Source organism: Hyaena hyaena, unplaced genomic scaffold, assembly GCF_003009895.1.
Source record: "Hyaena hyaena isolate Hyena2069 unplaced genomic scaffold, ASM300989v1 scaffold_29, whole genome shotgun sequence".
Classification (NCBI taxonomy): Eukaryota; Metazoa; Chordata; class Mammalia; order Carnivora; family Hyaenidae; genus Hyaena; species Hyaena hyaena.
Genome location: NW_024080661.1, coordinates 2,157,187 through 2,223,773, shown reverse-complemented (window position 1 = coordinate 2,223,773; position 66,587 = coordinate 2,157,187). Strand labels below are relative to the sequence as shown.

At 56.6% G+C, this 66,587-nt stretch overlaps 5 protein-coding genes across 14 annotated transcripts; 4 read left to right on the top strand and 1 right to left on the bottom strand.

Moving 5' to 3' along the window:
* Positions 1-19,152: 19,152 nt before the first annotated feature.
* On the top strand, positions 19,153-25,217 carry SP6 (Sp6 transcription factor). The gene is made up of 2 exons (XM_039227665.1): positions 19,153-19,410; positions 21,602-25,217. Exon 2 carries the CDS (start codon positions 21,660-21,662, stop codon positions 22,788-22,790), a length of 1,131 nt encoding a protein of 376 aa, XP_039083596.1. The 5' UTR covers positions 19,153-19,410; positions 21,602-21,659; the 3' UTR covers positions 22,791-25,217.
* A 4,970-nt stretch (positions 25,218-30,187) lies between these two features.
* On the top strand, positions 30,188-34,209 carry SCRN2 (secernin 2). 6 transcript variants are annotated; one of them, XM_039227751.1, is made up of 8 exons: positions 30,188-30,237; positions 30,556-30,729; positions 30,972-31,153; positions 31,717-31,916; positions 32,368-32,583; positions 32,768-32,896; positions 33,058-33,195; positions 33,460-34,209. In XM_039227751.1, exons 2-8 carry the CDS (start codon positions 30,556-30,558, stop codon positions 33,783-33,785), a joined length of 1,365 nt encoding a protein of 454 aa, XP_039083682.1. In that variant the 5' UTR covers positions 30,188-30,237; the 3' UTR covers positions 33,786-34,209. The 6 variants fall into 6 exon arrangements, with proteins under 6 accessions (XP_039083682.1, XP_039083684.1, XP_039083685.1 ...); XM_039227753.1 differs by having other exon boundaries at positions 32,731-32,896; positions 33,015-33,195; positions 33,460-33,712; XM_039227754.1 differs by having other exon boundaries at positions 33,015-33,195; positions 33,460-33,549.
* A 27-nt stretch (positions 34,210-34,236) lies between these two features.
* Positions 34,237-39,066, bottom strand: LRRC46 (leucine rich repeat containing 46). The gene is made up of 8 exons (XM_039227757.1): positions 38,718-39,066; positions 38,521-38,626; positions 37,129-37,237; positions 36,151-36,197; positions 35,775-35,884; positions 35,540-35,609; positions 35,051-35,199; positions 34,237-34,748 (listed from the first exon to the last, which is right to left on the bottom strand). The coding sequence occupies exons 1-8, from the start codon at positions 38,725-38,727 to the stop codon at positions 34,381-34,383; spliced, it is 969 nt and encodes a 322-aa protein (XP_039083688.1). The 5' UTR covers positions 38,728-39,066; the 3' UTR covers positions 34,237-34,380.
* An 89-nt stretch (positions 39,067-39,155) lies between these two features.
* MRPL10 (mitochondrial ribosomal protein L10) lies at positions 39,156-45,376 on the top strand. The gene is made up of 5 exons (XM_039227758.1): positions 39,156-39,258; positions 41,062-41,231; positions 42,875-43,039; positions 43,272-43,416; positions 44,419-45,376. Exons 1-5 carry the CDS (start codon positions 39,207-39,209, stop codon positions 44,673-44,675), a joined length of 789 nt encoding a protein of 262 aa, XP_039083689.1. The 5' UTR covers positions 39,156-39,206; the 3' UTR covers positions 44,676-45,376.
* Positions 45,377-47,026: 1,650 nt separating this feature from the next.
* On the top strand, positions 47,027-60,133 carry OSBPL7 (oxysterol binding protein like 7). Of its 5 annotated transcripts, none has more exons than XM_039227932.1 (23): positions 47,027-47,148; positions 48,478-48,632; positions 48,742-48,867; positions 49,050-49,103; positions 49,712-49,825; positions 50,168-50,278; positions 50,397-50,514; positions 51,146-51,249; positions 51,606-51,698; positions 51,784-51,916; positions 51,997-52,091; positions 52,276-52,371; positions 53,417-53,554; positions 54,120-54,213; positions 54,890-55,137; positions 55,437-55,574; positions 56,530-56,593; positions 56,724-56,802; positions 58,008-58,152; positions 58,256-58,400; positions 58,498-58,624; positions 58,816-58,938; positions 59,091-60,133. In XM_039227932.1, the coding sequence occupies exons 2-23, from the start codon at positions 48,558-48,560 to the stop codon at positions 59,197-59,199; spliced, it is 2,529 nt and encodes an 842-aa protein (XP_039083863.1). In that variant the 5' UTR covers positions 47,027-47,148; positions 48,478-48,557; the 3' UTR covers positions 59,200-60,133. The 5 variants fall into 5 exon arrangements, 2 of the variants coding, with proteins under 2 accessions (XP_039083863.1, XP_039083862.1); XM_039227931.1 differs by having other exon boundaries at positions 54,018-54,213; XR_005527677.1 differs by lacking the exon at positions 59,091-60,133 and having other exon boundaries at positions 54,018-54,213; positions 58,542-58,624; positions 58,816-58,907.
* Positions 60,134-66,587: the final 6,454 nt, after the last annotated feature.

Genomic DNA, 66,587 nt, shown 5'->3' with positions numbered 1-66,587 from the left:
AAGGGAAGGGAAGGGAAGGGAAGGGAAGGGAAGGGAAGGGAAGGGAAGGGAAGGGAAGGAAAGGAAAGGAAAGGAAAGGAAAGGAAAGGAAAGGAGAAAAAAGAAAATAAAAGAAACAGAATGGACAAACAAACACAGCAAGCCTCTTGTGTCTCATTATATTTTATGAAATCTTGGGTAACTCTTAAAGAGTAGACAACTACAGTTGCATAAAGGCTGGACTTGGAGGGGAGGCGGCAAGACAGACAGAGGCAAGTCTTGGATGACCCAAGACTAATTATGAAGAGAGTCACATATCACAAAGGTTTGCACACAGTAGGTGCTCAATCATAACTGATGGCAGATGACCTCTCTCTTCTGAGGACAGGACAACTGACAGTTAAAAAAATTCTTTTAAGGTTTATTTATTCTTGAGGGAGACAGAGTGTGAGTGGGGGAGGGTCAGAGAGAGAGGGAGACACAGACTCTGAAGCAGGCTCCAGGCTCTGAGCTGTCAGAAGTCAGCCGCTTAACCGACTGCTTAACTGACTGAGCCGCCCAGGCACCCGGACAACTGACAATTTAAATGGCAGCAATAGGGGGCACATGGCTGGCTCAGTTGGAAGAGCATGCAATTCTTGATTTCTGAGTCGTGAGTTTGAGACCCAGGCTGGTGTAGAGATTACTTAAATTAATAAATAAGTGAATAAGTAAACTTTTTAAAAATGGCAGCAATAGGGAGGTAGGATGGGCTTCTGGAGGAGGGGCTTTCCAAGCATAAGAACGATTCATCACATAATAAATGTGTTAGAGCTCCTACTATGTGCTAGGCATTATTCTGGGTGCTCCTGATTCCATTAATGAACAAAAGAAACACAGATCCTTGGGAATACTTGAGAAGGTTATGGACGCTGCCTGCTAGAAGGACAGAAGAGTACAAATCCCTCTTCTTGGCATGTTGTAGGGGACCTACTTAGAGAAGATGAGTTCTGGGTGCAGGGTCTGCCAGAAAATTAGAGGAGGTGAGCTCTAGTAGGTTCGATTATGGACACTGTCAAACCAGTGGAGACCAGTGGAACAGCCAATGAGTTCAGATCAGGAAAATCCTGAGGTCACACAACACAGGCAGTTTCAGTATTGACTATGGCTGGGGGTTCTGGGGTACCAGCTAGCAAACCCAGACATTTAGGATCCCTTGGCTGAGAGATTCATTGCAGCGAGGAACCTAGCAAGCCTAGGAACCTGGAAGGACCTCTTATCTCTGGGCAGGTCAGTATTCAAAGCAACTTTCATCTCTGTCCTGATTCCATTCTCATTCTTTCCAAGGACTTCTTTTTTTTTCAAGTTTATTTATTTTGAGAGAGAGAGAGAGCAGGGGAAGGGCAGAGAGAGAGGGAGAGAGAGAATCTCAAGTAGGCTCTGTGCTGATAGCACACTGATGGGGCAGAGCCTGATTGGGGGTGGGGTCGGGGGCTTGATCCCACGAACCGTGAGATCATGACCTGAGCCAAAATCAAGAAACAGATGCTTTAGTGACTGAGCCACCCAAGGGCCCCTCTCCCCAAGGACTTCTTAACATGCTTGTTATCAGAAAACTGTCCTGAAGGTCCAGCTCAAAGCCCTCTCCCTCAGTGGCAGTGGAGAAAAGCAGTGCTTCCTGCCCTTTTCCAGGGCAGCAGAAGGACAAAGAAGCAAGGATGTCATTTGATGAGGTGGGGACCAAAGCCGCCTTCACAAACACCCCTCCGCCTCTCCCCAGCTACTTCTTCTAGGCCCTGAAGCAGAGGAGAGAGATGAAAGGGACAGAACTGACCATGGGTGGAGGGGGGGGTAGAGGGTGGGACCCAACTGGGAATGGATTTCAGGAGCAGATAGAGGGGGTGGGGCAGAGGAGAGAAGGGATTCCAACAATCTCATTGGCTCCCTTGGCATCAAAGCATCCATAGGCTTTCAGCAAACTTGAACAGATTAGTGTGTTTGTGTGAGTATTGGGGAGGGGAGGTAGGGCATGGAGTACAGGATCCGAGACCAATGTGTTGGCTCTGTACAGCCTCACGTCCCCCACCCCCTTCTTACCCCCCCTCCCCCAGTCAAGAAATTCTCCAGGAATCTGGCTTCACCAGGTCTTCATTCTGGAGCGACCCCTGTGATCCTCCCGCCGGGGAAAGAGACAGATGTGAGGGCCCCTTAAAGGAAGCAGAAAACAAAGTTTTGGTTCGATGTGTAAAAACATTTTAACATAAGCATTTATGGAACTATGGCGTGCATCAAGTAAAATACGGAGTGAGCTTTTTCACGAAGTGAATACGCCTGGGTAACCAGCGCTCAGCTCAAGGAACAGGACACTACCGCCATCCCAAAGCCCCCTTCGGAACTGAATCCCCCAAAGGTAATGGAAACTATTCTGACTTCAAAGAACATAGATTGGTTTTTGGGGTTTTTTTTTTTTTTGGCCTATTTTTGACCTTCATATAAATGGAGTCATGTACTGTGTACTCTTGTATCTGGCCCCTTTCACTCCAGATGGTTGTGAGATCACCCTTTGCTTGAGTTTGAACCCATCTGTGAGGGGAGGGAGGGGATGTACCAGAGATTGGCCCCTTTGGGTAGGCCCCCCCAGACCTTTGTAGCCCCCCTTTCAGAGTTAGGTGTCAGCACCCCCACTTCGCTGGTCCTTTAGACTCCCGAGTCCCAAACAGGAGGAACGTTCCAGGAGACCTTGTCCTCTGGAGCCTCCTATCCAAGCTGGGATCTGGGAACTGTTGGTCCCAGACCACACCCCTCCAAAGGGACTCCAGAGGAAGTCCCCGACCTGGGTGGGGTTAATTAGATGGCGCTTTGAGATCTCAGGATGAAAGGACTGCCTCGAGCCATTGTCCTTGGCCTCCTGTCCAGCTTGGCGGGGGGAGGGGGAGGGAGTACCCTGTCCCCTCAGGCCCCGGGGAGAGGGCATCAGCCTATGGGATCGGCATTGCCAGCCTCTGAAGGATTCTCTGTTCTGAGAAGCTCCTGCCTAAAGAGGCAGGGTGCTCAGGGCTGAGATATTGGAGAGTGGGGAGTCAAGGGCCCACACTTCTGGTGTCCCCCTCTCTGCCTCCCGGGCAGCGCCCAGACAGCCCGGCTCTGGTGCCGTGTGTGGTTTCAGGATAAGCTGCCGATGCCACCCAGAGCGCCCTGCTGACAGACAAGGATCTCACCCGCTTTCAAAGACGCCCTTTCATCTGCCAGGGCTAATTACACCTGCAGAGCAGAGGAGAGGGCACCGGAGCCAGCCCCCTCCCTCTTCCCCCCGGCCCAGCTCCCAAGCCCCCTGCCTCAGGAACCCTTCCCCTCCCTCCCTCCTGCTTGTTCTAAAGCTCTGGCGGGAGCCTCAGCACCTGCCAATTATGAGACTCCTCAAGCGACAAGTGGCTCTGTCTTCTAGGAGGGAGGGTGCCAGAGAGCAGGGAGGTGGAAGGTGGGCCTGTGCATGTCCCTGAGGGCTGGGAGTCGGAGGGTCTGGGTAGCATTAGGAGGGCTGCTGAGAGCCACCAGGGAGCAGGTGAGGGCCTCACGAGTGTGAAAGTTCAAATCTATGACAAATATATGATGGAGGTGGTTCCATGGTGGCCGTGAGCACATGGGCTCTGATTCCGGCAGCTCTGGGCTGCGATCTGTGTTGTGCTACTTTATTGGTTGCGTGACTTTGCTTCTCGCTTACTTAAGCCTCTGTTTTCTCTTCTGTAAAATGGGGATATGTATATGCACTTCATGGGGCAGTGGTAAAAAATAGATGAGACAATGCACATAAAACACTTAGCTTTTAGCAGGGGGTTGTGTGAGCATGGGCAAGATGTCCACTGTAGGTGGGAAGGCGCTTTGGACCCCCAAGGCTGAGTTAGTCTCCACAGTCCTCTCTCTATCCTTACTCCTCTTCCAACACTCGCTGCCCTGCTTTGCAACCACCTGTTTAATTAGCCCTGGTCTCCCTTCACCAAGCAAACAAATCCCTTGAGGCGCCATATTGTATCTGTCCCCAGCCCCGGGCCTGGGACATAGCAGGTACTCACTACACGGACAGCAGTGTGGGAGTGGAGAGTGTGGTGGAAGCACGTGAGCGAAGGGCTCCTCCGGAATGAGGAAGGGTCTCGTGGCAGCATGAGAGTGTGTGTGTCCACCGTGTATCACAGCAACACGAGAGGGGGTGTATGGGTGTGCACATGCGCACGCACAAGCAGCTGCTGCGGGTGTATGAGGAGTGGAGGTGCCTGAGGGTCTGAATGAGCCTCTCAGTGAGTGATGACCCTCGGAGGGTGTGTGGGTAAGTGAGGTGTGTGCGTGCGTCCGTGTGTGTGACGGCAGAGAATCTGCCTGTGTGATTACTTGTGAAACTCTATGCAGGAGGAGCCGTATCCATCTGGGTCTGCAGGTGTGAGGGGCAGAGGGGAGGAACGTGCAAGTATGGCTGCACCTGAGGGTCTGATTAGGGCTCCCAGCCACGGATGGTGAGCTCTCTAGAAGCAGATGAGGTTCCCAGTCAGCGGGCTTCTGCCTTCCCAGGCCCCTCGCATCAAGGCTGGGAGAGACAAAGGTTAAGAGCCCACCCCTTCCCCGGAGTGGGGTAAGTGGGAGGCAGCCTCCGCCCTAATGCCACAATCCTCCACGTCCCTGCTGGTCCGAGGGACCAGGTGAGGTGCTGGCGACGGGTTTCTTGGGAGGCGCAGGAAGCTGCGTGGGTCTGGGGAGCTGTGGAGGGGAGAGTCCGAGCTCCCTGGCTGGCTGTATAGGCAAGTGGCCACCTGCCCTTGTGCGGGGTGCATGGTTGTACACTTCCCATGTGGTCTGTGGGGTTCTGCCCTCAGCCCCTCAGGGGTCCTACTACAAAAGAGCGAGGAGGTTCTTCTCAGTGTCTAACCCAAATCCTCTATATTTCAGGCCAACCAGGGCCCTGCCTTCCCATTGTCAGAATCCTCATGTAGACGTGAACCTTTGATCGTGGCTACTCTGATCCTCAAGCCAGGATCCTGACATCACAGCTTTCTCCCCCACCCTCCCCCGCTTTCTTTCATTAAAAAATGTTTTTAAGTTTATTTATTTTGAGAGAGAGAGAGAGTCAGGGAGGGGCAGAGAGAGAGAGAGAGAGAGAGAGAGAGAGAGAGAGAATCCCAAACAGGCTCCATGCAGTCAGCGCAGGGCCCAATGTGGACTCAATCCCAGGAACCTTGAGATCACGGCCTGAGCTGAAGTCAAGAGTCCGCTGCTTAACCAACCAACTGAGCCACCCAGGTGCCCCTCCCCCCTTTCCTTCTAAGCCTTGTCATGTCCTGCCTCTTCCCAGATCCCCTCCTCTCACCCTGTCCATCTCAGGAAAGGTCCCTCCCCAAGCTCACCCTCAGAGCAGGTCCTTCTGGGAGTCCAACTGACTTCCCTCATGATCTCAGCTCCTGTTAAGGGTCTGGGTGCAAGGGGGACCCCACTGGAGCAGTGCGATAAGATGGGGTCTGAGGGCCCGGCTGAGGTCACCGGCGCTGACATACGTCAGCAGTGGGTGTGTACGTCCCAGCCGGCCGCACAACCTCCCTTTCATCCTTTGTTCCTGCCAGCCCGGCCCATTCCCACCGCGGATTCTCGGATTCCCAGTGTGGCGTGTCGATGAGCCAGAGTCTTCGCCCCGACATGATCCGTCTCCCAGCCCTGCCCTCTGCTCACCTCCTCCCTGTCTCTCTCCCCGCCAAGGGGAAACCACTGGAGGGGGCGGGGGTCAGTTGCATGCAGTCTGCCTCCTGCCCCTCTCCTTGCCCAGCCCTCCGCTGGCCACCAGAGGAATTGTGGTCGGATGCAGTGAAGAACTTGCAGGGGTGTTACCATGCGGAGAACTTGGGCAGGGGGTAGGCCCCACTTTCCCCGGGGGCAAAAGAGTGCTGGCCAGCGGGTTGGGAGGGAGGGAAAGGAACAGCATGCCTGGAGGCAGAGAGGTAGGCTGGGTGACTTCTCCAGTCTCCCTTCCGCCCTCAGACGGACGCCATCCCCAAAGCTTTGCTCCCTACAGACGTCTGGCCGCTCCGGTCTGGCAGCCAGTCCCAAACAGTTCTCCATCCACCCTGGCTTAAAGCTGGGTTTCCACATCACTGGAAATGGCGGCTGCTGCTGGACCCTCCCAGCTGCCTGCCTGACCCTGTGTCCTGGCCCCCAGTCCCTTCCTGGGCACCATGACGCCTCCCCAACCAGGGCCCGTCTTCCTCCTCATCTCCCAGAGTTCTGCAGCTTGGATTTTCTACTCCAAACACCTTCCCACATCTTCCTTCCGTCCTTGGCCTCGCTTCCTCCTTACTGCCTTGGCCCATCTCCCCTGTCCTGGTGTGTCCCCCCACCCCCCGCCCCATTCTTTCAGCCAGAGTCTTCCAGTGTCTCTCCTGGAGTGTGTTTTGGGTCTTGCTTAGGTAACCCAGGAGTTCTCAGAGGATGGGGCTTAGATCTGCCCCCCACCACTGCCCCGTCCCCGACTAGAAACACCCCAGAAAAGTCTGTGACAGCAGCGATTGAAGACGTGAGGGAGGGGATGAGGGTGATTATTAGGGGAGGGGATGAGGCAAGAGTTGAGGCAGAAATAAGAAGTGTGTCTCCCCTGAGCTCTGGTCCACGTAGCAGGGCAGCGAAGAGAAAGGAAGAGTTAGGAAAGCCTAGTGGGGAGTGGCCAGGCAGGGAGAGACAAAGTCTGATGGCTTCTCTAGAGGGTCTAGGACCAGAGGCTCCCTGGAATTATTTACCAAGGCACAGGCTTGCTTTGGTTATTGAGGGTGGAGGGCACCTGCTCCATCAGCTGGTCCCCTCTTTCTGGAGCCCCACTGCCTAATCGGAGTTTTTGGATGCCCCGGGCTGACTGGAGCAAATCCAGAGTCATAAAAAGTGCTAACAAAAGTCCCCAGGCATCCTCCAGTCGCAGCCTAGAAGAGAACCCACTGGATTCTAATCCTGGATCTGCCATTAATTAATTTGCTGAGTGATCTCTGGCAAGTTCCTCAGCTTCTCTGGGCCTCCCTTTCCTGTCCCCGCCCCTCCACCCCACGAACAGGTGCCTGAGGGACGAGAGGTTCCTCTAGGCTGGCTCTGAGGCAGGGGAATGGATGGGATGATCTCTCGGGTCCCTTTCAGGGCTGGTGGTTAGGGCCAGTAGTATGGTCTTGGGCCCTTCCCCTGGTCGGCGGGGGAGGTTGATGAGGGGGATACAGTGCTGGTGGTTCACTCCTGAGGGGAACATTGATCTCTCCACACCTTCTTCCCCCACCCCTCCTCAGGGTGCCTCCCGGTGGATCCCCTCCTGCGCTCTGGGCCCCCTCCCCTGCCTCTCCCCATTTTCCTGCCCACCTAGGGGCCCTGCATGGGAGCAGGAGAAAACCCGTGGGGAGAGAGACTAGCCCAGCACTCCTGATGAGCAATAATTTGTTTTATGACAGAAAAGGAAATTGTCTTCAGTTTCACAAGAGCGAAACGAATTCGTTTGAAGTAGTTTGCCCGGGGGCAGGCAGGAGAAGGTTTCTCTCTCTCTCCAGCTTGCCTTCGCTCTCCTCTCCCCCTCCTTCCCTTCTAATTACTGCAGCTTCCAAGCTGTTGGCAGGAGTTGATGCCAGGCTGTCAGATGCCAAGTGCCCCAGGATCTCACCTCTTGGGTGTGGATGGGGGGTGTAGTGGAGCCACAGAAACAAGGTGGGGTGGCTCTCGGTTCAGCCTCTGCCATGCCCGGAGCCTTACCTGGCACCATCACGGAGGGTGGAGGAGGGCTAGGGCACGGGCCAGCTTCCCGGGACCCAGGAGAGTAGTCAGCTCCAGGGCCTTGGGTGAACACTAGAACCTTGATCCCCAGGGAAGGGCCTGGTGGGCTTTCCCCACATGAACTGCCCCTGTTTCCTCATCAGCCCTTCTTCCTTATCCTCCCTGATTGCTTCCTAGAAGCAGAACTCCCTGGAGGCATTTGAGCAAGAGAATGGACCATGGCCACCTACTGTGTCAAGACTCAAAGATTCATTTAGAGGCAGCCAGGATGGGGAGGAGAGCATCTGTGGATCATCAATGTTGTCATTAAGAAGTCCAGGGGACTGGGGGCACCTGGGTGGCTCAGTCAATTAAGGGTCCGACTTTGGCTCTGGTCACGATCTCACGGCTTGTGAGTTCGAGCCCAGCATCAGGTTCTCTGCTGTCAGCACTGAGCCTGCTTCAGATCCTCTGTCTCCTCTCTGCCCCTACCCTGCTCATGCTTGCACTCGATCTCTCTCTCTCTCTCTCTCTCTCTCTCTCAAAAATAAATAAACATAAAAAAAAGGAAGTCCAAGGGACTGAAAATTCACAGGACCCTGCTATGCCCATTCTAAGGGTGGTTTCCTTCCTTCCTTCCTTCCTTCCTTCCTTCCTTCCTTCCTTCCTTCCTTCCTTCCTTCCACCTACCCATCCTTCTTTCCATTCATCCAGTCAACAAACTTATAAAGCCCTTATAGAGTGCCAGGCACCATTCCAAGCACTGGGGACACAGGGAACAGAAACTCCTGTCTCCACAGAGCTTACATTCAAGTGAGCAGTGTGTTAGCTCCGGAGGGAAGGGGCTGTGTCTAGCACGTGCCTGGCATAGAGCAGGCATTTAACAATATTTGCTGAATGAGTGACTAAGTGCCCAGTGTGAATCAGAGGTGACACTACCCAAGTTCAGCTGGTGAAGGAATAAAAGAATCACTTGTTTAACCCCTTCTCTGCCATGCCCTGCCTCCCCACTCCCTTCCTCTCCGGGGAGACTTCTCGCTGTGGTCCTACGTGAGGGTGCAAAGGGGCAGCTGGCTGTATGGAGAGCAGGCAGACGCCAGGCTCCAGGGCTGCCAACCTGGCACCGCTGCTTGGCGCTGGGCGCCCTCTAAAACAACAAACTTCATGTCTCTAATTCGGCACTTCCTGTTTGTCTTGATATTATCTCCTGTCCTTGAAGCCCACAAGCCCAATCAGAGACCGGGCAAAGGGCAGGAGCTTTGGGGGCTCAGAGAGAGGGAGGGGCAAGGTCTCTCCCCTCTAGAGTTCCAGGCTGTGCCCAAGGGTACTGGCCAGAGGTCTGAGGTCTAAGCCTCCAGGGCACTCCGTGAGGAGTGCCCACATGCAGGAAGTTCCTAGATTCTGGATTCTGGTCCCCATGGATTAGTGAATCAATGACACTCTTGCTCCTCTGTGACTCCTGGCTTTCTGAATGCTGCAGAAGAGGGAGATTTCAGGGCAGAAATCACCAAGCTTCACCCCCCTCTCTTTCTCATTCCCACTATGGCTGGGAAGTTCTTGACGTTTAACTTTAGTACCTTTCATCGGCCTCTGGGGGATAGCTCTGATTTGGGGTTAACTGTCTCAGGTTCCCGAATCACCACCGTAGGCGCCTTACAGGTAAACCTTCTTCGAGATTTTGAAGTCTCCGTGGAACCTGCAGTCTCCCATAAAAGCATCCCCTTGCCCTGGGAGTGTGTCCACTAGGCTTGGCCTCAGGATGGCCGTCCTGTGGGTGGTAGGATCAGGGCAAATTCCAGACAGGCCTCCACCCCGGCCAGAGGGGCAGGCCTCTGCCACCCCCGGAGCTCCAGGTAATAACCTAGGGGCCACGCCAGGCTCGCCAGCACCTGAGCCACCGGCAGCAGATAATGACGGGGGAGCTGGGCAGGCAGAGCCAACCCCTCAATCAGGAAGCAAATTAAAAAGGGGAGGAATCTCCCAGACAGACCACAACAATGAGACCGGCCCCCTTTCTAGGGCACTGCCCGCCCTCCCCCCTCCCCGTCCGATTTTGCCTGCCAGGTCCTGATACGAAGCCATCCCCTCTAATTCCCCTCTCATGGGCTCCAGCTGGGGGTTCTCTGGCTGACCCTGGCTGCAGGTTGGTGGCAGTGCCCAAATGGCCAAGACACGGGATGTAGGGCCTCTCAGCAAGCCCTGTCTGCCAGTTTGATCTTGGCTTCCCGAAAGGGCACTGGGCACAGTAGGGGGGTAAAGGGGAAGGGTCAAGGCATGCTTTTGGTGCAGCATCTTGATGCCCACAAGGCAAACTTTGAGTGGCTATGACAAAGGGATTAAAGAGAACCCACCAGCCTCTGGCTTGGCAGCCCCTTATCCTCAGCAAAGAGTGCAAACAAATCCAGTGCAACATATATTTACTGCACAGTCGGTACTGGTCACTGTATGAGATGCTGGGGGACGAGAGGGGGGAGCGGAGTATGAAGATGACCAGAGAATGACTAGAGAAAATTCCAGTCTCCCAAGGGTCTCACAATCTCTCACACACACACACACACACACACACACACACACACACACACACACAACTAATTATATCACCCATCAGTGCTAAGTGCTCTGTATTTTAGCACTCTGGGAACACAGAAAAGGGTAACTTGGAGAACTAGAATAGACTTCATACAGGAAGGAGCCGTATGTGTTGGGCTTCAAAGGATCAGTAGGAGCTCACAGGCAGAGAAATGAGGAACAGCATTTTAGACATGGAACAGGATGTGTCATAAAAATGTGTGCACAATAAGCACGGAGTAGAAGGCCCCCTCCATGCCTAGGACCTGGGGAGGGAGAGGAGTGAGGAGGGAAATGTGGGCTGAGATCAGATGGGGAATAGGGCTTACCTTCCAAGCTGAAGGGTATGGACTTTCTCTTGTAAGTAATGGGAAGCTATTGAATGTTTTTGAGCTGAGGCATGACATTATCAGGATCCTGACACCCTGGTGAGGATTTTAACTGTCCACAGGGAGACAAAGGAGATTCTGCTTTCTCTGCTTTTCTCCATGGCTGCTGTGTCCAGCCAGGTCTCTTCCAGCTTCCATTCATTGCCTTGGCTCCCTTTCCCCCAAACCTCCAATTCATTGTTCCAAGCAGGCTGACAAGGCAGAGCCCTTCACCGCCCCTCGGCTCTCACCCAAGCTCTGCATGTCCTAGGCATCCTGCTGGGTCCTTCTACCTCCATCCCCAACCAGGGTGGGGGGAGGGAGAGTGGTGTGGCAGTGTGTGTGTGTGTGTGTGTGTGTGTGTGTGTGTGTGAAGTGTATGAATGGTGGGAAAGTTGGGCTCACTTCCTTCATGGATCTTTGGGTTTCAAGGCCCCTGTTGTGTCTTCTCACCTGACCTGGGCTTCTGCCTTCACTGCTAAGCTCCCCAACTGAGATGCTTCTGGAAGCTTTGGTGCCAAGGAAACGTTTTCCTAATTCACTCAGCCCAAGGCTTATCCACCCCTTTCTCAAAGAAAGGTGCTAGGCTGAGGGCTGGGCGGCAAGAACAAGGCAGTCCCTGCCCTCCAGGAGCCTACTGACCAGTAGGAAAGAGAAGGAAAACAGCCCCATGGAAACAGGGCGCGTGGCAATTAGTACTAGGGAAGTTGAGAGGAGCAAGCCAGTGATGTGCTAATAGGCGACGACTTCATGGAGAAAGCAGGCTTTGAGCCAGGAGCTTGAAGGCTGATCTGCCTTCCTGAGGCAGAGATGGGGCAGCAGGGGTGAAAATAGTTGGAGCAAAAGGAGGAAGACGGGACATGTCTGGTGGCTGGACATGCTGGGCTGGGCAGGAGGGTTTGTACAAGGACCAATGGAAATGGAGATCGCAAAGGTGATGGAGGCCAAATAGGAGGGTCTTGAAAATGCCACAGGGAGCACTGGGGAGCCACTAGAGGTGTTTGAGATGGAGAGTGCCAAGCTGGAGTGGGCATTTCAGCATGATTAATCAGTTATCGGTTTAAAGGACTACGTTAGGAGGTCGGGCCACAAGTGGCAAGAAAGCCCATTTTTCAGGAGACCTGAAAAATAATCCAGATGAGAAGTAGAGAAGTAATTCCTATCACCGAGCTGACACTTCCCTAGAATTTTCACAGACCAGTGCCCACCTTCCAATTCATTCATTCATTCATTCATTCATTCATTCATTCATTCAACAAGTACTTATTAAGCACTTACTAAACACCAGGAGCCATTTTAGGCTCTTCATTGCCCTCTCTCTCTTGCTGACTTTAGAATGAGAAGACAAAGGTTAACGAACTCTCACCCACAGCCCCTGGGGGACCTTAGCCCAGCCTCCTCCTCTCTACTCAAACTAATCCAGTAGCTTCTGTCTTTGCAGCAGGTATATGGGAAAAAATTAGAGAACTACATGCTGCAAGGGATTGTGGGGCGGCATGGGGTAGGAAAGTGTGAGGACAGGAGGCTGAGCAGCTGGGGCAGAGAAAGCTGTTGGTGGATGGGAAAAGCAAAGTTGACCACAGAGAGTGGGGGAGATGGGGGATGCCTGGGGTAGAGAGGCTGGACCAGGAGGGGAAAATGGAGGGGGACGGGAAGGCCGCAGGCCTCTGGGTGAGGATGGGGGCCCAGAGGGAGGGAGGGAGGGACAAATCTGAGAGCTGGAGGAGGAAGTAGAGTCTTAGTAGCTAGAAGTGGGCCAGGGAGGCGGTGGGGGCTGGGAGGCGAGGGCAGAGGAAATGGGCCCAGGCACTGGAGACAAAAGTCTGGGAGTCTGAGCCTCTGAGGAGCCACCTGGAAGGTGCAGGCAGCGGCAACATCAAACTTGGGATCCAGGGTTGGCTCTGGGAACAACTGCGGATAGGGGCGGGGAGGGGGGGGTGCTCCAGGGGGGAGCTGAGAGCACGAGAGGGGCCTGGATGTGCTATTACCCTGCTGGTCTTCAGCTCCTTCCTGCACCCTCACCTCCCCTCTGAAGGCCACAGGCTGACTCCCAAGTTCCACCCCCCAGCACAGAGCTCTAGGCCCCCTCGTGCCCACCACTGGCAGCCCCACCTCACCTCTCCCTCCCACCCCTCATTGGTGGTGGGAAAGCGCATCGTCATTCTTAGTTTGGAGGTGAGAATAGAAGACGAAAGGGGGTCCCCTGCCAAACAGGGTCAGGGTCACGTTCATAGGCCCTCTCTCGGCAAACCCCGTCAGCGTCTCCCCACACCCTTTACTGATCCAAAGGCTGGGGGAAGGGGTGTGGGCCAGCAGGTCCAGGCCAAGGGCTGAGTCTTTTTCTTCCCCCCAACTGCCCCCACCCCAAGATTCTCCCATCTTTTGGACTGGACCTGCTACCTAAGCATATGGAACCGATTGAAAGAATTTGTATGCTCACCTTATAATTTATGCAAATCAACTCTGTAATTAACTATAATTTGGAGGCATCCTTTGGTATTTGAGACATTTATCCATGAGGAAATGCCCTAGTGATAATGCTCCCGTATTAACATTATTTACTCCACCTGTGTGGTCTCCCCAGCTTGTTTCCCCCCCCCTCACTCTGAATTTTCTGGGCTGGAAGGTGGGGAGGGACAGGGAAGCCCCTCCCTGGAGCCTGCCACAGTCCTGACGCCTGGTTCTCCCAGGGAATCGTGCTGGCCCTGTCTTCCCAACTTAGCCTAGGATTGAAGGAAGGGGTGCAGTTCTGCCTCCCGAGTCCCCCACCACTCTACTCTCTCCTGCCTGATGGGTGGCTTTCTGATGAGCTTTTTACTGCTCTTAAAGGCCTCAGTGTCCTCATCTCTGAAATGGGGAGAGGAAGGACCTGTCAGGGCCTTTACAGGCTAATTACTGAAAAGCTAATGAAGGGACTGGGAATCCCCAGTCTAGAGATTTCTGGGAGTGTAGGGGGAGGGGCAGGACAAGAGTTCAGGACGAAGACTCCTTGACTCACCCTGTGCTAGACTGACTGGGGGAGATGGCATGCAAGCCTTGGGTCCATGGACTGGTTCTGCTCAAGTGAAGAGTGGTGCACAGCAGCGCCTGTCCTCAGGGCCAAGGGCGTTGGGCTATGGCTGAGCACGGAATGCGATCTCATGAAAAGTGTCCAGGCCACTCTCCAATGTGGGTCAGAATTCCTGGCTTCAGAGAACTCTGGGAAACTGGTCTTATTCTGTTTGATCTCCTTTCTCCTTCCTGGTCTTTTGTCCCCCTCTGCTCCAGGACATGCTCCTGTTAGCCAACGCGCCTAAACTTACCACCACCCTAAAATTAAATTCACGTAAATAGTTGGGGATGTGGGGCCACCACCTAAATTCACCTCCGGGCCCCATCTCCCTTTCCAGGCCACCTTCCCGGCCTCTTCACTCTCCTGGAGTCCCAGGATTCCTCAACTGTCTATAAAAGTTCTTGGCTGGTCTCTGACTCTAGTCTTAGGTGACTTCTTGCCCATCCCAAGCTGCCCCACCCTATCCTAAGTCAGGGAGATGGTCTTCCCACCCCATTTCACAATGAGAGATCCCAGATCCAAAAGGTGGATTACATCAGGTCCTGAGGGGTCCAAGTTGGGAAGTACCTGAAAAGGAGATGAAGGAAAGGAGGGGGAGGAATGAGGCTCCAGCAGAGGCAGGAGGGACCCGCTGGAAGAGCCATCACTGATGGGGAGCTCTGCAGGGAGGGACTGACTTGAAAGGGGGGGGTGTGCGTCTCAAGTCTTAAAAGTGGTAGTTCTTTCTTTCCCATCAAATGGATGGAGAAAACCTCGGGAGGAGGGAGATGTAATGGGAGTTGCAGCCATTCCAGATCTCTCCGCTGATCCTGTGAGCACCACTTTGTACCTCTCCCACTGCCCCTCCAACTTCTGGGGAGGGAAGTCCTGTCCCCCCACCCCCCACCCCCAGCTGCCTCTTCCTGCTGAAATCCTTCTTTCCTGGCAGACCTCGGAGACTCAGATCTTACCCCCTACCACTCCCCCAGGAGAGCCGGGGGCCACTGTTTCCTGGATTATCCTAAAAGCTTCCGAGAGAGGCCGAGGACTTGGCAGCAGCCAAGGCTCTCACCTCCCCCTCTGGCTCTGGCTGTCGCCTCCTTTATAAAGCCTGGTTCTGCCGTCACCCCCACTTGCCCCTCACTGCCGCTGCCAGCTCTGGGCTCCATGGACTGGTAAGAGGGGCTGGGCTGTTCCCCTGTCCAGTTCAGGGGACAAGAAGATCAAGTCTCCACTCTGAAGGGATCGTGGAGAAGGGTTTGGAAGACTTGATTCTCTCTGAATCGGGGAGGAGATATGAGGGAGATCTTGGGGGGGAGGGGGGCTCTACCTGGGGAACCAAAGCGGATTCTTTGGAGGTCTGTGGACTGGGCTGAGATCTGGGGGAGAAGTGGAGTGGGGGGGTCAGCAGTTAATAGGTAACCAAGGGCTTCATTCTGAGAGAAAAGATGGGCAAGGCGCACGCTCCCCACATGGAAGTTCATGCATGACAAAGACCTGCAGAGGTTGTAAGGGAGAAACCTCCATACCTATCCTGTGGAGAACTCCCTTTATGATGGGGACAGGACAGACACCCCGCATCCAGGGCCTACAGGTACACACAGGCACAATGGGTACCGCCCCCCCCCCCCCAACCCAGCATATAGATATGCTATCTTCAGCTGGGTTCACCTTTTAGACTAAAAACAGATGTGGATGCTAGTGATATTTTGGATTTATAATAGAATTAGTGTCCTGTATAGTGCCCGGCCCTAGGTAAACCCTCAATAAGTGTTTGCTGAATGAATACGGATGATGGAAAGAGAACCATTGGGCCCCAGCTCTGGACTCTGCCCAGTTTCCCAGGAACATGGGAAAGGGAAGGATAGAGGAATGCGCTGGTGTCCAGGATCATTAGTTAGCAGGTCTCCAAGTGTAGCGTGAAGGTGGGAGTGGAAAGCGAAGAAGAGCAAACAACCAGGAATTAGGAGATGGAGGCTGGGGGCGGGGGGAGTTCTGGTCCCTGCTCTGCTTCTGACTTTCTGTGTGACTTAGAGCTACTTACCTCCCTCTTTTGGGGTTCAGTTTTCCTACCAGTAAAACGAGGACTTGCATTGGACCATTGTTATGGGCAGACCAGCTCTTAATATTTTCACAGGTCAGTCTCCACAGAAGGACAACTGAGGTTTAGAAGGGACCACAGATATAGCTGTGAGTTGTCCCAGCAATCCAAGATGGCACCTGTCTGTCCTATTATAGTCAGGATCATGTGTGACTTTGATAAGGGGATCAGTTTAAGAATGTCATCCCTTTTGCCTTCAGCATCTAGGGGAGCTGGACTCCCTGGGCCATCACTTCTGCCCTAGTGAGCCCGGATGGAGTAGCAGGCAGAACATGGCTTTGGAGCCTCACAGATCTGGACTCAGTTTCCTTCTCTGTCTCATTTAATAGCTCTGTAATCTTGGGCAGGTCATTTAACATCTTTGATGCTTGGCTCCTCATTCGTATGATGGGAGTAATAATAATGACTTTGCTGCATGCCCGTGAGAATTAGAGATATTTGTTAAAGCACCTGGAACATGGTAGATGGTAAAAAAAAAAAAAAAAATGGTGGCTACGGTGACCACAGATACTAGTGAGGCTCCTTCAGGTACAAAATGATTGCTGACTGCTGACTGTGCATGAGGTGTAAGAAGAGGGGCGGCAGGACTGCACATTTGTGGCAACATTTGTCTATTTAGCTCTTTGGGGGAATGAGGGAGAAGACCAGAAATGGCCCAATTCCTGGGCAAATCTCAGTTTGTGTGGGAGACGACATGGTAAGCAGCACTATTCGTTGTTGAGAAGACATAAGAGGAGCAGGCAGTGGTGCTGTTAGCAGGCGTGTCAACATCAGACCAAGGGCACCGTTTAGTAGGGAAACATCTGGCAAGCGGGAAATGGAAAGGACTGGAACCAGAAGAATGCAAGTAGAGGGGGACCTGGAAGAAAGGCAGCACCCTGAATCAGAGGCAGACAGCCAGGCAGGGCAGGAGAGCAGGATGGCTGAAATTTTCTGAGACAACAGCACTGGGAACCCTAGGTGGCCGCCAGTCAGGGTGGGGTGAGATTAAAGGGGGCCTGGGGCAAAAGTGGGGTGGGAAGTATGCTATCCAGGGGCTGGATCCCTTTCTCTATTGCTTTCCAGGGAATGGTGGAAGGAGCCAGGAAGATAAGATAAGCTGGTGCCTAAAAATAAATGGGAGAGTGGACTCGGGTCCCTGAGCAAGTGTTAGCACCTTAAGATCAGTAGCTTCAGGAATAGCCAGAAGGCAAGTGGGCTGCAGGGAGGTGGGGGCAGAGAATGCCTACAGGTCAAATCAGACTTAACACAGGTTCCGTTCTGGACGTGGCTGTGAACTGGGAAGCAAACCCAAATTGCAGAGATTTGCAGTGTGAGTGAAAAGAGATAAAACCATGTTGATAGAGAGTTGTTGAGGTGGCGGTGGCCACAAAGACCCACAGCAGTTCTCGAGGGTTCTACATCGCAGGGGTCTGAGTGTCGGGAAGAAGGAAATTCGACTGACCAGGAAATACGACCCCTGATATCCCCGCAACACCCTGAGGCTCCCCAAGAGCTTGTCTTTTACTCTGCAGGGCAACTGCTCTAACTGCATTTAACCGAGAGGAAAAAAAAGGCTCAGAGTGACTTGACCCACCAGATCAGCTCAGCAAGTACAGGGCTGGGGCTACAATTTGGGTCCACCAACTTCCAGTCCAAAGATCTCATGAATATACCTTAATCCAACGAACATTTGCTGGGAACCTACTTATTTAATAATTATAACAACATCTTTCCTGCAAGCTTACCAAGGGGACCCAGGGGCTACGTGTTTTAGGTATGAATTCCTTTAAGCCCCAGGAAAGTCTCCCAACTTGAACTCAGGTTACCCAAATGAGGAAATTGAGTCTTAGGAAAGAGGGAAATGAACAGAACGAATCAGACATTGACTCTGAATCTAAGAACGGGTATGGTTGGGGAGAGGGCAGGGAGGGAGCCACGCACACAAAGACTGAATTTCGAGTGGCTTGTATTCAGTTTAGCCTTTTATAGTGGCACTCCGAGTGTGTCCCAAACGGAAATTCGAGTCTACTAAAGCAATAGTGGCCGAAGCGCGGCTGCAGAGGTGAGTTTGAATCCGTCTAAACTCTGGTGCTGCTGTGTATAATAAGACTGTAAAGACAAGAAACGAAATTTTAAAGGCCGATGACAAGACGCGTAGGGAAAGCCAAACGGCGCAACGGAAAAAAATACGGAAATTGATCAGAATTCCGTGCAAGATAATTCCTTGACTTCGGGAAGTCAAGGCGGCGGGTAGAGGACTCTCCGGGCGCACAGGCCAGCCCTGCCAGGAGGGAGGAAGTCCTCTTACCGCCGGGCGTTCCGTATCTCAATCAACTGGGACCTTGAGAGAAGTTTTCGGTGGGCGCCGTGAACGCCCTGAAATTTTGCCAGAATGTTGCTCTGTGTATGTGCATTTGTTTTCCTCAGAGGAATCCCAGACCCTTCCCCAAACTTAAGAACCTTGGGTTTAGACATTCAGATAAGAATCGTGGCAAGGGGTCGCTCAAGTCTTTCCAGAAGGGTCCCTTTCCAGGGCCATTCAGGGGGCCCCAATTTCAGGGCTGGGTGCGCGGGGGCGTACGTAGGCTGAGCAGCTCCCGGACGGAGGGGGTCGCGTATTTGAGCGGTGAACTTAGGAGGCGCTGGGGTTGCTGCCCAAGGGGAGATGCGGAGTGGGGGCTGAGGGAGCCTGGGAGACGAATCGGGGAAGGCAGACCGGGCAAGCTGGGGAGCAGGGGAATGAGCAGAGGAGAAGAGGAGGCCATCTCCAAAAGGCGAGTGGCCGGAGAGGGGAAGCCAGAAAGGCAGGGCGAAAATGCCGGGAGAGGGTGGCGGTGGTGGTGGAGAGGAGCGCCGGAGAGAATGGTGGAGGAGGGCGACAGCCCAGACAAAGTTCTCACGGCCTAGGCCTGGGGTAGACCGGACACAGCCTTGGCGCTCAGTCCGGTTTCCTTTTCCTCTCAGGACCGGGACAGCGCTGCGCGGCAGGGCGGGTGGGTCGAGCGCCCTGGAAGCCAGCGGCGCCTTAAAGGAGTCTCCTTTTCACGCGGAGAACCCGGCCCCTCCTCCAGGCCCCCAGGGTCCGAGTCCGGCGTCCCCCGCCACCCCGAGCCGGCTCCGGGGCGGTTTTCCATCGGAGGGGCGTGTCTCGGAATCTGGGGAAGGCTCCGCCCAGGACCCCCGCCGGAGGACCCGAGGGGCAAGGGAGGAGCGAGGGAGGGGCGGGAGGCGACCTAGATAGCGAGCCCGCCCCATCTCCGCCGGCCGATCCTCGCCGGGCCTCCTGTCCGGCCGAGCCTGCAAGGGTTAAAGGCGGCGGCAGGTGAGGTGGGCGGGGCCGCGGACTCGGGGGAAAAAAAGGAGCGCGGGGCAGAGGATGAAGGCAGAGAGCGCGGGTGAGTCACGGGCGGAGCTGGCCTCGCTCGCTCGCTCGCTCCCTGGCTGCCGCCCGCCCTCCGCCCTCCCGCCGGCCCTCCGCCCCTCCTCCGCCGCCCGCTGCCCGCCGCCCGCCGCCGGGTCTGGTCGCGGTCCCCGCTCGTCCTCGGCTCCTGCCCCTCGCCTCTGGAGAGCCAGCCGGCGCGCGGGGCCCATGAGCGCCCGTGGCTAGCGCGCCAGCCAGCCAGCCGTGCCCGGAGCCCGAGCGCAGCCTCCAGGTAGGAACCGGGGTCTGGGCGGTGAGGGGTGCGCGTTCCGGGGATCCTCTCGCGAACTCGCCGCAGCCTCCCGTGGCCTTGGGGGAGGTGGTCCTAAAGAATCCGAGGGGCTTAGAGCCCCGGCCAAGGAAACCTGGGCGGAGGGGCGAGGCCAGGGACCGAGGAGGCTGGAAACCGGGGAAACTAGGGCGACAGGGACAACTGGAGGACTGGAACCTTGAGGACTGGAAGTACGGAAGTCCTGACCACCTAAGCGCCGGTGATCGGGAGAGGGAGGCGGCGGAAGGGGGCGGGGGGAGACGGGTGTCTCTACCCGGCTTCCTGCGTTGGGGAGCGGGAAGCTGGGAGTGCGCGCCCTGCCGTCCCCCATCCCGAAACCTCGCAGGCAGGCGGTGGCATCCCAGGACTGGACTCCTGGGCCCGCTCTGGAGCCTGGGTCGTTAGCCTCCCCGCCCCCTAGTCCCCGGGGCAGTTCCCAGACGCCAAAAGCTATTAGGGTCCCCGGCCTCCCTGCTCGCGCCCAGCCCCTCCTGGGCTGCCGCGCCTGGGCCTGAGGCTCCATTCCGGCTGCTTCACCCTGTTCCTTTCTTGTGGCAAGGCAGCGGGAGCCTGAGTAGGCGCCCCAGTCCCCCTCTCCCTCCCTCTCCAAAACTACCAGGGCCACTTCTTGGGTCCCAGAGGCCAAAGGTGGTAGCGTCAGCTGAGCCCTGCTGTGGGAAGAAGTCCCTGCCCTAAACCACTGCACCTCTCCCCCTCCCCCCACCGTCAGAGAAGGCCGGGCACACACAAGCCCCACACCCGAGGCACCAGGGCTCCCAGGCCTTAGGGAGGGTTGGTGACAGAAAAAGGACCTTCAAGTCACAGATCTGTGGTTGAGAAAGAAAAGGGTGGGTGTCTTTCGGCTCCCAATCGTGTAGGGAAAGGGAGCCCAGAGACCTGGTTCACCGAGGTACATAAAGCATGTATTTGTTGATTGAACAAATAAATGAATGTCTGTTCAAGTCATTTCTCCAAATACTGCCTCCGTTTCCTTTCCTTTTCTTCTCCTTCTCCTCCTCCTCCTTCTTCTTTTAAATAAATAAGAGGGTTGGCCTGAAGCAGTGATTCTCAACATTTAGGTGTATCTATCTGCAGGACTCCTAAAAAACGATCCAAGCCTAGAATGCATCCTCTTATATAATCTCTTGGGGTAAATCTTCTTAAGTCTGTGATTCTGGCTTTCCTTGTTGCCCTCCGCTGTCCCCACTTGGACTCTGCATCTCGTAAGGGGGTGACAATTTTACCTTTCTGAGCTTGCTAGTAAGCTCTTCTCTCTCGTTGACCCCCTTCTCTGGGGAAGCCGACCCCTCCCAGCTTCACATCCGTAGTCTCCCCCAGATTGGAGGAAGGCATGGGTAGCAGCCAGACAGCTAGCTTGCTGGCGCCTGTGTGGGTCAGGACAGGAGAGGGAGATTAACTTTCTCTGGCGGGGAGAAGTCCCCTGGGAATCGGCACTGCGCTGCACCCCAGGGGGGTGAATCCCTGCCTGAAGGGAAAGGGGTGGGGGCCAGGAATGGAAGTGGGTTTTATGGAGCCGTCTGGGCAGAGAGCTGAGGGGAATGGTATAGAACAGTGAAATGTGCTTCCTCCGTGAATATTCCTCGGGGATGGAATGAGGTCTCGTTTTCCAATATCTCAGAACCTGCTTTGGGCTTTGGAAAGTTAGGTCACCCCCAGCTTTGAGTTTCAGAAACAGACCACCCCCCTCTCCTCATCTGTGTCCTGAGTTAAACTAGGGCAGCTGAGATGGGTCTACCTCCATTTGGGCTGGCAGCAGATCTGCAGGGGGTAAATGCCACTGGTCTGGGCAGCTGGGGTGGGGATGGTTTTAGCACGGAGCTGTAGGTGTATCTGACCTACCAGCCTGAGACCAGCCCAACTCTCAGGATGAGCTGGGCCCTGGAGGAGGGATCAGCTAGGAGAAGGTAGACTCCCTCTCCTTGGCTGAGAACCTCACACCCTCAGCCCTTCCTAGCACTCCCAGATTCTGTTAACTGGTCTTTCATTCCCACTCAGAGGTGTGTTCCTCTTTCGCAGTGGGGAGCCATCCAGCCCAGCCGGGGGAGGAGCACTTTGCAAGGGGGCGGCCTGGGTTAGGACTGAAAGTGACTTGGCTACTTTCCTCACGTCACCCCCTCTTTGCCTCCTTTAGGTCCTACCTGAGGTGCCCTTGACCATCCCTGTTCCCCACCCCACCCCGGATCCCGGCAATGCTAACCGCTGTCTGCGGCTCTCTGGGCAGCCAGCACACGGACGCGCCTCACGCCTCCCCGCCGCGCCTCGACCTGCAGCCTCTCCAAACATACCAGGGCCACACGAGCCCGGAGGCCGGGGACTACCCCTCCCCGCTGCAGCCTGGAGAGCTGCAGAGCCTCCCGCTGGGCCCTGAGGTGGACTTCTCGCAGGGCTATGAGCTGCCGGGGGCCTCCTCTCGGGTAACCTGCGAGGACCTGGAAAGCGACAGTCCCTTGGCTCCGGGACCCTTTTCCAAGCTCCTGCAGCCAGACATGTCACACCATTACGAATCGTGGTTCCGGCCAACTCACCCAGGCACTGAGGATGGCTCCTGGTGGGACCTTCATCCGGGCACCAGCTGGATGGACCTCCCCCACACTCAGGGCGCGCTCACCTCACCTGGCCACCCCGGGGCGCTTCAGGCTGGCTTGGGGGGCTACGTCGGAGACCACCAGCTTTGCGCACCGCCGCCCCACCCACACCCGCACCACCTCCTCCCAGCCGCCGGAGGGCAGCACCTCCTGGGGCCTCCCGACGGGGCTAAGGCCTTGGAAGCTGCCGCCCCGGAGTCCCAGGGGCTGGATTCCAGTCTGGATGGAGCAGCCCGGCCCAAAGGCTCCCGGCGGTCAGTGCCCCGCAGCTCGGGCCAGACCGTGTGCCGCTGCCCCAACTGCCTGGAGGCCGAGCGACTGGGGGCTCCGTGCGGGCCCGACGGGGGCAAGAAGAAGCATTTGCACAACTGCCACATCCCGGGCTGCGGGAAAGCCTACGCCAAGACGTCGCACCTGAAGGCGCACCTGCGCTGGCACAGCGGCGACCGCCCCTTCGTGTGCAACTGGCTCTTCTGCGGCAAGCGCTTCACGCGCTCCGACGAGCTGCAGCGCCACCTCCAGACCCACACCGGCACCAAGAAGTTCCCCTGTGCCGTCTGCAGCCGCGTCTTCATGCGCAGCGACCACCTGGCCAAACACATGAAAACCCACGAGGGCGCCAAAGAGGAGGCTGCCGGGGCGGCCGCGGGCGAGGGCAAGGCCAGCGGGGCGGCGGAGCCCGCGGGGGGCAAAGGCAAGCGGGAGGCCGAGGGCGGCGCGGCTCCCTCCAACTGAGCTCCTCCGGTACCGCCCCCCGCCCCACCCCCGCTGGCCTCCCCTGGGGGCATCAGAAGAGATTTCCTCCTGGCCTGATGCCTTTGGGGGGCGACTTGAGGAAGAGGAGAAGGTGGCTATTTATTGAGGGGGAGAAAAAGTGGTGCCTGGTCGGGGAGAGGGGGCGCTGGGGGTTTTTTTTGGTCTCGGGCCGGACGAAAAACGTTTGGCTGGCTAGGCTGGGAGGAGCTGCGCGTGCCCCTCTGTCCCCCCCCCCCCTTCACCACTTATTTCGCTCCTGTCCCCAGGCTCAGGGGGTTGGGGTGGGGTACACCTACCGCGGCTGGAGGGCGGAGGGGACCTGCTGGAACAGACGGCGCGTCCCCGGAGCAGAGAGGAGTGGGGCCGCCCGGGGCGCTGAGGGTAGCTGTCTGGACAAGTCCTTAGCGCCTGGGAACCGGGACATAAAAGCGCCTCCGGACCCGCCCTGCGGCCCGGGTCCCTTTCATCCCCCTTTTAGTGCTTCTGTCCCTATGGTTTCTCGAGGGAGAGCTGAGGTGGGGTAGGGGAGGCAGGGGTCCCCCTTAGGGAGCGGTCTCTATCTGGTTGGGAGGGTTGTTGCTGTAGAAATAACTCCTTTGATGTGCCTCCCGATTAACCCTTCCAAACCCACTTTGAAGGAGCCACAAAGGAAGAGAGGAAGCGGCCAGAATCCGAGACAGACTCGCATCGAGAGCTATAGGGTGGAGGACAGAGCTAGATTGGGAAGGCGGAGGGCGAAAAGTCCCCTTCTAAGAGGAGAGAAAAGGATTTGGGGGGAGGGGGGATGGAAGTAACTAACCCCTTACCTCTCTAACCCGGATTCAGTCCTTAACTCCTGGTTTTTATGAAAAATAAAGTTCAGTAGAGTCCACATTCCCCATCTGTTACCTGATGTAGGTTTTCAAAGCAGCCAGAAGCCCCCACCCTAGAATTGATGTAAGTTCCTCATCCCAGGTCCTCCATCATTTGCCTTCCCCTTAGGGACGAAAGGAAGAGGGTGGTTACTTGGTTGGCCAGGGTGTCCCGGTGAGGTGGCCCAGCACAGGGTCGCCACTCTGCCCCTGCCTAGCTGACTCCTGCTCACCTGCTCACCGAGAAGCTAAGCTCCTCCTTCTTTGCTCTGCAGTCTCCTTTCTCTGCTGCCTGCAAGACTTGCCCCTCCTGTAGAGTGTGCTTTAGGAGGCTCCTTTCTCCCCATTTTGACTCTGGGCAGGGGAACTCCCTTTCCATATGAAGGAGATGTTCTCCTACTGGAAGGGTCTGTCCTCTGACGTGATGTCCAGGAAGGTGTCCCTGTCCCCTTCTTTAGACGCTAGAAATACATCCTGATTGTGATCTTGAAGCGGGGACTGGGGAGGGGAGAGCCTAGAAGGGGCAGAGCCAGGCAAAGGGAAGGAAGCTGATAGAGGGAAGGATCTGGAACTCATGGGCTTTCCCAGGCTAGAGGTAGAGGCCATAACAGTCCCCCTGACCTTCGCTTCCTCCTCGCCCCTCTTTCTCTACCCAGAGCCCTATGCAAGGACTAGTTGTGTATTGATTTTTAAGTTATAAGCAAAAGGTATTTTATTTAATATTAGGGCATGTGTGTGTGCATGTTGTTTGTACGCGTGTGTGTGTTTCTCTACTGAGCCTGGGGTCTCCAGCTAGAGAGATCCCACCTTGTTCACCCCATCCGAGGTCCTAGGACATAGGCCCACAGCGTCTCTTCCTCCCTTGGTGATGCTGGAGCCCAGTCCCTGGGACTGGGAGCTAAATGGGAAGTGGGTCTGGGGTCTGGGTAGGAATACATGTTTGTGTAAAAAAGGGAGCCCTTCTTAAAAGGGACAGGGTGACTCTCCCTGAGAGGCTCATGGGCCTGGGGTAGTTTGAGAAGTAATGTTCTGTCTTTTTGCTCCCTCTTTTCCCTACCTCTTGCTCCCCCAATCAAAGGTCCCTTTCCTTGCTAAGAGGGTTGGGGGCAGGAGAGACCCGGCAGCGCCCGCAGGCTGCCGGGGCAGGTGGAGAGAGGGGGAGAGAGGAAGGGCACGTGGGTGTGGGATGCCTTTCTCCTCCACCCATCGAAACCAGCCACCCCCTCCCGGTGCCACGGGGACAGCCTTCCCCAGTGACCATCCTATGGGGAACTCCTGAATGGCTGTTCGAAGTTGGGGGGGGACACTGATGTTCCCCCTATGGAGACCTTGAGCTCCAAGGGTGCGGGTGCGGGCTTTGGATAGGTTTCCTTCCGCTCCCCTCCTTCATAGATCTAGGTTGCTTGGCTGTCTGCTCCCCTTCTAGGCAGCCCCCTAGAGGAGAAATGTAGGATTTTTTTTTTTCTTTTAACTGCTGTGAACCCACTTTGGAGGGGGGGAGGAGGAGGAAGAAACAGCCTGTGTTTTTTATGCCATAATAAAGTCATCAACCACATCATTGCCTCGTTTGTCTTCCAGCTCTGGTTTCCTTTTTGACTCAGTGTCCCTCAGCAGTGAGGATGAGGCCGGCTGCTGGGTGGGGTGGACACTTCCCTTTGATCCTGCAGCCCTGGGCAGCCTCACCTCCCTTTGTCTGGGGCAGAGCTGAGCTGATCGAAGGGTCAGATCCTTCCCTGGAGGTGGCTGGTGCTGAAGGAGGGAGGAGCTCCCTCAGGGTTCGCAACTGGGCTGACTGTCCCTCCCCAGGGGATAAGAAGGTTCTAGATATTTCCTTCCTCCACATAGAAGCCCCCTCTTTCCCTTCCTCTGCCAAGAATGCTGGTTCCCTGCCTTCCCAGAGAGAGCCAGCCTCTGGGGCTCCGTCACCCCGCCCCTGTGGGGGTGTGATCAGTCCCTCTGGCTGTCAGTGAGGCGGGGGTGACTGACAACGATTTCTTCACCCAGGATGATCCCTATCAGGGACAAGGCGATGAAAGGCAGCCAAGATATCTGATGGGCCCCCGCCCAGCTGGAAAGTATGAGGGAAGGATCGTACTGCAACTCCCAGCTAGAGGGCCCGCCATAGTTACACAACTACAGTGTGTGTGCAGTGCACAAACGCACCCTCACTGGGCCCATCGGCATCCTTGGATATGCAGAAATGTGCATCTGTACACACTTTCCCAGGCTGCCCAATGCCTGGTATGCAGCCGGTGCCTAATTCACGATAAATGAGAAACAAAAACCTTAGGGCTCCAGAGCCCCAAAGCGAGGAAGGTTGATGGAGGATCAATTTTGGGCTCCAAAGGGTAGGCCAGATGACTGTGTTGCTTTACCTTCCCATCCCACATTTGGGCCAAAATTATTCTCTTCCCTAGTGAGATTCCTGTTAACCCCATTCCACCCCCAGCCCAACTTCCTGGAGCCAAGTCTGGTACCTAGATTGGCTCCTCTCATCACTTGTTTGGGAAAATCTGGAGTCACAAAGTTTTTTTTTTTTTTTTTTAATGTTTTATTTATTTCTAGGAGAGAGAGAGACAGCGTGAGCAGGGGAGGGTCAGAGAGAGAGGGAGTCACAGACTGAAACAGGCTCCAGGCTCTGAGCTGGCAGTCAGCACAGAGCCTGACGCAGGGCTCGAACCCACGAACCGTGAGATCATGACCTAAGTGAAAGTTGGACGCTTAACCGACTAAGCCACCCAGGCGCCCCTGGAGTCACAAAGCTTAAGGCCACTTGGGGATGGGGGTATCAGAATGATTTAGGGGGTAGAAGCGAAAGCAGACTGGTTTTGGGGGGAGCAGCTATTTATTTTCTCTTGCTCCTGGATTTGGAAGCCTGAGAAGAGGGGCAGGCACACACGTTCCATTCCGGTGGCCTCATGCCCGTCTGCCTCACTCCTTGGGGTGCCTCTTTTGTCTTCCTAGTTCTGGGGGAGTTAGACCCCAGGAACCTGGTGAGTCCTCTCCTTTACCCCATCGCTGCCCCCAGGGACAGGAGGGCAGCTGTGGGGCCGGCTGGGCCTGTCTGGGCAGGGCCGGGGCCACCCCTCCTCCCCTCACAGCTCCTCCTGCTGACCTGCATTCTTAGTGGGGGCCTTTGGTGGGGCTCTGATGTTTGCTCACTGGCTCCAATCGGTAGCAATGCTGCTTGGCTGGCCCTGGGCCCCCTGAGGGAGCCCAAGGCCACCATTGATGCCTCAGATCTGGTGCCCCCACAGGGATGATCCTAGAAGGGCCAGGAAGGAATTAGGGAAGTCCGACCATGTGGGCTGACACTTTGGGCACCTCTCTGAGCGGCCATCTCCCTCTCTTGGGAGTACAGGCCTTTTAGGGTGCTTGAGTGAAATCAGGAATGGGAAAGTGATCAAGCCGCAGGCCGCCAGGGAACCGCAGCCTGGGGCTCCTCTGTGGCCCGCGGACACACGCTTGCTTCTCCTCCGGCCTGTTCCTGCCCCCTCGCGGGCAGCCGGGGAAGTGCAGGAGCGGAGCTGGCTTTGCAGCAGGCTGCTTAGGGTGCTCACGCCTGTCAGCTCGCAGCCTTGATGTTGGCTTCTGGAATGACATCCAAGGGCAAGCTCACAACCCCTCCCCAACAGTGCACCTGAAGCAGCCTTCACTTTCCATTAATCGTGGTGAGCCTAACTGCTTAGTATCTTAGCCGTGTAAGGTTTGAAAAGAATCTCAGGAACCGAATAGTCTGGCTGTTTCCACCCAGTAGAGGGCATATTAGAGTCACCCATGGAGTTTTTCAAGACCCCCTGATTCTCCAACACCCCACCCAGCTACGTCCTTGGGGGTGTATTAGAGCAGTGCTTTTTAAACTTTACACTAGGGGTGTTGTTTTCTTTTTTTTTTAACAACTTAAAAAAAGTATGTATTTATTTAGAGAGTGCAAGCAGGGGAGGGTCATAGAGAGAGAGAGAGAGAGAATCCCAATGCAGAGCCTGAACTCAAGAACTGTGAGATCATGACCTGAGCCAAAGTTGGACGCCCAACTGACTGAGCCACCCAGGCGCCCCATACTAGGGGTGTTGTTAACATGCAGCTTCAGATTTAGTAGGTATGAGGTGGGGCCCAAGATTGTGCATTTTTAACAAGCTTTCAGATGATGGTGAGGTGGGCAGTCCATGGACACTGAATAGCAGAGTATTAAAGTATTATTTAGGGGTGCCTGGGTGGCTCAGTCGGTTGGGCATCCAGCTTTGGCTCAGGTCACGATCTCACGGTTCGCGAGTTTGAGCCCTGCATCAGGCTCTGTGCTGGCAGCTCAGAGCCTGGAGCCTGTTTCGGATTCTGTGTCTCTCTATCGGCCCCTCCCCCCACTCACGCTCTGTCTCTCTCAAAAATAAATATTAGAAAAAAATAAAGTATTATTTATGTTGTGCAGTGGGAGTCGTGTGGTTGAAAACGAATGCCTCCCCTAACTTTCCCTCCCCAAATCATGGCTGAGAACCACTGATCTCGTTTAATGCCGTCATTTTGCCACTGGGGAAACGGAGGCCGTCAAAGATAAAATGACCTGCCCAGACAGACACTGCAGCTCCACAGAAGAAGCAGGACGTGAAGCCAGTGTTCAGCATTCCAGGCGATGTTCTCCCCTGCCTCCAGCCCAGCTTCTAGGTCAATTCTTCTCACAGGTGACAGTCCCTCTTCTGAAAATGAAGCCCATCTCCTTGGGGACAGCTTCCTCTTCGGAATCAGTCTCAGATACCTCCAGGCAATTAGGAAATATTGTAGATTTCAGCTCCCCCAACAGCCTTATCTGGTACACCGGCCCACAGTTGGCCTCCTGGGGAAGGCTTGGCCTCTGTGCCTTCATTCCCACCCCACGAGAGACAACAGGCTGGGATGCTGTGGCCAGGGCTCTGAGCAGCAACCCTGACTGGCAGGATGGATGTGGAAGTAGATCATCTGCAGTATCTCTCCCTTGCCCATTCCTGGAGGGCTCCCCAGAACAAAAGGGTGTGAGATACATTTGCTTAGATGCTGGTTTATGGAGGTGCATTATAGAGGAAAATGACCGAGAAAGCAGAACATTTGGGATCAGAGGCCAAATCCCCACACTGATATGAGGCCCCTTGGCCAAGATTTCTCCTTTGCTGTTTCAGTTTCACTATTTATAAAGGCATAAAATCTTTGGGCTAGAAATTTCCAAATTTCCTTTCAAAGCTATTTTCCTATGAGTTTGAACACTGTGGGGGGTGGGCAGAATCTATCTTTTGGGAGTCAGATGGGTTTTGAGCATATGTGCATTTTAAAAAATGCAGTACAGGTGCCTAGGGGGCTCAGCTGGTTGAGTGTCAGACTTCTGCTCAGGTTATGATCTCAAGGTTTGTGGGTTCGAGCCCGTGTGAGGCTCTGTGATGACAGCTCAGACCCTGGAGCCTGCTTCGGATTCTGTGTCTCTCCTTCTCTCTGCTCCTCCCTATTCGTGCTCTCTCTCTCAAAAATAAACATTAAAAAATTTTTTTAAAATGCATTAAAGGGGCACCTGGGTGGCTCAGTGGGTTAAGCATCCAACTTCAGCTCAGGTCATGATCTCACGGTTGGTGAGTTCTGCCCACGCTCTGTACTGACTGCTCAGATCCTGGATCCTGCTCTAGATTCTGTATGTGTCTCTCTCTGCCCCTCCTGGGCTCACACACTCTCTGTCTCTCTGTCTCTCTCTCTCTCTGTCAAAAATAAATAAACATTAAAAAAATTGGGGGGGTTGGCCGGCACCTGGGTAGATTAGTCAGTTAGGCCTCCGACTTGCGCTCCATCCTGATCTCATGGTTGGTGAGTTCAATCCCCACATCTGGCTCTGTGCTGACAGCTCAGAGCCTGGAGCCTGCTTCAGATTCTGTCTCCCTCTCTCTCTCTGCCCCTCCCCTGTTCATGCTCTGTCTCTCTCTCTCAAAAATAGATATGAAAAAAAAATTTTTTTAATGTGTTATGTTATCCCCACACCTCCAGCCCTGTAACAATCTTACAGATCTTTTTATTTTTTAATTTTTTAATGTTTTTTAATTTATTTCTGAGAGAGAGAGAGACAGCGTGAGCAGGGGAGGGTCAGAGAGAGAGGGGAGACACAGAATCTGAAGCAGATCTTAGGCCCTGGTGGGAGTTAGGGGTAGGCTGCACCTTTGTAATTCAAACCAGGACACAATGAGCTACGATTTTTCCTCCAGATGCCCAAGCAATCCTCGCTCTCTAACAAATCTGCCCGGTTTTTCTTTCCTCTCTTTTTACGTGGGTTCCTTTCCACCCCCAGATGCCTCTTCCCCCTAGTATCTCTGCTGGAAGTGCCTGGGAGCGGCGCTAGGAAAGGCCGGCCGACCGGCAAGGTTTCCGACGCTGCCGCCCTCCAAGAAGTAGTATTGGTGCGCACCCTGGTGGAAAGTCAAGGAACTGCAGGCGCTTGGTTCCGGCTCCGCCCACCCCCACCCCCTGCCCCGGGCCAAAGCCTTCCAGGTCACCTGCGAGCCTCTGTCCAATGAGCTGAAGCGGAGGCGGTGGCACCCGGGACTAAGCCGGTGATCTCGGAAGGAGAGAGGGTGAGCGGCAAACGGTATTGGGGAGGCGAAAAAGTGTGGACAGAAGAGGGGCGTGGGACTTTTGGAGGGGGGTGGGGTGGCGAGGGAGGTGGTCCCGCGACGGCACTGGGGGGTCGGGCTCCCGGTTGGGCTGGGTCCCAGGAGCTTGCCGTGTACGTCCGCCCGCTGACTCCCGAGCCTGGAGCCTGGGCTGCGCACGCCGCCCGCGAGTGTGCCCAGGAGCCGACGGCAGTGTCTTTCCTGAGTGTCTGTTGAGCTCTGGCCGGGATGGTGGAGAGGCGGCATGAGGGGGACACACACATCTCCACCTCTCCCCAGATGGCCTGGTGGGGCTCTGACACCCCGCGTTCCTGCGATTGCTTTGTTTCGGTGCCGCCGGCCTCGGCCACCCCAGCGGTGATCTTTGCCAAGAATTCTGACCGGCCGCGGGACGAGGTGCAGGAGGTGGTGTTTGTACCAGCAGGCACTCATGCCCCTGGGAGCCGGCTTCAGGTGGGTTAGGCCTTATGGAAGCCTCGGGAGGTGTGGCGAGACCTAGGCATTCTTCTAAGACCTTCCTCCTCTGTTCCTCCCACCTGGCAAGTCCCCGGATGTGGTGGGAAGAGCATGACCTTCCAGCCTACCAACCTGGACTTGGCGTATTATTTAGCTTCTGTCGACCTCAGTTTCCTTTGTAAAATGGGAATGACAGATCCCTTTCTGAATGGACTCCCTTTCTCCTCCCTTACCTGCAGTGCACCTACATTGAGGTGGAACAGGTATCAAAGACTCACGCTGTAATCCTGAGCCGCCCTTCTTGGCTGTGGGGGGCTGAGATGGGCGCCAATGAGCATGGTGTCTGCATTGGCAATGAGGCAGTGTGGACCAAGGAGCCAGTTGGAGAGGGGGAAGCCCTATTGGGCATGGATCTACTCAGGTGCGGACCCTGTCTTGCCTCATGTCTACACACTGGAAGTCTAAGAGCTGAGTACTGACCCAGGCCATCCTCCCCTCCCCGAAGTTAGGTTCACCATGGCCTCCTTTTTGTTCCCCCTTGCCATCACGAAAGAGACTGCCCCTGCTCCCCCTCTCTGGTGGCCCCATCTCCACAGTCTGGTAAGAAGCTTCTGAATGTGGCCACTTCTGGGCCTCTCCTGGCCCAGAAATAGGGCAGTGCTTTCAAATTTCTTTTTTCAATAGAAGTACTCCCCCCCCCCCAAATGAAATCTCATATGGAGTCCCAACTGACAAAACCAGTAAAAGCAGAGAAGCTTTGGTTGAAGAGAGGCTGGGGAACTCGGGCCACTTCCTTCATGGGGCCCTCGGAGAACTTGAAAGACATCCACCTGCCTAACTGTGCTTAATACCACCAACATTGGCAGACTTGTGGGTGTGTGACCTAGGCCTCTCTGGGCGCCTCCTGTCCCCTGGAGCTTCTGTCTGCAGCCTTCTGTCTGACACTTCGTCCCCCCTCCCGTCCCCTGCATTTCTTCATGCCAGGCTGGGTCTAGAACGGAGCAGCTCTGCCCTGGGAGCCTTGCATGTGATCACAGACTTGCTGGAGCGCTACGGGCAAGGGGGAAGCTGCCGGGAGGACCCAGCCCCATTCTGCTACCACAACACTTTCCTGCTGGCTGACCGGACTGAGGCGTGGGTGCTGGAGACGGCAGGGAGGCTGTGGGCTGCACAGAGGATCCAGGGTGAGGGCCCAGTGCCGGGGCTCGCCTCTTTGAGCCGTCCCTGTTTGCCAGCCTCGGGAGGGGTTGGGAAAGCCATGGGTGAAGGGCAGGGCGGATCCAGGTACAAACTTCTTACATGGCAGGCACACCCAAGGAGGTGGGAAACGAACCCACTGGGGAACTTCTCTCCCCTACTTCACCTGCTTAAATCATCTTGTGCTCTAGCCGGCCGCCTCCTCTGGGGAGCCTTCCTGGACTCCCTGGTGGTCAAGCTTCCCCCTTATATGCAAGCAGGTGCGTCTTGGCCACACTTACCACGGTTGCAAGCTCACATTTATTTCTGTGGTCGTTTTGTCTGTTTCTCCCCCTCCACGAGGTCAGGTGTGTTCTCTTCACCATCATCTTCTTGGCACCTGGCAGAGTAGGTGCTTAATGATAAATGAGCTACCCACCTCCCCCTGCTTCTCCGCAGAAGGGGCCCGCAACATCTCCAATCAGCTGAGCATTGGCACAGACATCTCCGCCGAACACGCAGAGCTTCGGACCCATGCCCGGGCCCGGGGCTGGTGGGATGGGCAGAGCATGTTTGACTTCGCTCAGGTCTTCTCCCTGGCCCAGCAGCCGGTGCGCATGGAGGCTGCCAAAGCCCGCTCGCAGGCTGGGCAACAGCTCCTGCAGCAGCAACAAGGTCAGTGACGGCGGTGGGGTGGGTCAGAGTGGGAGGCTCACAGTGGTGCCGGCCTCTGTCCTCTCCCACAGCTTTGATCCAAGGCCAGAGGTTGCCCCTTCTTCCTGGGGTGGGGGTGGGGGGCCCTCAGCCTGTCCTCCTCCGCAGGGGGCATCACGGCAGAGGTGATGATGGGCATCCTCAGGAACAAGGAGAGCGGCATCTGCATGGACTCTGGAGGCTTTCGCACCACGGCCAGCATGGTGTCCATCCTGCCCCGGGATCCCACGCAGCCCTGTGTCCACTTCCTCACCGCCACACCAGACCCATCCAGGTGAGAGGAATGAGGGCGAGGAAGGGGGCGAGGAGAGTGTGCCAGAGGGCAGGGGCGGGGGGTGGGGAGAAGATGGAGGATATGATAGCCTTTGCTCCCTCCATCTCTGTCCCATTAGGTCAGTGTTCAAACCTTTCATCTTTGGGGCGGGGATGGCCCAGGCCCCCCAGGTGCTGTCCCCCACTTTTGGAGCACAGGACCCCGTTCGGGCCCAGCCCCGATTCCAGACTCAGGTGGATCGCCGTCACCCGCTTTACCTCCGGCACCAGGTGGCCCTCGGGCTGATGGAGAACGAGCAGGTAACCGTCAGGGAATAGGGGCTACTCTGGGGCCATGACTCACTTCTCCTGCCCCCGGTTAGGACTCTGGAAATACGAGGGGAGCTGGGAGTGGGAGAGAGACTCGGAGGGGGGCGGGGGGGAGGAGAGGAGTCTCTGCCTTCAAAGCCAGCTGCCGGGGAGAAGGCCGGGGGCCCTGTCCTTTCTCCTGCTTGTGGCAGGCGTCTCCCCCTCAGTCCAGAGGGAGGCCTGTGCCCGGGACTCATCTCCACTTTTGCTGGGCAGGATCGGGGGCAACGGCTCCGGCAGCAGCAGCGGGATCTGGAGCAGGAGGGCCTGGAGGCTGCGCGGCGGCTGCTGGCCGGGGACTGGGCTCCATCCCCGCAGGAGCTGGGCGGCCTCTTCCAGGCCTTTGTGGAGAGGGAGAGCCAGTTGTATGTCTGAGCACCACTGGGACGTGGGGGCACAGCACCCCTGGGGTCGTAGGATCAGCCCAGTCCCTTTGCTCCCCTCAGCTGTGTTTCGGTGGCCAGCTCACCTTAATAAAGTACGTCATTGCCCTGTTTGGTGAACTTGATCCCAGGTCTGGCGGGGGCAGGAGAGCCAAGTGAGGGCAAAGGGCAGCCCTGAGCTGCCTACAGGGCTTCTGCTGGCCTTGCCGGGCAGCACGGTCTTCTCACTTGGGTGACGGGGAGGAGATGGAGAAGGTTGCGGAAGGGGCCCGCGAGGAGAGGTGGCCTCCCCCGTGTGTGAGCGTGTGCGCACAAGAGGGCATGCCTGGCGCACGATGGGGCCACCGTCTGGGAAGGATTAGAACCATGGGGTTTTTGGTCTTTGGCTTGAACCCTGGAAGGGCAGTCCCTAGGAGTGGCAGTGAGATGGCTTCTTCCACAAGGTGATGCCCGCTCAGGCCCCAGGAAGCCGGGTGGGTGCCTGAGGTGTGCCAGCCCTTCGGGTAGTTCCCAGGTCAGACACATGCTCTTTAGAATCAGGTTCTGTGTTTCTGTGACTGTTTCCCGCTTCCTTGACTGCTTGCTACCCCTGAGTGACCTGCAAGACACATTCAGGGCCTGGAGACATTTTATTGGGATGGGCTCCTGCCACAGGAGGGGGGGCCTGAGAAGGAGGGGAGGCCCACTCCATCCCCCGTTCTTGCCCGTTCCTTGTTCCTGTGGTGTTGCCAGTGGAGACGGGAGGGGCTGTACTTCATTTCTTGACTCTTTGGGTGACAGTTTTGGTTGTGCCCAGGGCCCCAGCCAGAGAGGCCTTGGGGGCTGTGGCTGCTTGGACCCCCTTCTTTGCCTGGACAGTGCTTTGCTGGCTGGAAACCAGAGGGCAGGGTTTCTTGGTGGCAGAGGTGGCTTGCGGCAAGGAGGCGGGCTTGGGGGGTGTCTCCTTCCTTTGCCTGGGAGTGACAGAGGGGCTGCTGTCCCTAGCCGGGCCCCCCCAGGGCAGCTCGGGGAGGTCGGTGAGGACAGGCTTTGTCTCCATCCTCAGAAGGTGCTCGGTGAGGGCTTCCTGCTGCCTGCGCTCCATGTGTCTGCTCACCTCCTGCTCCAGCTCCTCGAGGAAACCTGCGAGGGGCCGAGACGGTAGGTGGCAGATGGGAGCCCCAGGCTTGGCAGGATGGCCCCTGGGCCGAGGCAGGAGGTCTCTGGCCAACCCCCTGCCCAAACTCACCCTCTGTCAGCCCTGATGGCTGATACCTGGCCTCGGCTGTCCTTTCCTTCTCTGACCCAGATGCTGAGCTGAGCTTGGGGTTGCTGCCCGCCCTCCCCACCTGAGCCCCCCCACCGCTGCCATCTTAGCTGCCCCAGTGCCCCACAGGGCAGAGGTGAGTCCTAGGGAGGGCGCAAGCCTAGGAAAGCCCGGCCACCTCGCTCCGTGCAGAACGGGCCACTCAGCTCTGGGAACTCCTCATCCTCGTCGCTTGAGTCTTTATCTTCCTCGTCTGAGGCCCAGCGCTCTGACACAGGCTGCTTGTCCAGGTTCAGAAGCAGGGGCAGGGCTTTTGTCACCAGCTCCCTGCGGGGCAGAAAGGGCAGAGGCTACCCAGGAGGGCGGCCCTGGGTGTGGGAGCCTGTGGTGGGGTGTGTGTGCAGGCACCAGCACGGCAACCGCACCCAGCGGGTGGTGTTCACAAGCCGGAAGACGGCCCACGCTCAGCCCCAAAGAGCTGAGGGCAGGCTCCATGTGGACCTCTGGGGGTGGGAGAGAAAAGGCGGCCCACTTGAGCTGGGGTGGGAGACGAGAAGGTGCCCTGGATGGTGACCCCAAGTTTGCAGGCTGAGAGGGAGTCCATGTGGGGTGAATAATAGGAGCTCAGCCATCACCCCGTTTCTTCCCATCCTCAATGCCTCCTCACCTGTACCCATCCTGGTTGGTGCAGCTGTTTCCAGTCAGGTTGAGGATGAGAAGGCTCTGGGGGAATTCATCTGCACACACCAGGGAGAGGGCAATGAGGGTCCCATACCCACCACCTTCTGGCCCAAAGCCACTGCCTGTTTTCACCATCTCCCCGGAGGCCCAGAAGCTCTGCCGCCAATACAAGCATAGGGAGATGGGGGCGGGGGGGAGGGCTGGGGCAAGAGCATTCCTACCCAGCTTCAGTGTTCCTATCAGGTTCTCAGAAAGGTCCAGAAACTGGAGATGTGGGAGATCACGGAGGTTTTCCACCTGCCTGATTTGGTTTCCTGCCAGAGACAGGAAGCTGCAGGGGAAGGGGAGAGGGTGCAGAGACAGAGCTGAGTCACAGAAGCACCAGAGGGAGGGAGGAGAGCACCAGGCACCCGGGGCCCCTGGCCGAGCAGCCACAGGGTGAATGGGGACACATGGCCTGGGGTGAGAGAAGCAGAGCGAGGCTTGCTGGGTCCTGAGCTGACCAGACATTAGGCTTGGAGAGTTCTGAACCAGTCACTTCTCTGGGGTGTTCGCAGGTTTCCCTTCCCCCGGGGCCTGAGCCCCAACACCACATACCGCAAGGAGGGGATGCAGGCCAGGTTCTCAATTCGCTGGATCTTATTCTGCAGAAAGCAAATGAGTTGGGGAAACTAAGCAGACTGTGTCTCCTCTTGCGGCTGAAGAGCTGGCACTTTGGGAATGTTCACCCCACTCCCAAAACTCATTGTCACTGCCTTGAGACGATGTGCTTTTTCTGGGTGGATGGTTAGGGGTGTAAACGTGGGGGCTAGATAAACTTCATTAAAGTATACCCTGCTCACCCCACAACCATAAAGTGACCTGGAAATCAAGAAGGAAGCCAAGGGGCCATGGGGAAATAGGAAAGGCCTTGGTGGTGGCTTATATACACTGAGGGAACAATGAATGTATATTACTTTGATTTGTAAATTTCTGTGAAGAAAGGGTAAGGGCACTGGATATGTTCAACCCAGAGGAGTTGTATATATATGTAACCAGCCACCCACCACCCACCACCACCACCAAACAGCTTTCAAGGTTCTAAAGGATGCAGAGGAATCTTATGGTTTCCTCTTTCACTTCTTCAAAACAGGAAATGGGCTTGAGCTATAGAACGTGAGAGATTTAGGGTAGACACCAAAAAGAACGTCTAAACCAAGGGAAGTGTCTGACCAAAAAAACCAGTGCTTCAAGGGCACGCTCAGGATCTCTTTTGGGAGGATTTGTCTTTCAAGAGAATTCTGGTTCATCTGGGAACATTTTCTTTTCTTTTTTTTTGAAGATTTTATTTTTAAGTAACCTCTACAATCAACGTGGGGTTTGAACTTACAACCCCGAGATCAAGAGTCATATGCTCCACTGGCTGAGCCAGCCAGGTGCCCCATCTGGGACCAGTTTCAGTGAAGGTCTGCCTACCTGAACACCAGGGAATGGGCAGGATGACCTGACTGGTTGCTTTCACATTGAACAGACTTGGTCCACAGAGGGCAAGGGGTGGGGGGGGGGGGGGAGGAAGAGCAAAAGGCAAGAAGGTACCGCTTGCAGATAGAGGCTGTGAAGGTTCTGGAGGCCCTCGAGGTTCCTGATAGCAGTAATCCCCTCCCGGTCCAGGCGGACAGTCTGCAGTTCAGCAAGAGTGTGAAACCTGGGAGAATGGTCAGCAGGTGGTGTAAAAGACCCCACTTCCGTGGTCTCTTAGCAGGGAAGATGGGAGGGCGTAGGAGAGGGGTTTCAGGCTAAGTGGCTTTGCTGAGATGTCAGGAACAATTTCTTGACTCATGAGGCAGTGTCCAGATCATGAACCTGGAGACCTGGATCTCCAACAGTAGTGCTGGGAAGGATCAGAGGGTAAGAGGAGTAGGGCCCGTGGATTGGGAAATGGGCGATAGCTTATGATTCCCGGAGAGACTCAGAGGCAAGGGAAGCCTTCCCTGGGCCAGCTCGGATGGTGGAAGCAAGCGCTGGGACAGGGATGAGACCATCACTGCAGGAGGATCCCTCCTCACTTCCCTTTTGAGTGGTCCATGGAAGGAAAATCACTGATCCATCCACTCATTCATTAATTCCACAACATTTACTGAGCGCCCCCTAGAGACATATGAGAGTCCCTTCTCATTACTATTAGGGAAGCCGACCAAACATCTATGACAAGTGAATGACAGACACACGAAGGGACTAAGGGAGTACATGGACTGTGCACTGAGTCCTGAATAGGGGAGCAGGGAATGCTTCCTGGAAGAGGTGATATACAAGTAAGAGTTAGCCAGGAAGGTGAGAGGGGGCTGAGGAGAAGGCATTTCAAGCAGAAGGAACACTATGTGTGGATCCAGGCCTTTTCCAACTTTAATGTGCCCTTGAATCCCTTGGGGGGTCCCAGATTCCGATTCAGTACGTCTGAGGTGGGCCTGAGAGTCTTCATTATTAACAAGCTCCCCAGGTGCGGCTGCTTAGTGCCAATCTGAGAAGAAAGGTGCTAAGGTGTGAGAACATAGGGTCTTAGAGGAATTGTGGAGAATGAAGAAGGCAGCAGCGGTTAACTCGTGCTGAAGTATTTGGATTTTATTCTGGGCGAACTAGGGAGCCAAGGAAGGTTCTACCAGGGAGTGCCTGATCAGATTTGTCATTCAAAAGGATCACTTTGGCAACCATATGGGGACCCTGGACTGGGGGCAGGGAAACTAATTAGGAATTTGTTGAGAGGTGATGGCTTACTTAAGAGCGTTATTCAAGGCAGTTGAGGGGGCATGGTAAAAAAGAAATAGAATACTGTTTAAGGAGGCAAAGTCGATTGGACGTTACCACTGACTGGATGCGTGGAGTATGTAAAGAGAGGGGCAAAGATGAGCTGGCAAACCAGTACAGCTCAGGGGACTGGTCATTCTGTGTGTTTCTATCGTCCGGCACCCCTCTCCTCCCGCGGGCACTCACATCTTCTCTGACAGATCCTCATCCTCAGGGAAGGCCAAGTTCCTCTTAGTGATAAGAGTTTCAGTAATGCACACGCCTCCTTCTTCTGGACTCTGGGCAAGATTAGCTGTGAAAAGATGAAAACGGTTCCCTTATTCTTGGAAGCCTGACCCTACTGTTATCCAACGGTTCTACCCACCGCTCCATTCCCTACTCACCTCCGGCCATGATCTAAAGGCTACTGGCCTGGCGCGGGACTAAAACGAAAGGAAGCAGAGCAATTTAGTCCCCGGGATGGCGGAACCGCGGATGGTATAAGAGAGAATTTCAGAGACTTGAGGGACAAGGGAAAGTGTCGATTCAGAGCAAATTAATGAGGCGGGGTAGAAGACTAAAGTAAATCGAGGCGAGGGGTCTGGGTTTGAGGGGTGCAGAGGGACTTCGCTAGTCCCCAGCGGAGGGTTTGGGGCAGAGAGTGGTGGGTGAGGATCCTGAGAAAAGAGCTTTGAGGGAGTCGAGGCGTTGTTGCTAGGAGACTGGACGCCAGGCGGGGCGTCAGGGAGGGCGGGCTAGAAGGGCTCGGGCTCAGCGCGCATGCGGATTACTGCCCCACCCGGCGGATCCGGCGGCGGCTTCCGGCTCCTGGACGTCCCACAATCCTTAGCTCCTTCGGTCTCTCCCAGCTCCAGGCTGTTCTTCCGGTGGAGATGGCTGCGGCCCTGGCTGGGAGGTTGCGAGGGGGTCTCCTGCCCCAGGCGGGTAAGGAGCGGCCTAGGCCCTCACGGCGCGTACCGGCCGGTGCTCTCTGGTTCTTGTCTCCCCTCCTCCACTACTGACCCCCTCCTGTAATCTCTTACTCCAGACAGCTCTCGATGACCCCAGACACCAGCCGGATCGCTGGCCTCTTTCCTCCAGCTAATTCCCTGTAACTCCGGATACTAGTAATAACAGCAGCGCAGCAAAAACGTCAACGACAACTACTGTATTTCTTCCCTATGCCCGAGTACCCTTCCCCGTCTCTGGGTTTCTTATACTCTACCACCTGGCTCTTGCTCGCCCCCTTTGCTTGAACCACTGCCCGCCCCGATCTTGGCGCTATGCCACCTTTATACCGTCTCAGCTTAAATGTTATTTCCTCAGGCCTGCCCTGGCCACCTTCTGCGAAGCAGGTTTACCCTGTTAAATTTGTATTTTGCACCCAGTGTATTGACCCCCTTTACCCATCACAGTCTGTGATTTTGCATTTGCTTATGTGTTTGTCTCCAGTGTTAGACTTCAAACTTGCTAAGGACAGAACCATGTTCACTCACCATAGCCAGCAGGTGGCTTGGTGCTGGCATTAGTGGGCATGAAATAGCTGTTTGTTTAATGAATGGTTTTGAGCACGTGATAAAGCCAGGCACAGTGATAGATGATTTACGTGTATTATCTCATTTAAATCTTAAAACTTGTCATGAAGAAGTCATTATCTTGCCCTGTTTACAGGTGAAGAAATTCAAGTTTAGACCAGTTGAGTGACTGGTCAAGGTCACAGCTAGTAAGTGGCAGAAGAGAGATTAAAATCTAGTTCCATCTGATCCAAAGCCTGTGTTGTTAGGTTTTGTGGCTGCTGGCAATAAAACCATTCACCCCAGCAAACCTGCCTGCTCTCTTTTGAGCCACCGTCTAGCTGAACTTTTTTCCCTGAGATTCCAGCTGAAAGTGGGAGGCTCTAGCCTGGGTTCTTTTGTCCAAGATGAAGGGGTCACTTAGGCCTAGGACTTTCAAGTGGCTCCCTTGTCTTCTGAGGGGTACTCTTCACCCATGGCTGCAAACAAGAGCAGAGGGAAGGGAGGCCTGTTTGGGGCAGCTATGGGCGCCGTATAACTTCTTTTCCCTCTTGTTTCAAATCACGGGAGAAGGCCTCAGAGCAGTGCTTCCAGCAGTGGTTTTCTGACTCCAGCCTGCATCTGTAACACATGGAGGTCTTTTTAGAACACTATTTGCTGGGTCCCCCTCCAGAGCTCCTGATTCAGCAGGTCTAGGACAGGCTTTGAGAACCACTGGCTTAGACCGGGGGTTCGCATATTGTGGCAGGACCAGTCACCATATTTTATAAATAAACTTTTATTGGAATACAGCCACATCTGTTTGTTTCATATCATCTATGGTTGCTTTCAGAATCCAGTGGGATGACTGTATGGTTCTCAAACTTAAAATCTTTACTATTTGGCCATTTCAGAAAAAAAACTGCTCAACCCTCACCCTCCCCCCCTTTTTTTTCAGTGTGTTGAAGATACTTTTCCTTTGTTCTCATCCCTTTCCCCATTTTTGGTACATAAAGAAGAGCTGGAGAAATGGGAGCCTCCGAGGATCAAGCAGCTGACTTAAGGTCGCGCGCCCATTAAAGAGAAGTTTGGGGAGTTTAGGATTCCTAGCAGATGATTCCTTGGTCCACTCTGGCGTTGAGTCTAGCTCTGCGAGCTGCGGTTGGCTTGCCCGGAGGTGGGCTTTTCCTCCATCGGAGGCCGACTAAGGACTCCCAGAGGCTGCACATCACAGCGTTGCCATTTCCCCTCCCAGGCCGGCTGCCCACCCGCCAGACTGTCCGCTGTGGCTCCAAGGCTGTTACCCGCCACCGTCGCGTGATGCACTTTGAACGGCAGAAGCTGATGGCCGTGACTGAGTATATCCCCCCCAAGCCCGCTATCAACCCACAATGCCTACCATGCCCTCCCAGCCCCCCACAGGAGGTAAGGAGGAGACTGTCCTTGGTGCCGGGATGCTGGCCATAATGAAGTGGACGCAGTCCTCCACGTCATTACTTCCCCTCTTTGACCCTGTGATCCAGATGCTTTAAAATGAATTGTACTTGGTTCTATTTGGCATTTGGGGCTCTGTGGATTGGACAGGCCCCCTGGATTCCCTTCATTTTTTATTTTTTAATGTTTTACTTCTTTCTTTTTTTTCTTTTTCTAGGAGAGAGAGAGAGACAGCGTGAGCAGGGGAGGGTCAGAGAGAGAGGGAGTTACAGACTCTGAAACAGGCTCCAGGCTCTGAGCTGGCAGTCAGCACAGAGCCCGACGCGGGGCCCGAACCCACAAACCGCGAGATCATGACGTAAGCGAAAGTCGGACGCTTAACCAACTAAGCCACCCAGGCGCCCCAATGTTTTACTTATTTCTGAGAGAGAGAGAGAGAGAGAGAGACAGCGTGAGCAGGGGAGGGACAGAGAGAAAGGGAGACACAGAATCCGAAGCAGGCTCCAGGCTCTGAGCTAGCCGTCAGCACAGAGCCCGATGTGGGGCTCGAACCCACGAACTGCGAGATCATGACCTGAGCCGGAGTCGGACGCTTAACCGACTGAGCCACCCAGATGCCCATATCTCCTATCTTGAAAGGGCACCTGGGTGGTTTAGTCGGTTAAATGCCTGACTTCAGCTCGAGTCATGGTCTCACAGTTGGTGCATTGGAGCCCCACATCAGGCTCTGTGCTGACAGCTCAGCGCCTGGAGCCTGCTTCGGATTCTGTGACTCCCTCGCTCTCTGCCCCTCCCCTTCTCATGCTCTGTCTCTTTCTCACAAAAATAAACATTTTTTAAAAATTAAAAAAAGGGCTTGAAGTTTCCATGTTTTCCTAGAGAAATGATAAGAGTTTTTTCATCCTTAAAAAGAACAGAAAGGGCAGTGGAGAATTTATAACTTTATGCTCATTGTCAGATCCATAAGCTGTCAATGCTTAGAAACATGGTCTTCAGAAAATGAAGCCTGGGGGCACCTGGGCGTCCGACTTCGGCTCAGGTCATGATCTCATGGTTTGTGGGTTCGAGCCCCGTGTCGGGGTCTGTGCTGACAGCTCAGAGCCTGGAGCCTATTTTCAGATTATATGTCTCCCTCTCTCTCTGACCCTCCCCTGCTCATGCTGTTTCTCTTTCTCAGAAATAAATAAAAACATTAAAAAGTAAAAATTAAAAAGAAAAGAAAATGAAGCCTTGTCCTATGACAATGCCTCAGTTCTGAATCAACACTAACCCAAAATTATCTTGTCTTTATAATTGGTAAAGTCACTCAACATGAGTACAGTGTCTGAGGCATAAGTCATTTTGACCAGGTTATTGTCCGGTGTTGAGTGGGTCAGATTGGTGGCCAGTTTAAGGGGATGAGCGTTCCCAGGGTTAAAAACCCTGCTGTAAAGACCACTGTTACCTAATAAAGACAAAATGTAGGGTGGGAGACGGAACCTCTTGGGAGGCAGGGCCCCGACCCTCCTGCTCGTACACTGATCTTTCCCTTGTTTGGCCATCGCTGGGAGCCCCAGCCCCCGTTCCTGGGGGGGAAAGGGCACAAGGAGAGAAGGGCATCTTATGTCCCCGTGGTCTTCCCTTCCTGACTTCAGGAGACAGGCCTCATCCGGCTCCTCCGTCGGGAGATAGATGCAGTTTTCCGAGACAACCGAATGATCGCGGTCTGCCAGAACGTGGCTCTGAGCGCGGAGGACAAGCTTCTCATGCGGCACCAGCTGCGGAAACACAAGATCTTGATGAAGATCTTCCCCAACCAGGTAGGGAGTGGCCCTCTGGTGCAGGTGCCTGCATTCCCCCGCGCCCTCCAGCCAGACCCCGGTGTCCCTCCCCACCCCACAAGCCAGCCTCCTCCAGTCCGGTGCCTTAACTGCAGCCAGGGGCCGAGGAGACCGTCGGCTCGCACCCTGGGTGTGACCTGGCCTGTGTTCAGGGTGGGCAGCCCCTTTCCTCCCATGGGTCCCCAGGAAGCCGTCTTTCCTGCCGTTCCAGGTTCTGAAGCCCTTCCTAGCAGATTCCAAGTATCAAAACCTGCTGCCCCTCTTCGTGGGGCACAACATGCTGCTGGTCAGTGAGGAGCCCAAAGTCAAGGAGATGGTGCGCGTCTTGAAGGGGTTGCCCTTCCTGCCCCTGCTAGGTGAGCACGCACCCTTGCGGCTTGAGGACGGGGGCGGAGGGCGGTGGGGGCCACAGCAGCCTGGGGCCATCTGCTAAGTACACGCGGGTAAAGCTGCGGCCATCTTTGGCGGGGACATCCTCTCACAGATGGGGCCTGAGTCAGTAGCGCCATTTGTTGAGGGCCACTTGTGTCAGCGGAGAAGCCGTGTTGGCTCACTACCCTGCGTCGTTTCTGCACTGGGTAGAAGAAGGGGGAAGAAGAGGGCCCTGCAGGGAGAGGGAGTTCAGACACCTTGAGGCTGGCAGTGGAGTAGGGGTGCTGGAAGCTACACAGACGAAGATACTCAGACAGCCCAGGTCCAGGGCACTGAGGGACAGTGAGCCATGTTTCCCAGACCCATCGCCCCCGCCACCCGAAGGTAAGACCCTCAGAGATGATTCTCCTAGAGAAGACTGTTTTGTTTTTTTTTTTTTAATGTTTTATTTATTTCTAGGAGAGAGAGAGAGAGACAGCGTGAGCAGGGGAGGGTCAGAGAGAGAGGGAGTCGCGGACTCCGAAACAGGCTCCAGGCTCCGAGCTGGCAGTCAGCACAGAGCCCGACGCGGGGCTCGAACCCACAAACCGCGAGATCATGACCTAAGCGAAAGTCGGACGCTTAACTGACTAAGCCACCCAGGCGCCCCTGAGAAGACTGTTTTTTTAGGTCTCTGTGGGTCCCTGCCACCATACACACATGCTCCGCGGTTCTTTTAAGAATGTTTAGGAAACAGTGACTTAGTGGGGGCTGGGCCAGGTGGAGGTCTTATGTAAGGGTTTTCTAGGCAAGATTTAGGAAAGAAGGGAGGGGATCAGTCCCAAGCAGAGTCGGGGTTGGGTGGGCCCGGGGTGGGAACCAGATCTGGGGGAAGGCTGCGGGGTGAGGAAGGGCGACAGAGCGTGCGTTGGAGCATCAGGCCGGAGCGTTGTTTGCAGGGGAAGGAGGCGTGTGTGGGGCGCCCGGCTGACCCTGTGCTCTTCCAGGTGGCTGCATCGATGACACCATCCTCAGCAGGCAGGGCTTCCTCAACTACGCCAAGCTTCCCAGCCTGGCCCTGGTGCAGGGGGAGCTGGTAGGAGGGCTCAGCCTCCTCTCGGCCCAGACCCGCTTCCTGCTGCAGCACCAGCCCCTCCAGCTGACGGCCCTGTTGGAGCAGTACCTCAGGCAGCAGCACGGAAGGGACGCCGCCGTGCCAGCCGGCGGGCAGCCTGGCTCTGCTGACCCCGCTCCGGACTCGTAGCCGGCCTGTTGCACTCAGCCTGCCCGCAAGCGCACTGTACCCCTGCCGGCCGTGCCATCCTCCATCAGAGACGTGGAAGAACTTGGGGTGGGGGGTGGCGTGCGTTACCCGACTGCACTGGCCACGACCTCCTCGGAAACGGAGCCACTCAGAGATGGGGAGCCTCTCCGGTACCCCATTTCCCAGTGGAGGCTCTTAATCACTGTCTTGTCCCAGTTTTCCCCATCCTGGGGCCTCGTGGAGGCAGTCTTCCAGCTCTCCACGTCCCAGGCAGAGAAGCCGAACAGATGAGGTTGTGCCCTCTGCCTCTGTGTCCACTGCCCCTCGCTGCACGTGTCCCAGCCTATCCCCTCGTGGGTCCAACGTGCTGGAACAGCTCACCTGGGTAATGGCATCTCTGGAGAGCCTGTTGTGCCAGGCCCCGTGCCCACCACTCTACACGGCGTTCCCTGTTTCACAGAGAAGAAAACGACAGGGCGGAGAAGTTTAATAGCCGGCCCAAGGTCGTGCAGCTCATAAAAGGCAGAACAGGGACTTGAATCAGGCTGTCTCTGCTCTGAAGATCCGTGTCCTGGGTTTCTGCCCTAGAGCTTCCTCATTAGGGTCCCTGAGTGTCAGTTCTCCGCCCTGGGGGTGTGCCGTGTTCTGGAAAGGTTGGGAGCACTGCTTTGTGATAAAATGAAATGCATTCATTTTACTTACTCTGTTTTGCTGTTTGCCAGCTTATCATCCCTGTCGACTAATTCTCAGCCCCTCCCTCACTTCCCCTCCCCTCCTTTCCATGTCTCTTCCCTCCCTGGGCCAATCCCACAAATGGCATCTCTTACATGCTTGTCCTTTTGAAGGCGGCCGCCTGCTTTGCCCAGTAGCTAACACATCCCGAGTGGTTCCGAGCGGAAGAGCTGGGGCAAACCAGAATTCTGTGTTAATGAAGGGGTCTGGAGGCTCTCAGCAGGGAGGCCTCCTCCAAATCTTGGAGAACCAGAAGTTCCTAATGAAGGAGAGAGAACGTTTAACTAGAAGCCTGCCCTTGTCCTTAGTTGATGCAGGCAAGGTAGCTGTCAAGCTTTACTCCCAGACTTGGGGCAATGCCACAGCTTCCTCAGTCCTGGACAGGCACCATGCTGGCAGTCACGATTTGCAGCAGCCTTTCTGTGGCCTGGTCCAAGACCAGTTTCCCACAGTGCCCAGCTCTGTGCTGTATGCCCCAGCGATGCCTGATCAATACGAAGTGAATGAAAAGGCCCTTAAGGCTCCTGGATGTCCAGGCCCGACTGGCCAGTGGCGCCCGGTGCTCTCCCTGATTCCCGGAAGCCTGCCGGGTGCCAACAACACCCTCCCGGGGCAGCAGGAGCCGAGCTGAGGCTCTGAATGGCGGGGAGAACTGGCATCTCCTGAGAGAGGTGTAGGGTCCTGGAGGGTAAACCACGCCTGGGTGGGGCTGAGGTCAAAGAACCTGGATCAAAGAACCCTGCATCGCATCCTTCACCTGCTGGTGATGCCTGAGGCCCTACCATTAAAAAAAACCCCTACTTTCCAGAAAGCAGCTTCACTGTCTTTAAAGGTGTCCGTCCTTTTCACGTTCATTTTAATGAGGTTCAGACCTTTCTTTAAGAGCTAATTTTTAATTAGAATTGAGCACTGTGCTAAGCACCGCACCCCAGCGGAAGAGCAGAGGTGCTCAGAAAGGGAGGCTGGGGGCACCTGAGAGGCTCCAGCCAGCGCTTTCTAACAGCCTGCTCATTACTGTTGCAGACACAGTTCGCATCCAGAGACCATGCAAGCTGGGGCTTTGTGTTAACGCACAGGTACCTCCAGCCCCAGCGGGTCCTGACCTGGTGGGACATCACCCACAATGACAGCCTCTGTGGGGGTTGCTGCCTGGCCCTCTCCAGCCGTGGCTGGCCTGCTGACCGTGCTCTTGGCACTGTCTGTCGTGGTCCCCCAGGGGCATCCGTCCCTTCCTGTCAACCTGATACATTTGCTGGCCCCAAATTTTGCAATCTATTTTCAGATGTAAAATGAGGGAGGGGGGCGGTTAATGAGGAAATGGCCTTGGGTACTAACTAGGGTCAAGGCAATGCTAGTACGAGTAAACCCTTTACCACCACTGGCTTGAGGCCAGCAGCTCCCCAGTCCTCTGCGGTCTATCTGGAACTGCGCCCAGCGGGGACTCTGCCCCCACTCCCAAGCTACCTCAGTGCTGGGGAGTCCGCTCAGCCCTGAGTCCTCCCGGGAGCAGGGGGGCAGAGCTGAGCGGCCGCCCAGAGCTTGGCAGGAGGAGGGGCCGGGAAGGGGGAGGTGGGGAGATCCGGCTGGAGGGGAGGCTCCGACGTCTCCTTCCTTCCTGGTTCCTGCAGCAGCTGCTACCACTGCTCAGGCTCCGCGAGGAGGGAGCGGGCGACTCGGAGACGGTGACTCAGAGGCCGAGCGGCGCGGGGGCCAAGGAGCACTGGTGTCCATGGACCCTGGGGTAAGGGGCCCGCGCTGCCTTTGGCTGACATTCCCGGGGCAGGCTTCCTCCCACCTGAAGCTGGTGGGTCTGCCCCTCCGGAGACTGGGGTGGGAATGGAAGTGGAGATGCGGCACCCACCGGGCTCCCCTCGACCCCACACCCTCTACTGACAGAGCCTCCCCCTCCACCCGCCAGCAGTGGGGGGCCAGGATTCTAGGGGGCCAGGAAAAGGACACAGAGATACCCAAACATTGGAAGAGTTTGGGAACTTTCAATGGCCAAATGAAGGAGTTTTATCCCCCGGGTCAGCCTCTTGCACTCCAGGCCCCTCCGTCCCTACCTCCTGGCCACCACTACCCCACTGCGTCCCTGTACCTTCCTGGCCTTCGCTCCTCAGGTGCTTACTGGCTCCACTGGAAGATCTGATCTGTTTCCCCAGCCTCAGGCCAGCCTCGCCCCTCCAGTCCCCTCCCTGCCTCACACACACAGAGCCTCATGCATTATTGATCTTCTCGTGGAGCCAGGATGGCCAGGGCTGGTGTCAAGGGCGCCTGTGGGCACTGTGTGGACCTTGGCTTGTTCTTGGCCACCTCTTCTCCCACCCACAGTGCCTCAGTGGGCCTGGTCCCCTGCGCTCTCTGGGTGGGTGTTACTTCTCAGGAACCCAAAGGACTGGGATGGTAGAATGCAGGTTTGCGGGGCACCGAGGGTCTCAGATGGGCATCTTAGGGTGGAGGCACAGAGAACAGTGGAGGCTGGCTCAGGCCTCAGTTTCCCAGTATAGAAGACAGAGGATCTGGAGGCTGATTAGCGGGGAGTCGGGATGGCAGATGAGTCTCCAACCCACGACAGCAGGTGGAGGAGTGCCCAGGGGTCCTGAAAGAAGAGAAGCCAGGCTGAGATCTTGCTTGTCCAGTCTCTGAATTCCTCTGCCCTTTTTTAGAGTCTCTTTTTTTTACTCCCATGCCTCTTACCCGTCCAGGCCCCCCTCCCCCCAGGGAATCCTCCAGAGAAAGCACCGAGTGTTTCCTAGAGCCTGAGAATGTGGGCCCAAGGTGGGGCTGGGCGGACTTTTGTGGTTTTCTCTTGGCGCTGGCCTGCGGGCTGCGTGCTAGCTCACCTCTCGGAGAGCAGTGGCCACAGCTGGAGGGTGTAGACAGGGAAACCCGCCCAGGGTGGGGAAGGGACAGACTCAGAGAGGCAGGGCAGGTGAGCAGATGTTGGTGAGCTCTTATCTCAGGGGGTGCAGGAAGGCAGGAAGGGTTGGAGGTGGAGGTGGGGAAGGTGATAGCAGGGCCTGGGCTAATGGGGTCTCTCTCTCTCTCTCTCTCTCTCTCTCGCTTCAAGGGTCCCCCGAGGACAAGGTGACACCCTTCTCCCTCCACCCTGCTCTACCTTCTCAGCAGGGAGTGGCCGCTCCCATCTCCATGGACTTCCAAGAGAGGGTTCCTAACTCCTTGGCAGAGAACATTCAGTCTGCAAAGCCCACCAGTGCCCTGCAGGTCTGAGACGGGGAAGCAGGCAGTGGGTGGATAGGGCTTGGCCCACAAGTGGGGGGCAGATTTGGTCACCTCACCAGCCGCTGTCCTACCTCTCTGTCCTGGACTGCAGGCCTCTGAGCTGTGGGAGGTGGTGGAGGAGTCGCGGGGCAGGCTGGGAGCAGAAGGTATCATGCCCGAGAGGCAGGAAGGCCACCTGCTCAAGAAACGGAAGTGGCCTCTGAAGGGCTGGCACAAGGTAGGGTGGGCAGGGCAAAGGGAGGGGCCAGATGCTGGGGCGGGTGGGGGATGTAGGGAATGGTGTGGGCAGGACTGGGGGGGGTGTGGAGGGGAAGAAAAGTCTATGTGTGTGGTTGCTCTCTCCCCATACTCTTTTCTCTCCACCTCCTGGGCTCTTGTTCCTTCTGGGGAATGTCACAGAGATACTTTGTGCTCGAGGACGGAATCCTTCAATATGCAACGACCCGGCAAGAGGTGAGTCAGGGCCTCTGCTGGGAGCTGGGGGCTGAGGGCTGAGTTCGGGCCTAGAATACTCTGAAGAGGCAGGGGGTTTCTGGAATCCACCACAGCAGGGTCCAAATCCCGGGTACACCACTTCTGGATGTGCGGTCTCCGGCAAGTCACTTCCCTGGACCTCAACTCCCTCATCTCAAAGATGGAGAGAGTATGGTCGCCCACTTGTATGGTTCGTCTTGGTAAGGGCCCTCAGGACAGTGCCTGGCACAAAATAAGTGCCCAGGAAATGGGACCTTTATCATCTTTACCCTTGTCTCATTCTCATGCTGGGAACGGGAACTGAAGGCCAACATGCTCAGGATCTCTTTCTGCGAGAGGGTGCTTCCCTCCTCAGCCTTGGGGCTCCCGAGATTAGTTTTCCTTGCTCTGTGACTCCCTTGTTCAGAGTGTGGGTGTTCTGTGCACAGGAGGACAACTGACCAGTCCCTGCTGATCCTGTGACTTGGGCACAAGGGTGAACCTGCTGCCTGGCCCTTGAGCCTTGGGTCGCCTCAGGGAGATGGTGACTCTGTGGTCCTGGGGACCTAAAAACAGTCCCATTTTCCCCTGCCAACCATCTGCCCTAGATCACCAAGGGGAAGCTTCATGGCTCCATTGACGTCCGACTGTCCGTTATGTCCATCAACAAAAAGGCCCAGCGCATTGACCTTGACACTGAAGACAACATCTACCACCTCAAGGTGACATCCCTGGGAGCCAAGGGGTGGCTTGGGCCCCAGCCCAGCAGAGACACTAGGGCATGCAGGAGAGAGGGACAGGGGCTGAGGGTCTGTCCCTGAGGGTCACAACAAGGGAGTTCCCATCGTATAGCACAGCCAACAGCAAGGCCTCCCTCTTGGTTGGTACATGAACAGGCCCAGAGCCAAGGGCTTAGACACCTGGGGAAACTGCCCTGCCGCCCCGCAAGGAGCCTTTGCACAAGCTGGGGACGGCAGGGGGAGGCTCTGAGAGCTCTGACTTCTTGCCCCTGGGATGCGGTCCTTCTTTTCACGCCTCCCTCCCCGTCTCCATCCCTTCTGCAGATCAAATCCCAGGACCTGTTCCAGAGCTGGGTGGCCCAGCTGCGTGCCCACCGCCTAGCCCAGCGCCTCGACCTGCCTCGAGGCTCGCTGCCCGGCACCACTCACCGGAAGGTAAGGGAGGTCCTGGGCGGGGACTGGTGACATGGGGATTCAGGGGTGGCAGCTTCAGGAAAGTATGAGATCCAGGGAGGGGAGTGCTGCCCTACCTCACCCTTGACTCAACCCACAGGCTCCTGGTGCCCAGCTTCCGGCAGCGGGCAGCGCTTCGGCTCTCCCTGGAGTCGGGCCTCGGGAGAAGGTGTCTTCCTGGCTGAGGGACAGTGATGGGCTAGACCGCTGCTCTCATGGTGAGGGGCCCCTCTGTGGGCAGGGCCCGTGCTGTTGGGTCTAGGGGGTGCCAGCAGTCACGAGGAGGGGGGACCCTGACCTCCAGCCCTGCCTTAGGGGACCTGAGCTGACAGAGGAGACAGCCTCGGCCTCCAAGCTGACCGGGTCTACTCGGGCCTGCCCTGGGGAGCACCAGCCTCACTGGGGATGGCAGGCCTTGTGCCTCAGTCACATAGACAGGACTGGGGCCCGGGACTCACAAAGAAGAAGATACAGAAAGCCAATCGGGGAGGGGTCCCGCGGAGTAGTGCCAAAGACGGGGTGTGCTCTAGACCCCGTTCCTGGAGTCGGCAGCTGAGACATTGGCCTGGGAGAGGGAAGTGCCAGCGAGTGGGGGCAGAGAGTCAGGGCCACCCCCACCCCGCGGCCCCATGCAGAGGCGGCAGAGTTCAGGTGTGTTATGGGGACCAAGGATGCCAGCCCTCTCAGGAAACCAGTTCGAGGCCAGACCAGGGGTGGGAACTGGGAACTGCTTTGGCGCCCCGCTGCTGCCGGGTGAGGTTTCAGGAGGGGGAAGGGAAGCCGGGGGACAGACCCCGGGGCGCCCAGGCAGTGCTGGGAGAGGGACGTCCGCGTTCATTCTTCCCGCAGAGCTCTCTGAGTGTCAGGGGAAGCTCCAGGAGCTACACAGACTCCTCCAGAGCCTGGAGTCCCTGCACCGAATCCCCTCGGCCCCTGTTATCCCCACGCACCAGGTGAGGGCCAGGGGCGGGGCCAGGGCCCTGCCCGGGGGACTTTCCTGCTTGGGGCCCTCACCCTCGCCACTTCCCCGGGACAGGCCCCCAGACCCCCTCAGGTGCTGCGGGCTCCTGGAGAGCCGCGCATCTGCCTAGCCGACCCGCCCCCCCGTGTCCAGACCGCCTCAGGGTTGTCCCTCTGGCCTTCTGGAGTGACCCCTGCCTGCCGTGCCCACGCCTCTACTAGCGTGCCATCTTCTTCCTTTGGGATGGCAGATGTCCCTGCGCCCTCCTCCATGGCCATCGTCCCCTGTCCCGGCTTGCGCGGTTGCTGCCCTTCGCCCCACCCTCACCTCCTGCCTTCCACTTGCCAGGCCTCGGTGACGACCGAGAGACCCAAGAAGGGGAAACGGACCAGCCGCATGTGGTGCACACAGAGTTTCGCCAAGGACGACACCATTGGACGGGTGAGGTGGGGTGTGGACCCCACGTCGCCGGGTTGGGGTGCCCTGGAGGCGGCCGCCACCTTCGACTCCTCCCCCTCGCCCGCAGGTTGGTCGTCTCCACGGCTCCGTTCCCAACCTCTCTCGCTACCTGGAGTCCCGGGACCCCTCAGGCCCCCGCGGGCTGCCGCCTCCCGACTATGCCCACCTGCAACGTACTTTCTGGGCCTTGGCCCAGAAGGGTGAGTGCGTGCTGGGGGGGGGGGGGGCAGGTGGGGAGAGGGAGAGGAAGAGGAGTCTGATGCCCACCCCTGCCCCACAGTGCACAACTCCCTCAGCAGCGTCCTGGCTGCCCTCACTGCTGAATGGGACCGACTGAGAGACCTGCACCAGGGTTCAGAGCTGTCACGCATGGGGGTGAGGCTGACGGATGGGGGAGCACGTGGGAGGAAAGGGCTCGAGGCTGAGGACTGCATGCCCGGGGAAGAGAGCAGAGCTGGCTCTGGGGAGAGAGGCAGTCTGTGCAGGGGGCAGCATGGTGGGGTCGGGCGGGGAGGGCTTTGTCCTCCTGGCTTCCTGTCCCCTCACTCTCTCCTCGCAGGTCTCTGAGGCCTCCACTGGCCCGAGGCGCCTCCACTCACTCTCCATCTCCTCGGACACCACCGCAGACTCCTTCAGCTCCCTGAACCCTGAGGAGGTAGGAGCCAGGCTGGGCCGTGGGGACCATTTCTCCCGTACTGCAAGGTTGGTCTTCAGACACAACACAGGGCCCGGAAATCCTAGCTCCAACCCAATTCATGTGACATTGGCAGCGGCCTCACCTCGGTCATTTCTGCCTTGCCAGCTTGTGCTGGATAGCTTATAATTTTTTTTTTTTTTTTAAGTAGGCTCCACACGCAGGGCCCTGAGATCAAGGGGCTTGAATTCAGGGCCCTGAGATCAAGACCTAAACTGAGATCAAGAGCCAGACGGCTAACCACCTGAGCCACCCAGGTGTTCCAGAGTGCTTTTATGTTTTTTTTTTTAAGAGTTATTTATTTATTTTTTTTTAATTTGAGAGAGAGAGAGAGAATCTTAAGCAGGCTCCATTCTCAGCACAGAGCCTGACTCACAGGGCTCAATCCTATGACCCTGGGATAATGATCTGAGCCAAAATCAAGAGTTAGACCCTCAATTGACTGAGCCACCCAGGCTCCCTTTACTTAATTCAGTCCTACGAGGCCACGATCCTTACCCTCAAGTTCATGGTGGAGGAAACTAAGATTCCAAGAATCTGACCAATGGGCCCAGGAACCCCCAGTTGCGGATTGGCTGAGCTGGGACTTCAGTGTTCCGAGCATAGACTCTGGGGCGGGGCTCTGTGGGTCTGAATTTGGCTCCATTGCTTGCCGCCTTTCTGACCCTGAGCCTCAAGGTCCTCATCTGCAAAGTAGGGGGTCATAACCGTACATACCGCTTTGGTTGAGTGTCAGCATTGATTGCGATAATACACACGGAAGGCTTGGAACCCGGCTCAGAGTGAGTGCCTGGGCAGTGTGCATGGCTCTTCTGGAACCCACGTTTCCTTTCTCCCAGGCCCCAGTTCACCTGCCACACCCTCGTATCCCACCACACTCTCCCTTCTGCGTCGTCTTCTGCTTGGCAGGTGCCACCCTCAGGCAGGACAAGTCCCCGGTATGCTTCCCTCTCCAGGGAACTGTCATGGCCGGGGACCCCTGCCTGACACCTTGTCCTTCCCACAGCAAGAAGCCCTGTACATGAAGGGGCGGGGGCTGACCCCCCAGCTATCCCAGAGCAGCGTCCTGTCCCTTGCTGATTCCCACACTGAGTTCTTTGATGCCTGTGAGGTTCTCCTCTCTGCCAGCTCTTCTGAGAATGAGGTGAGGTGGGGGACAGCTCTGGGAAAATGGGGATGGGGTCTAGAGAGCCTAGAGTTTGTGGATTCCCAAGTCCTTTGTAACGCCTCGGCCGCTCTCTCTGGTAACACGTCCAGACCTGTTGGGTTTGTGTGGCCCTGCTCCGAAATCTCTGCTGGGGATCCTTCCTCCAGTCTGATGTACTTTATCCCCATGGGGTCCCCACAAGACTGCTGCCTCAGCCCCACCCCAGCCTTTTCCTGTGAGTGGGTCAGCCCTCTAACCTGCCCTAACCCCACCCCTGAACCCTGGATCGCAGCAATGCCCTGCCCCCTTTCCCTGGTGTTCACCAAGTCCCTGCGCTCCCTCCCTGCAGTGAGAGGGCCAGGCGTCCCCTCCCCAAGATGGCAGGACACACTCTGTAATGTCAGTCTTAGGGCTCAGACCCTCCCCTCCCCCAAATACATGTCATCCCCCTTCCCTTCAGAGGACTAGCCAGGCAGGGTCTTGCCGAGCCCTGGGCACTGCCCATCTGCCCATCTGCCCGGGGAGGCCCAGTCTGCCCGGTCTGTCTTCTGTCCCGGCCCAGGGCTCCGAGGAGGAGGAGTCGTGCACCAGTGAAATCACCACCAGCCTGTCTGAGGAGGTGCTGGACCTCAGGGGAGTTGAGCGCTACCAGAAAGGTACCAGCTGGGTGTGCAGGCATGGATGGGTTCAGAGGGAGGGACAGATGGTGTTTGTCCACAGCCCAGACCCCTTGGGAGGCAGTCTGTGGCGGTGACTGGTGGGGTAGCAGCTTTGGATACTGACTCGAGAAGTGACCCCAGGAGATGGGGGAGGCTAAGCTGTGAGCTACAGAATGTCCCAGGAGTGGCTCCGGATGGGGGTCAGGCTCAGGCCTGGGGGCTAGCGGCCAGTTCAGTGTTCTGAGAAGACTGGCGTGGGGCCTGATACAGAGGCAGATGGTCCTACCTTGCCAGTCTTTTACAGTGTGGCTTTGGACATGTCATTTTACTTCTTGGAACCTGTTCCCTCATCTGTAAAATGGGCTGAACAATCTGTATCCCAACGTTGGTTTATGGAGGGGAATGGAAGGCCGGGGGGGGCTCGGGAAGGGCTTCTGGGCCTCAGGGTTTCCAGCGATGGGAGTCGTCCAGTCTGAGTGGTTCCGGGCCCTGCCTCCCACCTAAAGCCCCCCGGGTGTTCCTCAGCAGAGTCCAGAGGGGCACTTGGGAAGGGGTGTATCTAGGAGCGCCTCGGGAGGGGCGGGGGGAGGGAGGGAGCCGCTGGGCCTGCCGTGTGCCCGCCAGGTCTGGATGCCCTGCGGGAGGGAAAGTGACGTGGCCGGGTGGGGCCCAGGGGCGTGTGTTCCAGGGAGAGCTGCGGGGCCACCGCGGCGCCGCTGCCTGCCAGCGGCCAGCGGGCCGGGGGCCGACGTGAGCCTGTGGAACATACTCCGGAACAACATCGGCAAAGACCTGTCCAAGGTGTCGATGCCTGTGCAGCTCAACGAGCCGCTCAACACTCTGCAGCGGCTCTGCGAGGAGCTGGAGTACAGCAGCCTCCTGGACCAGGCCAGCCGCGTGGCGGACCCCTGCGAGCGCATGGTACCCCCTGAACTCCTGGCGGGGCTCCTCCCCGCTGCTGAAGCTCCACCTCTGCCCCGTCCTTGCTTGCAGTGGAGTGGCAGCCCCCCTTCTCTGCAACCCCCCAGCGGCATCTCCCAGCCCCCTCCCAGTGGTATCTCCCCCCCCAACGGCATCCCCCACTCCCCAGCAGCATGTCCCAGCCCCCTCCAGTGGCATCTCCCCCCCACCTCCCAGCAGCATCTCCCCACTGCCCCCCAGTGGCATCTCCCGGCCGCACCCCCACCCCCAGCGGCATCGCCCTGCCCTTCTGCCCACAGGTGTACATCGCCGCCTTTGCCGTCTCTGCCTACTCGTCCACGTACCACCGAGCAGGCTGTAAGCCCTTCAACCCCGTCCTGGGGGAGACCTACGAGTGTGAGCGGCCTGACCGAGGCTTCCGCTTCATCAGTGAGCAGGTGTGGGCCCGGGAAAGAGGGGCCCTCATGGGTGGCTGGGGCTTCTGAGGGGCCAGGGCGGGAGAGTGAGTTCAGGGCGGATGGCTCTGTGCGGGGCCCTGGGCCACATGGCAGGGGAGATGAGGGCTTTCTGCTCCAGAGAGCTCCCTGCCGAGTGTGGGGGACGGACTTGAAATGGGGTCGGAGAAGGACTGGGCCCAGGTGTAGATAGTGTAGCATTGAAGTTTCCCGGTGTGCACTCCATGTGTTCCTTGGCCCAGTGGGGGTGTCTGAAGAGCGGGGACCCAGGGGCGGCACAGAGGAGCCAACGCCAGGTGTTGTGGCAGGTGGTGGCAGCAGGCTGTGCAGGGTGCTGTGAGAGGGTGGAGGTGATAGACCAATGTCAGCCATGGCGGGAGCGGGGTGGGGGGTGGTGGTGGTGGTGGTGCTGGGCCGACAGGCCACAACAAAGCAGAGTGGCTGGAAGTCTTGGGAAGAGTCATGGGCCACAGAGAATGGGGAGAGAGGCAAGGCTGCAGGCTTTGGGATACCCAAGTTCAAGTTCCAGATATGGAGCCGTTCTGAGGAGGGCAAGGCCAAGGGTTTCAGAGGCTGTGATGATGGTGAAGGAGAAGGCAGTGAGGGAGGAGGGCCCCCAGGAAGGCTGGCATTCAGGCGGGGCATAGGAGGAGGCCTCGCCTATCACTGCTGGGGTGCTTGGAAGGCTTGGACAGGGGTCCCGGGGCTCCAGAAGGGAGTGAGTGAGAAGGGGGCATGTGAGGCCTCATGGGAACAGAGGGTGACAGAATGTGGGTGATGGCTAAGGATGACAGAGGCAAGAGACCTGGGACCAGCTGTTCTTCTGGTTTGGAGGGGGGCTGGGAATGGGGATAAGGGACTTTGGGAAGCCCTGGGGCAAGGAACAGACCCCACGGTCCTCAGGGGCAGCGTCCAGAGACCTTCTTTGCTCACCAAGGTCTCCCATCACCCCCCCATCTCGGCATGCCATGCGGAGTCTGAGAACTTCATCTTCTGGCAAGGTGAGGGGCGACGGGGGGGGGGGGGCGGACGTGAGGGTGAAGGGCAGATGGGGGAGGGGCTGGAACATACTCTTGTCTCATTTCTGCCATCCCTCTCCCTCTCCTTCTCCCTCTCCCAACCCAACGCCAGACATGAAGTGGAAGAACAAGTTCTGGGGCAAATCCTTGGAGATTGTGCCTGTGGGGACCGTCAACGTCAGCCTGCCCAGGTGGGTGTCCCTAAGTGCTCTGCAGTCAGGCCCAGCCCGCGGGCCACCCTCCAGGCCGGGGTGGCGAGACGGTAGGTGCAGGATAGAAAGGTCTGGCCTGAAGCTGGTTGCTGTGGGGCAGTGTCTATACGTTTCACACCTATTTTTACAGCCGTTGTGCATACAGAAATGTGAAAAATCTTAGAACAGTAGAGCTGGAAGGGCTCACCGAGGTCATCTGACACCCTGGCTTTCACACTCTTTTGACCGTGACTCACAGTATGAAATGCATTTGAGACTTCAAGTCAATACACAGACACACCCACACTCACACACAGACCCACAGAGACCTAAATTGGTGTCAGGACTGATCACAAAACACATCTGAAACACTGTCATCTAGCTCATGTCATTTTACAAGTAGGGACAGCAGCCGGGGAAGAAGAGAGCTTACCGGGCATGGTCCAAGAGTTAGCCAGAGGCCAGTCCCAGGGCAGGAAGATCCTGGACTTCAGAGACTGAAGTTCTGTCTGGCAGTCTTGATAACTATGCAAACAACAAAGAGGCTGAATGCCTCAGAACCTCGAGTCTGCTCCTCCATGAAATGAGTAGTTTAACGCCCCCTTCTTCTGGGGGGGGGGGGGCGGTTAAACAGGGTAACGTGTGTGAATGGGCCTACCCTGGTCCCTGGCACCCACGGGCAGGGACCCTGCCCATGTTTATCCCCATGACTTAGGCAGTCAGGAGCTCTGTCAATGAATGGAGACATGTTGACTCAATGTTTTTTGTGAGAGCTGTTCTTCTTTGTAAATATGTCATCCTTTGTGTTTTGTTTATATATATGTATGTATATATATAAAATATTGAGAAAGAGAGGGAGAGAGAGAGTGCATGTGTGTGCGCACAAGTGGAGGAGGGGCAGAGAGAGAGAGGGAGAGAGGGAATCCCAAGCAGGCTCCGCGCTGTCGGCACAGAGCCCAGCTCAGGACTTGAAGTGGGGTTCGACCTCATGACCTGTGAGATCATGACCTGAGCTGAAGTGAAGAGTCAGACACTCAACCGACTGAAGCACCCAGGCGCCCTTATAAATACGTCACCCTTCGCGCAGAGGCAGAACCAGAACCACAGTGTCCCTTCCACAGACCCACCTCACGGGCATCCTGGCTCAGGGTGGCCCTTGTCCCCTGGGGCCAGCCAGCTGCCCTCCCTGGCTCTGTATCTCTCAGGTTTGGGGACCACTTTGAGTGGAACAAGGTGACGTCCTGCATCCACAACATCCTGAGCGGCCAGCGCTGGATCGAGCACTACGGGGAGGTGCTCATCCGGAACACGCAGGACAGCTCCTGTCACTGCAAAATCACCTTCTGCAAGGTGAGCGCCCCCACCCCACCCTGCCTGTCTGCCGCCAGAGGCTCGCCCTGGGGGGCCAGGAGGGGACACCTACCTAAGTCCCCCGCCTCCACCCCCGCTCCAGGCCAAGTACTGGAGCTCCAATGTCCACGAGGTGCAGGGGGCCGTGTTCAGCCGGAGCGGCCGTGTCCTCCACCGACTTTCCGGAAAGTGGCACGAGGGGCTCTACCGGGGGTCCCTGCCCGGCGGCCAGTGCATCTGGAAACCCAGTAAGTGGGGTGGTCAGGGAGGGCTGGGCAGGGGTGAGGGCGGCTATGGCATGGTCCACCTGCCCCAGCCCCTTGCCTTTCCCCCCGCCCTCCCCAGACTCAATGCCCCCAGACCACGAGCGAAACTTCGGCTTCACTCAGTTTGCCTTGGAGCTGAATGAGCTGACGGCGGAGCTGAAACGGTCACTGCCTTCCACGGACACGCGGCTCCGGCCAGACCAGAGGTCAGTGTCAGGCAGGCCCCACCCTGGAGCTTCTGGGCTCCTCCCTCTTCCACATAAACTTCCGCACAGAGTCCTTCCCTCTGGGCGTTGCCTCAGGGAGATGGGTCCCATCTGGGGGCAGGGCTGGGCAGGGCACAGAGGCCTTGGGTTGGGGGGGGGGCAGTTCCCCTGACTGCCGTGTGGACGCCCAGGTACTTGGAGGAGGGGAACATCCAGGCCGCCGAAGCCCAGAAGAGAAGGATCGAGCAGCTTCAGCGGGACAGGCGCAGAGTGATGGAGGAGAACAACATCGTCCACCAGGCTCGCTTCTTCAGGTACCTCTGCCCTCTCCCCGGGGCCTCTGCCTCGCAGGCTCCTCTCCACCTTCCCTACAGCCCCTTCTTGCTCTGAGTGGGGCCGGCTCTGGGAGGGGGCCTCCGGGGCCCCTGGCCTTGGCTCTGGGTGCCCACCCCTCTCCTTTCCCCAGGCGGCAGACGGACAGCAGTGGGAAGGAGTGGTGGGTGACCAACAACACGTACTGGAGGCTGCGGGCCGAGCCGGGATATGGGAACCTGGACGGGGCCGTGCTCTGGTAGCCCTGGCCCTCGGGGGCAGGAGGCCCAGGCTCCTCCCTCCTGCCTCTACCTCCCACGGACCTCCCACTCACCGCGCTGGAGACCAAAGGGGCAGCCTGGCTCTGGCTCTATCCCCTCTGCCGGCCGGAGGGGCTGCATCTCAGCCCACTGCGCACCCCTCCCCCGGTTTGGGGTGGGCAGCAGGATTCGTGCTTCCCCAGTCTCGTGTCCCCAGACAACCAGCATGTGAGACCCTTCTTGCTCTGTCATTCCCCTCTGTCCCCCTTGGGGTGCTTGGGGGAGACTCCAGGCTCTCCAGGATCTGTTCCCCGTTTAGTGCCTTCCCAGGACACAGGGGACCCCTTGATGCCCCCCAGGCTTCCTACGCCCAGGGCTCTGGCCCCGGCCGTGCGGTTGGAGTGCGTGAAGGAGAAGAGATGGCCCTTTTCTCCCGCCCTCATCCCTCCCCTGCCCTTCTCCAGAATCGTCTCCTGTCTCCCCTGTGCCCCAGTGGGGCTCCCTCTGCTTGGTCCTTGGCAATCTCTCCCATCCTCCTGGATCCCCATCTCCCAAACTGCAAAATGCCTGCAGCTTCTGGCTCCTTCGGCCCTGGTCCTCAAGTGGGAGGAAACTTCAGCCACAGCTCACAGCTCGGCTGGTCCCTGCTGTGTAGACGAGGCCTGTCCAAGAGGCGGGGAGCGAACTGATCCGGCGGGGCGCCTGGCCTCAGACCCCCTGGGAGTGAGTGAGCACGTGTGAGAGTGTGAGTTTGTGTAAGGGTGTGTGCATGTGTTTGTGTGCCTGTGTACTGCTTGCAGGCGAGCAGCGTCCCCAATGTAGCCCGGATGGCCCCTGCTTGGGGCCCGCCACTGTTGCTGCTCATTTTCGCACAGTCTGCCTCTGATTAAGGTGAATTTGCAGTGACATTCCAAGCTCCAATAAAGACAGTCCCAAACTTGGGCCTGAGACCATTCGTTTAAAACCGCATGTGTTCAAGCGCTGAAGGCTCACAGCTCCCCACTCACGTGGGCTGAAAATCCCCTGTCCTCTCTCCCACAGCACCCACATCCTGTCCATTCTGTCTCAGGGGACTGAGCTCTGGCCTCTTCTCTGGATTGCTCCTGGCTCAGGCTGGGCCCTTTGCGACCCTTGCCTGGACTATGGCCTCAACTCCCTCCCAAGCACCTCCATTCTGATGAGAGCCTTCAAGGTGATATTTTTAAAAAGAGGGAAAAAAAAAAAAAAGGAGATGAGGTTGCCTCATGCGTGCCTCCAATACATCCATTGCTTCTGGGGGCCTAGAGGAGAAACCCACACTCTTCAACCAGGCTGAAGACTGTGTGGTCCACATCCCCCTCTGGCGTAGAGCGCTGTCCCCCCCGACTCGGCATCGATGGTCAGGCCCCTCCCACCCCAGATTGGTGAGTGTCCACAGAGAGGTGGGAGCGGAGGTTGGGGGGATGGGGGTTGGAAGGGACCGGGGAACAAGGTCAGCTACACGTCTCCTGCTCCCTTACCCAACCAAAGCTAAGGTCATATCCGAGCTCTGTTACCAACACTGTGTGGTCTTGGTCACGTGTCTTCGCTTTCTGTTTAGAGAGTCCATTCCTTCATTTGGTTTCTTTTATGTCCAAGGAGAATGTATGAGGAGGGGCCCAGGCTCATGATGTCATCAGCTGTCTCAGCCCCTCACCCCATCTCACTGCATCGACAGGCCCCCAAGCCCTGCTTTGACTTGATGGAGGTGAGAAGAGCAAGTCACGCTTTCTCTGGGTGGTGGGTGTGCATGGCAAGAACGGAGGGGACCCCGGAGCCATGGCAGCCCTTCCAATCCTAATCCTTTTCCTCTCCCCTCCCCCTCCACATTTCCACAGTTTATTTCCGGAGGGTGTGAAGTTAAAATGAATACACTCCTCCTGACACCATTTACCAGAAAGAGCCTTAACCCATTCCCAAAACAGGCAAAGCTTGCACACATTCAGGTTTTTTTTTTTTTAATACAAGGCGCACTGCCCTCCCCCCTAGGGCCCTTTTCACTCAGAACAATGCAGCACCTGACAGACCAGCTTGTGCTCAACTTCCCCGTTTGTAATAATTAGAGTTTCAAATGGACCAAATTTCGAAGTTATTTTTCAAATGGAGATAGGCGAGCCACCTCTCTGCCCACAGGAAGCAGTCCCTCTGTGGCTTCACCAACATCTTCTCCGAGGCCAGGCGCCAGCTCACTGGCGGGAAAAGGGTCAGATTGGTTTTGTTCCTGTTGAGGCATTTCCAGCTGGATGACTCTTGTCTTCTTAGAAACGCTCCCCATTGGGCCGAGGCTTGGTGGGTCATTACTGACGGGGGACTCAGGCCAGACCAAGAAGAGTCCGGAGCTGCGGCCCTGGGCTGTGCTCTGTGGACAGTATGTGAGGGGCCCAAAGCAGCTGTGGGTACAGAGGTTGGCGGCCACCTTTCAGCTACTGAGAAGATGGGTGTGGGGAGTCCTCAAGTCTGGTCATGGTGGGCCCCATTCTCTGTCTCTTTTTTTTAATGTTTTAATGTTTATTTTTAAGAGAGAGAGAGACAGAGAGCACAAGTGGGGGAGGGGGACACACACACACACACACACACACACATACACACACAGAAATCTGAAGCAGGCTCCAGGCTCTGAGCTGTCAGCACAGAGCCTGACGTGGGGCTCGAACCCATGAACCATGAGATCATGACCAGAGCCAAAGTCGGCCGCTTAACCAACTGAGCCACCTAGGCACCCCTTAGTGGCCCCACATCTTAACTGAGCTTGGGAGAGGTGTGAGGTAAGAATGCACCCAGTTTGTAAAGCCAGAGACCTACTTCCCTGGATGACTGAAGGTCAGAGCTTGAACATCAGGGAAATGCTTGGGACCAGCAATGGCGGCAGAGAGAGGGGGAAGCCAGGCAGGAAGTGTCAGTCCTCACCTCACATACTTCGGGCCTCCAACCCCAACCTCTCCAGACGCAGAGAAATGGTCTTTTTAGAACTTATCCATTGAATGGCTGATGGGGATGCTTGGGTTGCCAGGGGCAAAATGACCAAGAACTTCTAACCCCCAATACCCTGAATCTTCTGAATAAAGGGTGGTTTAGGGCGCATGTGCCTATGTGTTTATAATAAACCAGAGAAGGGAAAGACTGTTGAGCCAGCCAAGGAGCTAGGTGTCAAAGATAAACACAGTCAGACATTAAAGGGGTGAAAAGAGATTTTATTCAATAACCACTGGCAGTGGGGGGTGGGGAGAGCTGAGTTTCATTCCATCTGTGAAGAGGTGACTGGGCATTCCAAGGGACAAGAAGCGGGGAGGGTGGGGGCTCCAGTAGTCAGAGAAGTGAAAAATTACAAAGGATTGCCCAGTGAAAATGCAATTAGGCACCAGGGGTGCCTGCTAGCTGGCAGGGATCAAAGTCGGAATCTATCTTCCCACAGAGACTGGGAGACAGGCCCCGTCCTCCTTGATGATCACATTTCAAAGGAATGGCTTCCAGATCCTTGAGAAAGACACTCCTGAGTGTAGGAGATACATGTATGCCTCAAAAGGACAGAGGAAGAAGTCATAATTATAAGCCCTTCAGGCCAATGCTCTAAGAAAAGTAAGTCAGGAGCCCGTCATCAGTCATCAGGTGTTTGCGAGGAACCAACGCTAAATTCTCCAGGCTGCATTGAGCTCTCTCAGACAGGCATTTTAAAGAGGGGCTGGGGTCATACTAGGGACATTCTAGGGACACAGCCTTATGTTTCTGGAAGCTGGAGCTTGGTGCAGGGGGTTGGATGGCTTTGTTATATGCTGAGTTCTGGTGGTCTCAGGGGCACTTCAGTTCCCCTCCCCCCTTGAGATCAGGGTGAGGGCCTGATCCCCCTGAGGCTAGAGTGGGTGTTCAGAGCAGAAGTAGGGCAACAGGCCAGCACGTGCCTCCCTGCTTCCCCTGATGGCATGTAGGTAGCTGAGGTGGAAGGTGTGGGCCACCCCCCACCCCCATGCTCTGCAGCAGACCAAAGGCAAGCAGTGGGAGCAGTGGTGGGTGCCCACGGCTCCCGACCCACACCATAGAACAAAATCCTCGGTTTGCAGAAGGGACTCCCTCCATATACACATCAGGGTCTTCAGCAACCTCAGTTAAGTCCAAACTGTTGTCACTTTGCCCCATTATGCCAGGACCCTGGAGGTGCTGCGTTTTGTTGGTTCCTAATATGACAGCCCTCTCAAAATGATGGGCGGGCTGGGCTGTGGGAAGGCTGCGGGTGGAAGAAGCAATTGGATCGGGCAGGAGACAGAATGGGGATGAGATTTGGATTCAGAGTCTGTGCCATCTAGGACCAAGGTGGTGAAATTCTTCAAGCATCCTCGAGAGGGCGCCCGCGTCTCTTGAAAGGACCGATTCAGGCACATCCCGAGCCCACCTGGCAGATGGCTGCACCCACTGTGGTCCGCTCAGATTCACAGGCCCCCAAGAATCTGGCAGTGTCTTGGTCCCAGCTCGGCAGTGATAAACAACAGTGCAGACACTCTCAGCCCACATTCCTGCAGATTCTCAGTGCGCTCAAGCACCGCCCACCTACACTTTTCAGCGAACACACTGGGTCAGGAAACCCCTTCTCTGGGAGACCCACGTGTCCCCAGCCACTCCCAGAAACTGCCCAGGTGGACTGGGGAGGGTGGTCAGGCCCCCTTTGCCTCCTCTCTAGCCAGGTAACGGCTGGTCAAGGACAGTGGGTCCAGGATCACTCGTGCGCGCGCCTGCCGAAGGCTTCACAAGAGAAACTTCCCCTGGGTTTCTGCTAATACCCCTCCTGCTCCCGCAGCCCCCAGAGCTATCACACAACCAGGCAGGAACGTGAAGTTGCCTCCTGGGGCTAGGATCCATGGGGCTGAAGGAATGTGCTACCGACCCCTCACAGGTAACAGTCTGGGTACCTGTAATTCCTGACCAACTGGCTTCTAGATCACAGTGCAGGTATCTTTCCCAGGTACACCCTGCCAAGGATTGTGCCTGCCCCTGCATTTACAGATGCATGACAGATGTGGGGGTCAGCCATTGGCCTGGGGCCAGGTCTCCGTGCACTGGCGGGGAGCCCAGAGGAGTGAGAATTCTAAATTCCAACCAGGCTTTTCAGGTCATAATGATATTATATTTCGTGAAGGCTGGAAGACAGAACATGTTTTATGCTGTTAGCTTGGTTTGTAATCTTTAAGTATTTAACAGGATGTATGGGCCCATGTTTGTACTCCTGTCCTGGGCCTTCCAAATGTTAGGGGCAGGGAAGAGAAGATTCCTTACCCTATGCTTTTGAAGATTATGGGCGTGGGGTCCACCTGTGGCCTCCTGGGAGGGATGAGATTGGGGACAAGAAGGAAGCTAGGCCAACGCTTGTTTGGCAAAGAAGTCTTGGCTGAAGTGGGAAGCCATCTCACCGAGGAGCCCAGGAGGTGGGGACCGCAGGTCACATTTGCCCTCTCTCCCTCCTGTCATTTAGCAAGGCACTCCAGGCACAGGGTAGCCTCTCTCCGCCTCCCTGGGCCAGCAGAGGCCGCCATACTTCTGTTCCACCATCTGCCAGGCTGGGTGGTCAGGGAAGAGCACGCAGGAGAGAGTTGGCTGAGGCCTTGAACTGATCTAGCTCTGCCCTTTCTTCCCCTCCTGTTTCCCCTCCAGGGAATGGGCATAATCATAATAGACCAGCAACTTCAGGGGTTTCTGTCCTTTATCAGAGGAGAGCGTGGGACTCAGCATTGTCCAAGCACTGGAGTGACCAACAAGGGTGACTTTCAAGGACATGGGCTAGTGTCACCACTGACTCTGCTGTCCCCACCGGTCCCCCCTTGCAGGCAGGACCTCCTTGAGAGAGGGAAGCAGAATTGAGGGTGTGGGTGTGCAGACACCAATTGGTGCCCTAAGTTTCCCAATACTTTTGCCAAGAAAAGGGTACAAAGCATCTCCCCAAAATGGTGAGGGGGTTCACACGTCAGTCCAGGGGGAGGGTAGCACCCTTCATCTCTGTGGTCCCCTCGCCATCAGTGCCTGAGACAGAACCCGGCATCCTTCTGGCAGCTGACTGTCCCCCTCTCTAGTTAAGGAGTGTCGGGCTGCGGGAGCGCCTGCCCCACCCGCCTCGCACACACTGGGACACCTGGCTACCAGGAAGTCCGGGCTGACAAACGTGAAGGTCCAGGGGCGGGACGGGGCACGAGCCCCCAGGCATCGCCTCTAGCGCGCGCTCCCGCACCGACACCGCGGCGGGGAGGGGGGGCCGGCCTGGCGCGTGGCCCGGGGGCGAGCTGACCGCCGGCTTCGAGAGAGCCCCGGGGACCTGCGCCGCGCCGCCCGGCCCGGCGACCGGCTGCAGCGGGCCCGGTGGCCGCGCGGCGGAGCCCGAGGACCGGAGACGCGGGAGCGCAGGGCCTTGGCCGCGGGCAGGGAGCCAGCGCGCCGTGTCCTCGGTCGCCTCTGCCCGGAGCTGCGCCGCCGCCCCGCTTCCCGCCTCGAGCTGCGCGGCGGGGCTCGGGACGCGTCCTCAGACCCGGCGGCCCGCCGCGGGGAGCCCGCCTGGGACGCGGGACGGAGGGCGCGGCGAGCCCGGGCTCCGGGGCGGCACCGAGGGCGCCGGAGTCTCCGCGCACATCAAGGCGGGTCCCCTCCCCTGCACGGGCACTCGGGGACCCTGCCCCCCAGCCTGCACCCCCCTGCAGAGACAGCAGGCCAGGGCCCCCCTATCCTGGACGGCCTCCGCCAACACAACATCCTCTGTTACTCGCCTCCTCTATCTCCATGGATTTGGGACGTGTCAGGGGATGAGTATCTGGAAAGGGTGTCTTGGCTGAGCGGAGGATGGAGAAAGGGGAAGCACGGGCCGGAGGAGCCCCATGGTGTGACAACGGGACGCTGGAGGCCAGGATATCTGAAGGCAGTATAATTTAGGGCCGCGTGTCTGGAGAGGAGATGGTGACCAAGTTCTCTTTCTAGGTTGTCAGTTTCTCCTTGTACTTCTTTAAAACGACATAGCACAAGTCTTTTGTTTCCCCCCTCCTCGCCCCCGTTAAAAATAATGCACGCTCACCGTTGGACCATTAGAAAATAAGAAAAAAGATGGGGCGCCTGGGTGGCTTAGTCGGTTAAGCGTCCGACTTTCGCTTAGGTCATGATCTCGCGATTCGTGGGTTCGAGCCCCGCGTCGGGCTCTGTGCTGACTGCCAGCTCAGAGCTTGGAGCCTGTTTCAGTCTGTGAGTCCCTCTCTCTTTGACCCTCCCCTGCTCACGCTGTCTCTCTCTCTCTCTCTCTCCTAGAAATAAATAAAACATTAAAAAAAAAAAAGAAAAAAGAGTAAAGCAAAAATACAAATATCCCATATCCCAGGGACAGACTTTCTTCTTTCTTTCCTTCTTTCTTTCTT

Coding starts and splice junctions, on each gene's coding strand:
- SCRN2 (XM_039227751.1), top strand. CDS start 30,556: ATGGCCTGGTGGGGCTCTGACACCCCGCGTTCCTGCGATTGCTTTGTT. Junction 31,917..32,367: donor GGCTGCACAGAGGATCCAGG/GTGAGGGCCCAG, acceptor GCTTCTCCGCAG/AAGGGGCCCGCAACATCTCC. Junction 32,584..32,767: donor GCTCCTGCAGCAGCAACAAG/GTCAGTGACGGC, acceptor GGGCATCCTCAG/GAACAAGGAGAGCGGCATCT.
- OSBPL7 (XM_039227931.1), top strand. CDS start 48,558: ATGGACTTCCAAGAGAGGGTTCCTAACTCCTTGGCAGAGAACATTCAG. Junction 51,917..51,996: donor CTGGGCCTTGGCCCAGAAGG/GTGAGTGCGTGC, acceptor CCTGCCCCACAG/TGCACAACTCCCTCAGCAGC. Junction 53,555..54,017: donor CCAGCTCTTCTGAGAATGAG/GTGAGGTGGGGG, acceptor CCTTCCCTTCAG/AGGACTAGCCAGGCAGGGTC.
- MRPL10 (XM_039227758.1), top strand. CDS start 39,207: ATGGCTGCGGCCCTGGCTGGGAGGTTGCGAGGGGGTCTCCTGCCCCAG. Junction 39,259..41,061: donor GGGTCTCCTGCCCCAGGCGG/GTAAGGAGCGGC, acceptor TTCCCCTCCCAG/GCCGGCTGCCCACCCGCCAG. Junction 43,417..44,418: donor GCCCTTCCTGCCCCTGCTAG/GTGAGCACGCAC, acceptor GTGCTCTTCCAG/GTGGCTGCATCGATGACACC.
- LRRC46 (XM_039227757.1), bottom strand. Junction 37,238..38,520: donor GAGGATCTGTCAGAGAAGAT/GTGAGTGCCCGC, acceptor CCATTCTCCCAG/GTTTCACACTCTTGCTGAAC. Junction 35,200..35,539: donor ACCAACCAGGATGGGTACAG/GTGAGGAGGCAT, acceptor TCTGCCCCGCAG/GGAGCTGGTGACAAAAGCCC.
- SP6 (XM_039227665.1), top strand. CDS start 21,660: ATGCTAACCGCTGTCTGCGGCTCTCTGGGCAGCCAGCACACGGACGCG.